We start from the raw sequence: 65419 nt of genomic DNA on the forward strand, positions 1-65419 counted from the left end.
GTGGCCAAGGTTATGACGTATACCCAGGTGTGTAGCAAAGCGAATGCCAAACTGATGTGTGCTGTAGGTGTCTACAATTTATTGAAGCGGCACGTCGAACAGTGGGGAGCTGCCGAGCAAGGAGAGGGGCGAAGATTTTCCCACGAGATGGTGAATAGGAGTGCGGTCGGTGATGCAAGGCGTAGCACGCTATTTTGATATTATCGGCAGAGATAGAAGCTGTGAGAGCAGCTCAAAATCATCTCGATCTACACTACTTACGGACAAAGTGAGAATGCCGAACGAAATGCGTGCCGTTTCCTTTGTTGAAAGGGACATGGACCTTACGCCATGCCTTTTGCGGTACCTTGGTCCTTGTTTCGTCGTTCCTTCGCTTTAAACAAGCTTCTGCCCATCTTGCAGATTTCTAGAAGTTAGAGTAGTCTAGACATCGCCAGACCGAAGTCAAGCTACCTCAGTTGGCTGGACAGAACAAGAGAGCCGACGCTACCTTGAATTTGACGTCCAGCACACGTCTTTGCCTCAGGCTTCTGAAGCAGGACGCCACCTTTATAGAAACTATGCGGTTCGGCTCCATGACCATTTGGCGTTCCATAGACTGTCGGACTGGCCCTCTGCTACTCGGTGGACAAGCGAAAGGATACGATAATATTGTTGCTATTTTCAAGCTGGTTTCCCAACCGGTATGTCGCTGGAGGGACGACGGGAGAGTACATTGCCACTGTTACATCAGGTACAGATATCATGCTGACCCTGAACACTCTCCCAGGTCAGCCGTTTGAGCCAACAAGTAGCACCCTCCATGCTCATGACTGGTTGGATGTTCCTGGGGCTTCTCAGATGAGCCCAATATCGCAACATAGGTAGAGCTACTATGCTGCTGTGGCAACCATAGGCAACGGTGACCCTGATACGATCTCCAGCACGCTGGTTATGCCAATTCATTGTGTCAAAGAGACCAAGCCTATTCCGTTATTACGCGGTCCTGGAAGTTGTGGCACTACTCCGTTTCAATCTTACGATGCAGAACTTTAGGTTGCCAATATTCACCTGAGTTCTTGAAGTGAATATTTATTGACCCCCAACAACCGAACTTTTATCATCAAAACATTCACCTTGGCCTCTTCAAGTCGGCTACTCCTTCCCTACTGCGGTACGCTATTTTTCCATCTCTTCCCGGACTAAATTTCCAGCCGTTTCGGTTTTGCGTAATACTGATTGTCCGACTACGAATAGTGCGACGATGAGTGAAAACGCCCCGTCGAAGCACCTCAAGCAGGAGATGCGTGTCCCAGGTAACGTCTCAGCTGCCAGCGGCAAAACACGCAAGAGTACCGGCAAGGTGAATATCCGCGCTCCAAAGGCTGACCGCAAAATGTCCACGGCCAACAGTGACTGGATGAAGATGGAAGTTGACGACGACGAAATCATTGCTCGAGGCTCAAAGGACCATACAGGTGCCGCACAGCGTCTGCGCAATGATAGTCTCCCGAATCCAACGTTGCCTGTCACGTCCAGCCAGCGCAAGATGTCTCCGAAGGGCAAGCGACCTCTTGGCGCCACCAAAACTACACCACCTCCTTCCCAATCATCAACCAAGAAGCCGCGACTGAATTCGAAGCACATTGGAAAGACGGCGAGCCAAGACATTTGTCTGTCCCAGCAATGGTCGGCTCCTCCGAATGCGTTCTCAGGTTACGCACTTCCTACACGGGACCCTCAGTCTCTCGCGCCCGAGACTCATCAATCCCAGGAAGTGAACCATCAGATCCAGCTGCATTCCCAGGAGACACCGGAGCAGAAACTCGATCACAACCCGTCACCTCATACCCAAGCAGTCAGTAACCCCTTCCAGCCGGATTTTCCTCCGGCCGAGCTTGGCAACCGTTGGGTTTGGAATGTGACCAAGGCCACGGAACTAATCCGACAGCCTGATGAGTATCTTGGCATCACGTACCCCGACGATCTTTTCGAGTCGGTCCTCGCTGGCGAGCGCGATGCCGCCTTGAACGTCTTCCAGACCGCTCTGGACCGCAAGGGAGGCGAACGAGCTTGGCACGGGTACCCAATCTACATTATCAAGCTCGAGAAGAACACCGACTCCCCGTTCCGAGAGATCCGCGAGACCACTTTTGATCTCAACAAGGCCAATACATACGCGCTTCTTTACTTCAGACGCTGGGTGGCAAAGCGATTTCCCGCTCTCGCAGCAAAGCCTCACGACCAGGAACATCTAGCGGGCAAGCCGGAAGTTGACCGACAGCACTGGTGCCGCCACGCCTGGGTCCGGCATGAGTGGTCCATTCGCGACAAGGGACGACTGGGCTGGTTCCTGAACCAGGATGGTGGCGTTGTTCTCAGCGCCCATCTGCCAGGCACGGACTTCCAGTTCACGGTCCGAGTTGAAGCTCATCGAATCTTGCAGTGAATTGAAGACATGACGCATAGAGTGCTAGGAACTTGATAGGAGGCTTGCGGGCCAGATGAGCTAGGCTATCTTAATCTTTGAGATGACCATTGTGGAAATTGGCAATGTACTCTTGACGTGGCTTCAGAAAGTTGCCGGTGTTCCTGGCAAGTCAATCTATGCAGGAACGACAGTTAATCACAGGGCCATGAATATAAACCGACTCAATGCAGAGTGTCTTTCCGATTTTATCAGTAGCCGGCTCTCAATGCATCTTATTTCGCGAACGTATGGCTCCATTCGTGCGCACGAGCACAGAATATTGGTCTACCACCTCTCGTAGACCGACAGCATATTGCCCTGTGCATCACTAACAGATCGCGCCTATGCCCATACTATGCGATGGGTTCGTTACGAAACAACCCCTGGGTGACCAGTATCCTAAAGTCACAACAACAGGTACGACTAAGTCTCATCACGATGTCGAGCCGTCGTGGACGTAATAAGCCAGGCAAAACATCCGCGGTGGAAACGCCTTTCATGTCACCGGAGGGCGTCACAGCGAATTTACACTAGATCCGGCTCCGATGGCCGGCTACGTCGTTAGCTCTTGACTCAATATGCGCTCTTGGCCATCGTTGTGGGGTCCGCCCTGGCGCCGCACCACTAGATAGGATATATCTTTCCGAAGCAGACTTGACGACTTGCCTAGATAGAATCATACTCAGCGTTTGGCATTTCATTTTGCTAAATCCATCTCTTGTATGTTGTGTTTTCCAGTGTGGTAAACATGGCTTCTTCGCATGATGGCGCCGGACACAATTCGCTCCCAGAGTTTGGCTCCGAAGTGCTAAAGCACTTCCTATTCGACTCCGACTACCGCAATCTCAATCATGGTATGTCTTCGCATATCCCCAGTGTGCTTTGAGACTTCCCCTAACTATATGAGTAGGCTCATTCGGAACAATCCCACGCCATATCCAGAACCGGTTGCGCCACTACCAGGAACTGTATGAAGCGCGCCCGGATCAGTTCATCCGTTATGACCTGCCGAAGCTCTTGGACAAGTCCAGGGAGGCCGTGGCGAAGCTTCTCAACGCACCAACGGAGACTGTGGTCTTCGTGCCCAACGCGACCATCGGAATCAACACGGTGCTTCGTAACCTAGTCTGGAATGATGACGGGAGGGACGAGATCCTCTACTTCAATACGGTCTACGGCAGCTGTGGCAAGACAATCGACTACATCGTCGACTCTAACAGTGGACTTGTCTCGGCCAAAGAGATCACGATTGCTTATCCTTTCGAGGACGACGAAGCCGTGGCCAAGTTTAGGCACGCAGTTGATAGCTCCAGATCGGTAGGAAAGAGGCCCAGGGTGTGCCTTTACGACACTATTTCTAGCCTACCCGGTGTCGTTTTCCCTTTCGAAAATATTACGCGGGAATGCAGGAAGTATGGCGTGCTCAGTCTCGTCGACGGCGCACAAGGCATTGGGCAGATCAAGCTCGACCTGACGGCCCTGGATGCCGACTTCTTTACGACCAACTGTCACAAATGGCTCCATACCCCTCGGGGATGTGCAATTCTCTACGTGCCATTGAGAAACCAAGCGCTGGTCCCGTCCACCCTTCCGACGTCCCACGGCTACGTTGCCAAAACAGGGGCCCGCTTCAACCCTCTTCCCCCGACCACAAAGTCCCCTTTCGTCAGTAATTTCGAGTTCGTCGGTACCGTTGACGCGAGTCCGTTCTTGTGTGCGAAGGATGCAGTCAAGTGGCGCGAGGAGGTGTTGGGCGGCGAGGACCGCATCATGGCGTATACGGAATGGCTCGCTCGAGAGGGAGGCAAGAAAGCCGCGCAGATTGTCGGGACCAAGATCATGGACAACAAGACAAGGACGTTGACCAAATGTGCCTTGGTTAACATTGCCATGCCAATTCACGTCAGCTCATCCAACAGGAGCTCATCGGCAACCACCACAAGCACCGGATATTCTAGTTCTGTTTCAATGCCCACCGGAGAAGCTTCTGTGGTGTGCCAGTGGATGTCAGAGGTGCTGGTCAAAGACTACAAAACGTTCATCCCATTCTTCATCAGCGCTGGTCAGGTATGGGCAAGACTGAGTGCGCAGGTATATCTTGACATGCGCGATTTCGAATGGGCTGGGAAAGTCTTACTAGATTTGGCTCAAAGAGTGGGCAAGAGGGAATACAAGATCAAAGAGCGACTGTAGATATGGGGTGCCCAGCATCGAAAACATAGAGCCTGATACCAAGTGGAAGAGTGAGCAAGTACGAAAAACCCATCCCGTTCCGCACCATTACTAAAGAATTTACTCCCATGTCGCATTTCATGTCGCATTCCATGCATTCTTTTGGCAGCGACGCAATACAAGGCACGAAAAGGAAAAGAACAACATGAGTCGGGCGACGCCCTGAGAAAGAAAATTCTTCGGGGAATGCAGTTGCTAAGAAGCAGGCTTTTTGCCTACAACAGTACTTCGGGAATCTGCAAAAAGAAAGGTCCTCCTGGGGGTCGAACCCAGAATCTCCTGATTGATCGCTTGGAAACCATCGTAGTCAGACGCCTTGCCATTGGGCCAAAGGACCGATTCGACTTGTTGTCGTGGGTCGTCGCCAACCTGACTTCTTCACCATGTTTCCCGGGCTATGTAGCTACGGGGATCACTATTGGGATCACAAGTCATTCCGTGCCGGAATGGTCGGTCACGATGCTGGGTTGTGGACCATAAAAGTGCTGCAATCGGCTGGCTGTAGGCGAGCGAGGTATGCGACAAAGGGATGCCGGAAGGTGATGATTATAATGTTGATGCAATTGCCGATTTGGGGTAATGCATAGGCTATAACTTTTATCTCAATTACGGTAAGGTCCCTTGTAAGGGTATGATTGAGCCTGGGCAGCAGGGTCGGAGGGGCCAGGTGTCTGAGTCTGAGGGCCTGGATTACGATTGGCGTCCTTCCGCTTTGTAGCTTGGGGCATCTGGATATAGCCAGGTTTCGTTCCGGAGAGAGCCTTCTGTGTCGGCCGATTGGGTGGTGGACTGGACGTCATTTCAGGCCATGTGGGAAACAACTCAAAGGCCGGTGACCGGTTGACAGCAATGCGGCTCAAGATTTGGCAGATCAGGGCGGAGTTAGTGCTGTCAAGCGCGGTACACTCGTGCCTATCCCGTTATGGCAACTAATGCCTATCAGCGCTCGCCCATATCACGGGTCTAACAGAGTTGCCCGCGGAACCCGGAGGCCAAGACGTTCACGCTAGAGAAGTACGTAGCGGGGCTGGACATTTGGTGAAAGCCAGGGCGACCGAGTAGGCAGAGCTATTGCTATGGGTTTCAAGAAGATATTTACATGTGAAAAGGCCGAAGTAAGGTCGGGATATGATATCTTGCTTATTTGGGGTAGTCCTTGAGGTGGTAGCTCTTCAGTTTGACGAATTGGTCAAAGCCGAACTTGCTTAGTGTGACGCCCTTGCCCGAGTTCTTCCAGCCTGTCCAAGCCAGATCCTGGGGACATCGTCAGTGATGCGTTAGAATGCAAGGGTGCAGAGGTATGGTACTTACCGGGCTAGGGAAGTCTGCTCGGTTCACGAAAACGGTGCCGGCCTCAACACGCTCGGCCAGCTCGTACCCCTTGGCAGTGTCCTTGGTCCAGATGCTTGCCGTCAGGCCGAACTCGCTCGAGTTCATCAGCACGACGGCCTCATCGTCAGTCTTAACCTTCATGACGGAGATGACGGGGCCGAAGGTCTCCTCAGTCATGACGGTCATGGTGTGATTCACACCAGTAAGCAGAGTAGGCTTGACAAAGTTGCCCTTGGAGGGCAGAGAGTTGAAAGTCGGGTTCTCGGGCGTCTCGTCCTTGGCACCCTTGCTGAGTGCATCCTTGATGTGGCCCTCGATGGTCTCCTTGGACCTCTTGGAGATGACAGGTCCAATCTGTGTCTCCTTGTCCAGGGGGTCGCCAACCTTGTAACCCTCCAGGACCTTTTGCACGGCCTTGACGAAATCGTCGTGGATCTTCTCGTCGACATAGACGCGCTCAATGGCACAGCAGCTCTGGCCCGAGTTGAAAATGGAACCATCGACAATCTCCTCGGCAGCCCAGGCGATGTCGACATCACCTCGCACGTAGGCAGGGTCCTTTCCACCAAGCTCGAGACCGACGTTGACAATACGATCGGACGCGGCCTTCTGCACGGACAAGCCCCCAGCAACGGACCCAGTGAAACACACCAGGGCAATCTTTGGGTTCCTGACAATGGACTCCATCATGGTGGGCGAGCCGCAGTGGAAGTACTGCAGGACACCGGCGGGCAGACCGGCCTCGGAGAAGGCCTTTGCGACCTGCTCGACAATGGTGGGGGTCTGGGGCGAGGGCTTGAGGATGACCGTGTTTCCCGCGAGCAGGGCAGGGACTATGGAGTTGACTAGAATCAGATAGGGGTACTGTAGGCAGAGTTAGTCCCGGGGGGGTTGTATACGGTGAGGTGGGCTGGACCGGGGACGAGACTAACGTTCCAAGCAAAGACAATGAGGACTGGGCCGACGGGGACCTTGCGGATGAATCTCTTGAAGCCCTTTTCTTCCTCGCCGGGCGTGTCCTTCAGGGTGTCCTCGGCAATCTTGACCAGGTAGTCGCCACGCTTGACGGCGGTTGTGACCTCGACGGGGGTGTAGCGAATGGGACGGCCCATCTGGACGGTGAGCTCGTTGGCCAGCTCATCCTTCTTGCCGTCGAGGATCTTCAGGGCCTTGCGGATGATGATCTGGCGGTCGGTGAAGGGCGTCTGCCGCCAGGACTCGAAAGCTGTGGCGGCCGTCTCGGGCAGCTGCTCCAGCTCCGAGGTGCTGAGGCCATTGCGGGTGACGATGGGCTCGTTGGTGGTGGGGGAGATGGTTGTTATGACCTCGACCGACATCCTGGGGGCTCTCGGGGCGTTTAGTGTACAGGCGACGAGTGCGACGCTTCGGTGCCGACACAGGTTCTGGTTCGGTCCGGGTATGTAACGTGCAAGTAATGTCTGGGAGGGAATTATGGAGGAGCGAGGGGCGAGGGCCGAGAGGTCGGGTGTCTCACAGAAATGTCAGGGTGTGCAGTGACGTCGTGAGCTGGCGGTCCATCAATACATATATACCTACTAACGGACAACCCGCTGCGTACCCCTACCTAGGTACGCACCACATGCATGCATGGAGGGGCAAAGGTGCCCCGCGACTCGGGCCCTCGCCGCCCAGCTCCAGCTGTTCAGTGGATGGACTGAACCTAGTTACCGTACGAAATAACTACTGTAGCACCTTGCTAGCCAATGGTGCCCCTCTGCGTGGGCCCCGGCCTGGGTCTCCCCCGCCGCCCGATCTCGGTGCGCCGATAGGCTGATAATTAGTTGATAGGGGCCGCGATAAGCACTGAACCACCGGCTGGAACCTTTACCCAAACGCCGTTGGTCACCGGCTCCACTATAATTTTTCTGGCACTGGCGCCCTTCCCTCCCGCGGACAACCAAAGGTTGCATGGTTCACGATAACCAGCCCAGGTCGATTGCTGCGAGAGAATGAGAAGAAAGCCCGCGCTGCCCGATCCAGCATCCACACCCGCCACCATGCCCGCTGAAAAACGCAACGATTTCCTCGACGCCGGCGACAGCGACGAGGATGGCGGCGGATACGACTCGGAGGAAGAGATTCGCAAGGGCGGCGCCAAGAAGCGGAAGTTGGACGACGACGACGACGACGACTTCAGCGACGGCGACGCTGACGCTGCGAGCGCCCTGGACAGCCAACACGGCGGCGAGGGCACAGAATCAGACGGGGACTCGGGTGCTCAAGAAGCCGGTCGCCCTGCGCCAAAGAAGCAGAAGCTGCAGCCCGACGAGCTGCCGGACATCTCCAAACCTCTGACCAGGAAGAATCTGGTTGCAACAGAGGCCGCCGTCAAGAAGTCGGGCGTGGTCTACATCTCCAGAGTACCGCCTTGTACGTCGCCCCCCCTTTCACGCCTTTGGCCCCTTTCTCTCCCAGACCAGACCTAGGAATCCAACTAACTCCCACCTTTTCCAAAGTCATGAAACCCCAGAAGCTGCGTTCTCTCCTCGAGCCCTACGGCACTATCAACCGCATCTTCCTGTCCCCTGAGGACCCCACTGCCCACTCGCGCCGCGTTCGCAACGGCGGCAACAAGAAGCGCACATACACCGACGGCTGGGTCGAGTTTGTGAAAAAGAAGGACGCAAAGAAGGCCGTGGACCTGCTGAACGCTCGTCCCATCGGCGGCAAGAAGGGCTCTTTCTACAGGGACGACATATGGTCGCTCCTGTACCTCAAGGGCTTCAAGTGGAGTACGTACCTTTCCCCCATTGTCCCGTCCACATGTCGGAAACCCCACAGCTAACACTTTCTTGCAGACAATTTGACGGAGCAGATATCGGCCGAGGCGGCCGAGAGGACGAGCAGGATGAGGGCCGAGATCTCGAGGACCACCAAGGAGAACAAGGAGTTCGTCCTCAACGTCGAGAAGGCAAAGATGGTCGATGGGATACAGTCCAAAGCTGCCACTAGGAAGGAGAAGGAGGGCATCGCACGCGCCGAGCCAAAGAGCCGGCGCACCTTCGAGCAGGCCGCTGTGGCCAAGAAGAAGGGCGACAATCTGTCAGCAGACTCGAAGCGAGTCGCCAGTATGTTGTTTTGAGATGCTACTAGACGAGATGATACCCAATTACACAAAAGTCGAACCCAAATCACCCTCCTTGGCGCCTCCGCACCGCAGTGCCCGTTTTTGACCTCCCCACGTTGGCAACTCTAGCATTGGTCACGAGAAGTCCCTTGGAAGAGGATCGCCGACAGAGCTCGCCAAGGGGCGACGTCGCGGCAAATCACCAACATAGATGGAGTGAGTCGAATTGACATCGTCTGCAGTTCAATCCTCGGAGGCGCTTTCCCCAGACTTGCCCATGGTTTCTAGCCATCCGCCACGACAACTTGGGTGCCGACCGCGTTGATGGCGAAATGCTAAAGAACTACCATCCTCCAAAAGCATCAGGGTCTTGGTCCGTACCGAGACAAATGGCTGGCGGGAATGCAGCTTGACGCTTGTCTTATTATCCATCAACCACATGCTTGCTGCGGGCCTTCCCTTCACCAGCCTGCGCACCAACCTGCGCCATGCTTGAGAAAAATGGTCCCCATGACTCCAGAAACTGAACGACTTCGACGATAGTCGATATATATCGAACGTATTGTCCGACTTACATAAGTCCAGTTCTGTCATTGGATAGAGTCAATATAGCCGAACCTCAACATGATCACTGATATTAATATATCACTGTCAGAGCTTTATAAATTTGTACGCATAAACATTTGTGCTTTCCCTCACACCTCGATACTCTCGCCCGTGACGAATTTGCCGTGGCTTGTTTCCGAGAATCATCAATTTGAGGATTATGGATGTTCATCTGTCACTTCCATCCAGAAGGCGCCTTGGGTCGAGACTGTAGGAAACCTGCTCTGAAGTCGTTTCTTCCCATGTCCGACTTCCGACTTAAGAGGTTCCGGGGAGTTTCCCATGACTTTCTCGAGTTCCGCGCCATGGTGGCGATGTCGCCTTGCATTTACAAACTTTTTCACAGAGAGACGCCCGATGATGGGCCATCGTCATAGTTGCCCGTGATACTGAGTGGGCTCGGAGCAGTATCTCTCCACTTAGTCCTGCTCTTAGCTATAATATGGGCCCAGTATTGTTGAGCATCAAGGCAGTATATGCTGGTTAGGTCAGCTCAATAGCAGATTTCCCGAATTTGGTCAATGAGAAACGCGTCTTTACACAATGACAGGCACAAGTCACCTTACTTTGTTCCAAGCCCCGTGGGTTACGTGTTCCTCAACGTCCAATTAATAGCCTATAGTCGGCATGTCTCTGAAATACGAGTAGCACTGCTGAAGAGTGTTGCGCATCTCAATGCAGGCCAAGAAAGGCTTGCTTCAAATGACGGCCACTAGGTCTGCTCGCGCTGTGTCATCTTCAAACAACGACATTCATCTTCCAACCATGGCCCTGCAGAAAGCCACTCCCCCACAATGCAAGCGGTGTCATTGTTCTTGGCGGTGCGGCTGGGCAAAGCTTGCGGCGTCGCTGGCGATTGCCGAGAAAGGAAAACCATCCAAACGTGGCCCTGAACTTAAGCTTCGGGAACTGACTGCCGCAAGGTACGTGTCGCATTACATGGATGTGCATCTTGTAATTCTGTTCAACGGCTCCTGCCTCTCTCTGCTTCTGGCCTGTCTGGTTCCTTTCTCCCCTTTCCGCCCCCACAGCGATCGACCACCACGCGCATCACGGGAGTATATTCGACGGGGCGATGTTAGTCTAGCGCCATCGTGATCTAGACCCTTCGACAACGATGGTCTCGACAGGCTTGCGTGCGCGTGGCAGTTTGCGCCCTCATGTCGCTGCCACGAAGACTTGGGCCTAGCTTACTTGGCACGGCGGTGCAATTGCGCTGCTTGCGTCCGGGTGCGCAGCGGTCGGCTCAGACAGTCACGAAACATTCCCAGCTATTGTACATTCAGCCGTAGAGAAACGGTATTAGTTCAAAAGCGATTACGCGTTTGGCTTAGAAACAAGCTCGTTGCGGGCACGCATGGGAAGTCTTGACTTGGAAAATCCAGGGTCCGCAAGACGACCTTACAACAGCGGGGACCTTGGCCATGGAGTATTTAATGATGAAGAAGCCCAGCTTCTGGGAGGAAATATCGTAAATCCCAACGCCGAAGAACATTCGCTTTACCAGGATCATAACTCTTTACCATCGCTTCAAAGATTCATCCCCTCTAAGCAAGATGCAATTTCATACTGCTCTTACTCTGCTCAGCCTCTGTGCTGTAGCCTTGGCCAAGGACAAGGTCGAGGACCACGACCTTCCAGCAGCTTGCCGCAGCAACACCAGTTGCCAGCAGGTTGTGAGCTTCTCTCGCTCTTGTGATGGGTCCACAAACGGCGACGATGCTCGTCGCAGCTGCGCTTGCGGCACTGCCAACGCGCAGGCGTTGTTGAACGACTGCGCCACTTGTGTTTTCCAGAACGGTGGCGGCAATGATCACGATAACGGTATGCCTTCCGCCTTTGAAAAATATACTTGGAAAAGCCTGGCTGAATTAATGGTGCATCAACAGATGTCACGGATTTGATGTCTTCTTGTGGGTGGGCCTACAACTCACCCGCCACAACCACCCTCACGGGCAGCGCCGGCGCTACAGTCACTGGGTCTCCAACCACTGCCAGAGGTGGTGATGACTCTACTCGTACCCGAACTGGCGATGACTCCGGCCGTACCAGGACAGGGGATGACTCTACCAGTACCAGAACAGGAGATGACTCGACCCGTACCAGAACAGGGGACGACTCTACTCGTACCAGGACTGGGGACGACTCTACCAGTACCAGAACAGGAGATGACTCGACCCGTACCAGAACAGGGGACGACTCTACCAGTACCAGAACAGGAGATGACTCGACCCGTACCAGAACTGGAGATGATTCTGCCACCACTCGTACCGCTTCTACTTCAGCAACTACAGTATCTACCACTTTCAGGAGTGGAGATGACTCTACCTCTACCCGCTCTCGCACCTCATCTACTACGGCGGGAGCGGCTATCACCGCCAGTCCAGTTCAAGCCGCGGCGCCTGGTGTGAGCGCAGGTCTAGGAGTCCTCGCCGGGGCCGCGCTCGCGATCCCGATCCTACTTTGATTGACAGGGCGCTTTCTTTTAAGTCAGCAATGGTCACACATGGCTATAGCCCGAGAATTCACGGTTCGGCGCGGACTGAGCGTGTGTCGAGTACATAAATTGGTCTGTTTTCAGTCATTTCTGGACGTTGTAAATAGTCGTGGGAGCTAATAGCTAGATATCCTTTCCTTTGTCGCGTCTGGCCTATTGTTATCTTGCCCGAGTTTGAAGTACTTCCAGATGGACTACGCCTTTTCAGCGTGGCTGTTTCTGTCTCTACTGCTGAGAGGTCAACATTACGTTAGCTAGTCTACGCTATACTAAATCCACGGAGCGCACTTGAACTCTCTCTTCTAACGGTGATACTGTGATTACTACTTTGTGCATGATCGTATTTATGATTCATTCATCAGACAAACCCCAGCTATCTTCCATAGTAAGTCAATTAACAGTGTAAACAGTGTAAACAGTGCCCCTATTGTCTGGTTGGGACCTGAAGCTCTACTGCACTCAGTGGCTCATGCAGAAATGGGCATCGATGATTGCATAGCGTAGTCAGGATCCTAACGCACAGGATGGTCGCTGGCTGCTACGTTGCACTGGTGCATTATTCTTTCTCCGTATGATTTTGGGAACTCGGTCTTTCAAGAGATCAGCTGGTTACTGATGTCATAGCTGAGCTTGCTTAATACTCACGATACTATGCCACAGGGCTCGATTATACCACAAAATTACATCCTGCTCCTCATGGGGGTGTGCGTATATGTTCTCGGGACTCAATGCCGGTCGCATCAGCCTATGTCAACCCTTAGTAGCCGCAATTCATGTAGACAATCTGACTTACTTGTGCATGAAGGCCCGAACCTCTTTCAAGTCATCTACGATTCTCTCTTCGCCATTTGGCGCATCCTTGAGATACAGCTTGAACGCACCTTGTCCATGCACCTGTAGTGATTTTTCGCCCGTCACAGGGTTGGTCCAAACCATCGGGTAAATGCATATCTTAGATTGTTCCCATGCGGGCAATTGGTCCAGGGACTTTTCAAGGCCTTCTGTTTCGAGAAGATGACCGAGACGAGTACTGTGTGCAGTAGACATCCACACGAATGCATGGGGTGCGTACTCTATACGGCTATTCATGACCAAGTTTCGAGTGTCGTTATCAAGCAGAGCTAGGGCACGAGAGCCAGCCACCATCGCTGTTGCTCCTGGAGCCATGGTCATCTCCGTGCCCGTGCCATCATCCCAACGAACGGTCACATCTGGGCCCTTGGGGGTCCGCACAGCCAGGAGGCAACCAACCCGGGGAGGGGGAATGTTGTAAAGGGATCCGTCGAAGTGCCACTGATAGAAGCGACTAGCGCCCCTTTCTCGTTCGTCTACATGAATGTGGGGTGGGAGGTGGAACTCCTCATGATTGATTCCCTGGACCTGGAAGCCAGGTGGAAAACCGTAGTGGCCTTCGGGCAGATGGCCGCGCCCGAGGATATGTACCTGCGGCTGGACAGGTATCGCTGGTCTTTTAGGAATGCCGTAAATATCAACTCCATTGTGGGACGTCAGCTATTCGTGTTATATTAGCTATTCGCTCTCTGCACTGACTTGTTGGTCGCTCTTCTACATGAATACTCACCCAAGGATCTTTGCCGTGGGCAAACCCTCCTGTTTTTTCATCGGGATCAAAACTACAATAAATTAGTGCAGTATCAGAGAAACACAGGTTCTTTGCTCTACCTTGCGGTGAGACGATATTGTTGTTGAGGTTTCAACATCTGTGGCTGTTCCTTGAAGACGAGAAGTTTGTGTCGGTGAAGAGCATCATGAATGAAGTTGAAGTCTGCGTCAGTGAAATTGTTCAAGTCAATCCCGTGAACCTCAGCTCCAAAGTCAACATTGCTGTCTGATCTGTGTTCGATAGGCACCGCTTTTCCGTTTGAGGTGTCGGCGTGCGGAAGCGTAATCTGAGGTTTCCCGGGGATGAGCCTTGGGCTCTCAACCTCCGCAGTAGTGATCACCGAGATCACCATCGTCTCTCAACAAGTCAATAACGAAGTCAGGATTGGGGACAGGTCCAAGCCGAGTCAGAAATCATATGCGACGCCAAGGATTTGGTGATTAGACACTTGGAACTCGTGACATGGCCCAATAGCAGATTTGGCCTATCTGAATTATTCAGAGACAGAAATTCAACTCTTAATTGTGTTGTGTTAGTTATCATTTAGAAAAATCGTGTAATCCCGTTGAGTGGCGACGTCAGTTCAAGTCGACACCACTATCTGATTGGGTCGCAGTGTTAGATATAGGATGGGTGGGTCTTCGGCCGAAGCTGTCTTGGCGCCACAAACGAGTATCTCTGGGGAGACCGAAGCTTCGGTGCCTCAGGTTTTGCACGGATTATCCGGAATTGTAATACAGCTCTGTTTCAGGACGTAGGCTGCGACTAGTGTAAGACAAGCAAAGATCTCTTCAAAAGAGTTCGCCTTGAAAACTCTAGTGAACACCGACAATGATGTATCGCTCCTTGGCTACGCCCACTGGAGCGGAACTTCACTATGTCGAGTCTGGTAATTCCCAAGGACCATTGCTTATATGTCTCCACGGATTGGGTGGCTCTTCAAGTACCTTTACCCCTATTATACATCATTTCCCTACGAATTACAGAGTAATTCTTCTCGATTTTCCGGGCTTCGGGAAGTCACCCGCGCCTTCATTCCGTCCATCAGTACCAAGCTACGCCGCGGACTTGTACCATGTCATCAAATTTCTGACCCCGAGCACCGTGGGTGCAGAAATTATACACAAGGTAATAGGTGATTTCCAAGAGGCCTACCAAGTTCAGATCGCTCATGTAAGACAGGTCGTTCTGGTTGGCCATTCACTCGGAACCGTAATCGCAATGCATCTTGCGGCATCCTTCCCACCGCTCGTGGCTGGACTTCTCCTCATTGGCGCCGCTCGCTCAGGCTCTCATATCCTCCCAGTCCGGCAAAGAATGCTCGACATGGCAGCTAATACACGGCAAAATGGGGTTGAGTGGGCAGCCGAACTTGCCTCAAAGTCAAACTTTCCCCCAGTTGATAAGCGCTTAGTCGATGATCGATTCCGTAAAGAAATATACGCTGCAGTTGCGCGTTCGAATGCAGAGGCGTATGCTTGGACCTGCGAAATGATTGTTGACGAGTCGCATAAGGACCCTGAATATGTCAATATCAACTGCCCTACTGTGCTCGTGGCTGGAGACTTGGACATCATAAGCCCCGTTGAGCGTAGCACTGAACTGTCTAAACTCATTGGCTCCGAAACCTGTTGGGTGGAAGCAGTAAAGAGTGGACACCAGCCTATTTTAGAAGACCAGGTTGGCGTAGTTGGTGCCATGGGACGCTTGTTCAAGTTCATCAGCATTGACTAGATTGAATAGAGATCCTGGTTCGCTAAATATAGAAGATTCTCAAAAGTCGCTCCTTCAAATGAACCAGTGTCAAACAAGGAATCGGCCGCAGATGTTTGGAGCTGAACTGAGTTGTGTGGACTCATTTCAGGCTGCGTTGGTGGGCGAATGCCATTTTTCGGATCCGCACAAAATGATTTGACAAAGTCAGGGACATTGAAGGCGCGTAATCGCTTCGAAGGTCGGAGGTCAGTCTCATCAGGGTCACCTTGCGATCGCCTCTTTCTAGAATTCTTATACAGCGAAGCCGATGAGCTTTCCTCAAGCAGGGCCGATAGAAGCTTCACCCCTCGTACTGCGATCATGCTATTTCGGCATTTTTTCAGTATATCGATTATGTCTCTTACCAGCTGAAGATGTTCCATAGATTCTGGCTCACAGTTTTCCCGATGCAAGACATCCAATATCAAGATTACGGATGCGGCAACTGAAAACGCTTGATGGATCCAAAGAACTGGTCCATTTTCCTCGACGACACACTTATACTCTTTGATGATTGTCTTCGAGGCGGCAAGGCATGTTCGTCTGGTGAAACCAAAAGCTGGGTTTGTAAAGCTCTCGGATAAGAACGACCGGTGTATCATGATTATTTTGTGAGATGAGGATATGGCGAGTGACCTGCGGGCCCAAGGGACGAATACGGGCCATTGTGAGTCTAGTGGGACAGCGGACAGATAGATTGGCCGACCGGCTGTGGCGAGAGTCCTGAGCTGCTTATCCCACTTCACGACTTGTTCATACTTTGTGAACAGTGTATTGGAGGACACGAGGCCATCTTGCAAACGAGGCATGATACTGGCAATTGAGTGTAGAAAGCGACTATAACCAGTGACGGTGGGAACAAAGTCGGGCAGCGGCAGGACTTCCTCGTCATGGCAGTTCATCGGGAGTTCCGATTTTGAGTAAAGGGGGTTGACGAGATATGTCTCGGAAAAAGGCAAGGAAAACCAATCCTGACTGCAGAGTTGGGACCAGACCCGCCGCCCGGTTTCTTTCTCTACCTCGCTCCCGGAGGCGTCGGAGGTTAGACGATGAAGGCCAAGACTTTGTGCTATCCGGACTGCTGCAGCGAGATGGATTGACTGGGTGCTGGAGAAGCCCAGCATATGAGCTGATACGGTGAGCGTAGCGATTGCCTGGATAGAAAGTATTGAATGGTTGGCAGCATAATCGGCCTTGTTAAGACAGGAAATAACCGCTTGAAACCATCGCTTCGAGAGGGTCTCTCGCTCGTCCTCACCGAAGCCCCATTGTTCAGCGGTGTTGTTTGGCATGCACGTCAAGCTTCCCGCTAGAACCGCAAATAGAAATGCGACCCATTGAAGATTTACCCCGGGGTTTTCGACGGAGCCGCCGTGGTTGCTATAAAAGCTTTCTAGTTGCTTTCTGAGAGACGGCGCATAATATGAGCAGTGGTACCATAATACTGTATTTGCGCATTTAGCAACTTTCTTTTGGTGTTCTCCTTAAAATTCTTCTTGCTCGAATACTTTCAGAAATTTCGTTTATCACAGAATCACACAAGGGTTTGGAAGCTTTACTGTCCATAAGGAACTTTGATACTTACAGCATCTCTCATGCCACAGAACCAAGTCCCAAGTTCGCTGCTTGTCAGGTAACAGCAGCTGAAGAACTGAAGTATGAGATATATCTTGTAGAAACCCAGTGTCGGCTGCCGATGGTTCAACTTGGGCATTTGCTACCACTTCCCCGGCCTGTGCCGTCGTCACAGCAGCCTCGGGTGAAGCGACTGCATGATACTCTGGGTTCTTTCTCCGACCCCAGGCAAGGAATTCCAGGATCGACGCAGCGTCTTCAGCCACTGCATCGCGAGCCAGCTCTGCGCCTCCAGTCTCGCGATTAATGCTTGTGTCGAGGTTTCGGACCCGATGCGATGCCACTTCAGGTGTGGAATAGGTTTTCTGCTGGAGCTCGGCTTCGAGTTCGGCCACCCGACGGCTGAGCGCCGATAGTTGTTCATCATGATCAAGTGGTGCCGCGGATGATGGGAAGTACTGCGAGACAGTATGTTCGATGACTGGTGATTCGATATTTGATATTATACCACAGGTGTCTTGCTCCCCTCTGGATGTAGAAATGGAACGAAGGTTAGCTCGGGTTAGCCCCGAATCGTGCCCGGCCCAGACGTACCTTCGGATGCAATGAACACACGGTACTGTCTTGGAGCACTTGACTTTCCTTTTTGTGCAAGATGCACAAGCCATTCGACCTCGCGCAACACTCATAGCGATGCATGCACCTGAGTGGTGACTGATTGGTGTTTCCCAGTCCTGCCGGAAGTCGCACAGGAGCCTTCGGGTTTCGGGTTGGCGATACTCGGGATCCCTGTGGTGCCGGCAGCACAGTAACAGTAGCACTAGTCCCCCTGGCTTATCTCCACTGGCTCTGCCGCCAGCCAGCCATTTAGAAGGAAGCCCACTCCATGCCGGCTGGTATCGGTCAATCATCACATTATCTTTCAGATCAGCATCGCGTCAGCATTATCAGTGATCCCATAGGCGCGATAGCATTCTACGAGATGTACATAGAAACCAGGGTAAGTTCGTAGCTTCCCCTTTCTCTTTGAAAAGTATCAACATCCCCACACTTATACACTCGTCATTTTCGTTATTAGACGGCCCATGCCAAGCTCCTCGGAATCCAATTGTGGCTGGCTATCTAATGGCAACCACCAATATAATGAACATGGACTTCAGCCATATTGCCCAGCGAGGTCAAATTAGGCTGGCATCCACCGCGAACAAGGCAAATTTACGCTTGACACAGCCGAGTAGTTGGGCGTTGCCAAAGCAAGAGAGCAGCATTGCGCCCCCAGATGTGTGGACGAATGCCGACCAAGATCCAGTCCCGCCCGAGAAACGGACCTGGACGAAGAGGGCCTTCTTCACCTATTGGCTCTCTGATCTTGTGACCATTTCAGGTTGGGCAGCAGCTAGTTCCATTGTTGCCACCGGGCTATCTGCTACAGACGCCATCATCATTGTCCTCGTAGCTGGTATATGCAATGCTATACCAACGGTATTGAACGGGTGCATGGGCTCTGATTTGCACATTCCATTTCCTATTGCAGCTCGGGCTAGTTACGGGTATTGGCTGAGCTACTTCTGTATCATCAGCCGTGGTATCCTGGCTCTGTTCTGGTTCGGTGTACAAAGTGCCGGTGGAGGTGACTGCGTTGCAGCTGTGTGTAACAAGTCCTTTCCTCATTGTTGCACGATCTAACAATACCGTTTCCTAGATTATCACTGCCATCTGGCCCAGTTTTCAGACACTTCCAAACCATCTCCCAGAGTCGGCGGGCATCACAAGCCAGGGGATGGTGTCATATCTACTGTATTGGCTCCTCCAATTCCCTCTCCTTCTAATTCCTACGCACAAATTGCAGTACCTATTCAGTGTCAAGTCTGTTTTAGTCCCCCCAATGGCTCTGGCCATGGTTGTCTGGATCTCTGTCAAGGCAGGCAGTAATTCGGCTAGTTTCTTCAATACTCCCGCTTCTGTCTCCGGCACTGCCAGATCATGGCTTTGGCTTTCCAGCTTGGTAGGTGAGATCTTGCTGAGCCAACTTCCTTTGTCAAGTGCTAACCAAGGCAGCAGACCTCTGTCACAGGAGGGTATAGTACCTTGGCTGTAAATATCTCTGACTTCTCCCGTTTCAGCAAGAAAAACAAAGACCCGTGGTGGCAACTTCCCATCATCCCATTGCTGAAAACACTAGTCGGAGTTTTTGGCGTTATTAGTGCTAGTGCTGCAAAAGAAGTCTATGGGGAAGCCTTGTGGAACCCGCTGGATATTGTCAACCGCTGGCAAGGCTCTCCTGGGGGTCGAGCTGCTGCTTTCTTCTGTGGTGCCATCTGGCTGCTTGCTCAGATATCGGTCAACATTAGCGCCAACGCTGTCAGCTTCGCTAATGACATTACAACACTATCTCCAAAATGGTTCAATATTCGTCGAGGCACCGTTTTCGCGGCCTTCATCGGCGGGTGGGCACTTTGTCCCTGGATTATCATGGCCTCCGCTACTGCTTTCTTGAGTTTCATGTCGGCATATGCCATATTTATGGCACCGATTGCTGGAATTCTAACCACAGACTACTGGCTCGTCAAACACCGCAGATATGATGTCCCTGCTCTTTACGATCCCCATGGCATTTACCGCTTCGGTTGGGGTGCCAATTGGAGAGCATTGCTTACAACGTTAGTGGTCATCTGCCCGTTGCTTCCAGCTCTAGGGCACAAAGTTACACCACAAAATGTCACTATTAGCGAAGGACTTCAGCATCTCTTCGATTTCAATTGGATATATGGCTTTGTGACATCGATTTTGGTATACTATATGCTCAACCTCGTGTCCCCTCACCGCGCTACTTTGATTCCAAAAGTAATACATGGGCACCCGTATATAGATAGCATCGAGGCAGACGCAGAAAGCCAGCAGACTACGAGCGACAACGACAGAAAGGTTGAAGCAGGGTTCTCGGTGGCGAAGGAATCACGCAGTGCTTCTGGTCCATAGTTTTTTGAGCGCTTCCTTTTGGTTGTAGATATTGCATGCAAAATTTGTCTACTAGGCATGGAGATGTCCAAAAAAAAAAACCCCCCAAAAAAAACCCCCCCCGTGAGGTTTTGGGCGCCGTAGTACTCCCTAGCAACTATGGCCGGGAGGGAAGAAAATTCGGTTCATGAGAGTTTCCTTACACAATGAGCTGATTGTTCCATATGCACAAGTACAAGTACTTTATCTCCTATTGGGAGATTGCTACAGCTTTATATCTTAGGTCAAACACTAGACGCGTGTTAGCTTTTCCATTTGCAACAGCTTGCTTTCCTACGATGAGGCGGGGAATATTTCTCGGCCGCTCGATCGGATTGCCTATGATAAACCATGACCTTCGATAATAGCGTAAGCTCTTCGCTTAAATGCTAAATGTAGCCTTAATAGCAGACTGAGGCAACCACAGAAAGTTATGACGAATTTTGGTAATGGACTGGAGTGGTGCTCCTGGGCCATATTCCCTAAGTAACACAACCTCAGCCAACGCAGTCCTCCTCGTCAGTGTCGACGGATCGAACGTATATTGTTTGTGTGGCTAGAACAAACGTATAATTCGACGGTCGCCAAACCGAATAGTCGTAAATTAAAGGTAAAAAGTGCGATGGTGTATTAAATTCTACGGAAAAGAAGGAAATTAAATAAGTAAAGCACGAAAAAGTCTAGCCACAATTTCTCAGCCACAATTCTATACCACGTCTCACCAGCCCGAGCTCAATATCAGAATCTTTTTTCCATCTACGAGGAATAGTGAAGAAAGGTGCCCGTTGGAATGCCCACAACGTTGGATACGAGTTCAAATCGCAGATTCGGCCATCGAACGGTGCTGTTGATCAAAGGAGTCATATCAAATACAGGTTGGGGAGAAAACGAAGGATCTGTGAGTCAGGAACGATGATTTGCCCACGTTCAAACCCAATAGATTGGGCTATGCACTTGGTACAAGGCATTTCCAAGAAGCTGTTTATTTGCTTGGCCAGAGGGCTTGGGTTTCCTGATCACTAAGTTATTTCGTTAAGGTAATGCCACGACCAGACTAAATTCACAATCCGTATTGAGGTTGCTGTTGTCGTAATACTTCGAAACGCCGAATGATGGCCCAAGTACATCATCATGCTGATGCTCATGCAGACTGGGGTTTCTTATCCTTATTCTTCCAGCGACAGGGTCAATCAGGCTTTTTAGTTTGCCCTGTACGAGAAGTTATCACGCAATGGGCTACAGCGTGAGGCGTGGACCAAGGTTGAGTTCGAGCCAGGCACCATAATCTGCAACATCGGCGATCTGCTTATGATCTGGTCCGATGGCCGGTTCAAGAGCACATTCTACCATGTCAAGCCCCAGAAGTCGAGAACGACAAGTGGGACGAGAGGTCCCGCATTGCGTTCTTTAATCAGCCATGCAAGGATACAGTCATCCAGGGCCTACACAAAAGTACCTAAAAGTCAAAGATGAAGCTTCCACGGCAAATGATAGGGTATATACTACAAGACTTTCTAGGAGAAACATAAGACAAGCGACAACTCCACAGCTTTTGCAGGAGTAGAAGGACCGGTCTAAGCAGATTTCGTCGAACCTGAAAGACCATTGGATCGTGGTAGCTATGATAACAGAAGGCTCTTATATCGAGATAACAAGACGATGACGCTAGGCAGAAGCGGATACGTACTGAACTTGGTATGTTATTGTTTCCAATTCTAAATTTTATGGGGGCATAGTTGATTTATTCTCTCCTGTATTCTATGTGAGGCATTAATTGATGTGAGTATATTATAGTATGGGGTTGTTTAGGGCCCTTCAAATGATACTAAACTGATATCGCCCTATTTTGGCACGAAACGTGTCTGTTGCCCTAAGCTGCCGTAGTACAAGACCCCTCTGATCGGCTGCAACCCTTAGGGCAAGGATAGTCAGGATCATATTGCCACAGAAAATACGGGTTTGTCTCGTTGGACAAGACCTCCCCAATGAGCCTTGTTGTCGTTCCCATGTCGAATGACTGGCGAAAGACCTCCATGGATGAAATCCGGATCTGGCCCCATCCTTTTCCGATGAGTTCGTTGATAGATGTTCCATATATGTACTCCTTGAAACCAGCCCATTGTATCGCCGATGCACACATTGGACAGCTCTCAGCGTTTGTGTACAATGATAATGAAGAAAATGCATCAAGGGCTTCACTCGCGCTCATATTATAAGGCCCGGAGGAATCTGTTAGGATCTGGCTGCAGTTCTGGATGGCAGCCATTTCCCCTGCATTCCCATTAGTTGCAATCCTACAACACAAGCTGAGAGTCAAAACACGCACCGTGAAGTGAAGGATTGCCAGTAATCCTGTTCGAATTGGCCCCTATACAGACCAGTTGGCCCGGCCCACTTACATCCGTATGGTTGACAATGACTGTGCCAAATGCCGCAAAGGGGCACGGGTCACCAAGGACATCGAAAAGAGCCTCGTTGGCCTTTCTCATCCAATAAGCTCGAGTACTATACGGGATGCCATTGATTGTGAGCTTCGGGTCCGCTAAAGGTGTCTGCGACCGAGCGTGAACTTGATGCGCCAGCGCAACAGGCAAACAAGCTAGGAGCGGGAGCAGTGTTCGGCAAGTCATTGCGATCGTATTCGTTGCATTAACTTCTGAGAGGAAGAGGTGCATTGCATGCAGCAGGCAGGATTCTTCTCCTGTCATTCAGGTCATTGGTGCCGCCTTGCAGTGTCGCCGTCATTGGCCAACTCCCTTATCAAGGTTCGGCCGAGGTGCGGATAACCCCGGAATGTATCCACAATCCAAGACAGGCGCCAACCGTATGAGAGATACTTCTTCCCTGTTCTATTTCTTAACACGGCTGCAAAGATAAGAAATGTTATAAAATAGCATAAAGGCATCATTATTGAATTTATGTATTGTATTTCACCAGAAATACGGCGTGAAAGCTAGATCATGGGCTCGATAGCAGGAGCAAACGTTTCATCTCTTGAGATAACAACATTGCCGAAAGAGAGTGGCAAGAAGGCAAATTTCGGGGCTGTTATTGACGGTATTGATCTCAACAACATAAGTAGTGCGTATCCCAACAATAAACTTTGAAAGGGTAAACTAGGGAAAATTGCTAATGGTCACAGATGATGAGGTGCAAGCTCTGAAGGATGCAATCTGGGTGAATAAAGTGGTCGTTGTACGGGGCCAGAAAGATCTCCTGCCAGCTAAGCAATGGGAATTAGTCACACGGTTTGATCCTGAAGCTCCTCAAGTTCACTCTCATGGTTCTGTCCAGTCATTTAACAAGTTCGGGGGCCTGCTATCTGTAGGTGTCTTCCACGTACATTGGCTCAAGACTGGACTAAAAGAAGAATAGAAAAGCCGTGATGTAATCGGCATTCCAGGTGCTGAGAATGTGCGCCTTATCGGAAAGGGTTACCAGGGTAGCGACCACTATGGCATCAAGAATAAGACTGTCAATAAGCCTCTGAGCCATGATTGGCATGCGACTGAACTCCCACAAGAAGATTTTGAGTGCGGGCACACTCGCTTTCAACGGTGGCATATAGACGCGCCATTGTGAGTGCTTTTACCCAGTCATGCACCATCGACGTGACCAGAACTGCCACTTGATTTGCGTTATCCAATGAGTTTGCCTAGAACAAACAATTTGTCACGTTACTCACCTTACTGGTTGATAGGTACGAACGAGACCCAGCATGGTTCACGACACTTCGTTGCATCAAGCGGCCGACTTACCCGAAAGTCACTGTGCATTGGGACGATGGCTCTGGTCAAACTATGGAGGTGGAGCCTGGCTTGACAGCATTCTTCAGTAACGTACAGACATATGAGCTCATGACAACAGACGAGAGAAACGTCGTCGACCACAGTTGGGTTGAGTATGCGCCACACCCGTACCAGTGGATGGGCAGCTGCCGCGGCAATTCCAACGGGCTAGGCGTCGTCTCCGAGGGGCGCGAGAAAGCTCTGGAGGACCTTGGGGAATGGGACCCAACCAAAGTCAAACGGTACCCGATGGTCTGGGTTAACCCAGTGACTGGTGAGAAGTCCTTTATGGTGCACGGGATCTGCGCCCGCAGACTATTCCTGAGAGCTTCGGAGAAAGACGAGCCCAAGATTGTAGACGACGTTGCCGAGATTCGACGATGGTTGAAGCCTCTCCAGGAGCGAATCTTGAAACCAGAGTATATCATTTTGCCGAGCCTTGAGGAAGGCGACATTGTCATGTGGTGAGTCAGTTCCTGCATGCGTGTTTAGTGTTGTTCGCAAGTGGACTTGCAGATGGTGGCTGACATTGTTCCCAACAGGGCAAATTGGCAATGCTTTCACACTGCTATTGACTACCCAGACTCATATGGCCCTAGGACAATGCACCAGGCAAATATTGGGGCTTCCTCGGCGCCTGTTGGTCCTGTCTCAATTCCTGTCATGTCTTGGTAGCCTCTAACTATAAGACCTTGGAGCTCTCAATGTATGTAACTCAATGTTTTCAGAGAATCATAATGCAATCAATGAGATTATAAATAATGTCCCAAATTACACACAGGCAGAGGATATAGCTCCAAGCCCTGGATATTGCGCCTGGTAAAGAAACATGACAGAGATCGGAGCTGCGGAGTTTGGGATTGACGATGCGGATCACGAAGTATGTTCAGCTTCTTCCAGAGCGCCGCGCACGGACCCATTATAGGCTCTGGGCGATTTCCAAGTCGCCAGAATATCGATTGAGGGCGTTCGATTTTGGATGTTTCACTCGCAAAGATACATAGAAAGCTACGAATTATACGGGTTCAATGTATTTTGGACGCAAAGATGACATTTGATATATTACTTTACATATGGGTAGTAAGTATGATTTCTACCACGCAAAAGTCAACCTTGTAAAGTCCGCAAGTCCGCAAATCCACACGCCAAATCAGCATTGCCCCCTTTCGGACGGAGTAGGAGGATGGCACGCTCCCTCGTGAGACTGACATATAAATTCCCTCTTTCTGTGTTATTCTTACATCCGCACATCTCATCCACTGGTATACCAATACCAATCACTAGCGCTGCTTTTTCTCGTCATACTTGTACCCCACGCTGGATTGCCACATCCTTCTAGACCATTTACTATCTGTACATCCCTTGACTTCCTTCAGGAAGGGGAACGGGTCGGCAGAAGGGGTAAAGAGAGGCCGTCGCGTTGCCAAAATTATGCCGTCCCACGGACAACTCACAGTGCTGATTACCGGTTGCTCCCCGGGTGGGATGGGCGCGGCTCTGGCCCAGGCTTTCCATGCTGCTGGGCATCTTGTGTACGCCACGGCGCGGAATCCCTCCAGCTTATCCTCGCTCGCCCTGCAGGGCATTAAAACCTTGAGTTTGGACATAACATCAGCAGCTTCCATCGGATCTGCCGTCGAAACTCTGACGGAGAATCTCTCCACAAGACCATCTTCACCCCACGCTGCAGTCTCGGAGGGGATAGACATCCTCATTAACAATGCCGGGGGACATTACACAGCGCCCATCTCAGACGCTTCGATAGACTCAGCGAAGACGCTCTTCGATCTCAATGTATGGGCCCAGCTCGCCGTCACCCAGGCTTTCTTGCCTCTGCTGATGAAGTCAGCCTCTTCAACGTCCTCGCGTACTGCAAATGGCCCTGCAACTCCCATGATAGTGAACCATACCTCTGTGGGGTCCGTTAGCGCGATGCCGTTCCAAAGCCTCTACAGTGCCTCAAAGGCCGCCTTCGCTCGGCTGTCTGACGGCATGCGCCTGGAGCTAGCGCCATTCGGCATCCACGTCGTCGAGCTCAAGACGGCCATGGTCCGAACCAACTTCATCCGGAATAGCAACACGAATAACGTCGAGGGAAAGCGGCTGCAGCTCCCTGAAGGGTCCCTGTACGAGCCCGCCCGTGAGGTGGTGGAGGACATTATGAGCCAGGCGCAGTTTGACGGCAGAGGCATGACGGCGGAAAACTGGGCGAAGGCAGTCGTGGGAGACTTGATGAAGCGCAACCCACCAGTGTTCATCTGGAGAGGAGATACCGCGCTTTGGGCACGACTGGCGAGTATGATGCCTTGTAGTATAATGGATAGCATTCTGAAAAAGATGATGAGGTTGGATATTGTGGAGGAGATCATTAAAAGTGAAATGAAGTCATCTGGGCGTCACTAAACTTGAGTTAGGCCATTATGGAGCAGGTCAGTGAGTGAGCAGCATGAAATGTTAATTGAGAGGATACTACCGGTAGATATCTGATGTACAACGGCGAATACATACGTCTGGCATGATGATGTTTGTGGAGGGATCCAAGGCTAGCAGCATAGAAGACAAAGGTTCAACGAGATAGGATTGAACCCCCTCTCTACTTACCAAGTGCTAAGGCACCCGAGTGGCCTCCTGTTCGCCGCTAGGTATCATCGGATTGGATGAACTTTCATGTTTTACGAACCTGAAAGAACCTAGTCACCACAAACTCAGGAACCAAGATACTCTTGCAGCTTTTCCACAGTCTCATGACTTTCAGGCGCATCACGCACAGCGTGGTACACATCAAACCACTTCAGCGCGTCAGGGTGACCAAGCTCCTCCGGCAGATGGCCGTCGAGCACCGGGGTGGCATTCACTGTCTCCCACCAGACTGGGTAGAAGCCCGCGAGCTCCCAATCAATCAAGCCTGTAAACTGCCCGTCGCTGACCATGACGTTGCCCTCGTGAAGGTCCGAGTGGCTGAAAGTGAATGGTGTGGCGGTCGGCATCCGCGCCATCAGCCGGGCGAGCGTCGTCTCGTCAACGTGGCCCCGGATGCGAAGCGCGAGAGCCTCGGCCACCCCCTCGTCGGTACTGATCACCTTGGGCTCCTGCTCGCGCTCGGATGCGGCGGCCAAGGGTTTCAGCAGACGACGATCGATGACAGTTCGGCCGTCCAGCATCTGCATTGTCTGGTTAGTGATGCCGCGAAGCTGGGCAAGGAATGAGCCTAACTGCTCGCCAATGCGAGCGAGGTCCTTCTGGGACAGACGCGGCAGGGCGTCGGCGAGCGGCACACCGGCCACGCGCTCCTGAAGAGTGTAGAGGCGGTCCGACTCACGCCAAGAGTACAAAATCTTGGAGACGGGAGTCTCGATCTGTTCCGACACGAAATCCAAGTTGGCTACTTCGACGTCGCAGCCCGGGTAGTGGACCTTGTTCTTGAGGATCACGTTGGATCCAATCGTCCAAACGTCCCGTCCGTTTCTCGCGACGAGGAGACAACAGGTTCGGGGTAGCGAGTCCGACGAAGAATCGGACGCGTTTGCTGCCACTGTCTTGTCTGGGAATCGTGCTGGCATTTTGGAGGACGGGGCAAGAGGCAGTGGTGGAAATGAAAGCCGGCCACGCAAGTTTTAGGCAATGAGCTACTAGATGCCGAGTGATGGCGAGTCTATATTCTGGTTGCGTTTATTGGCGCTTTCACCCTCATGATATAGATCAGAGAATATCGTATTCGACTCGGCCTGTTTTCTGTAGCTAAGCTAGTTGTTAGATACATGTCGATGGTATCGACAAGGCCGGTGGGCCCGGTGACGTGCGCAAGACTAACTCATAGCAACTGCCTGTTGACCACAAGGCATTGTTAGCAGGAACAAAGAAGGATAGACAAGAAGGTTGCCCGGAACTTGGTAGGTAGTAACCGGCGTAGCTCCGATGCCTGTACATTCTACCCTGGGCCGCATCCCTGTAGCGCCGCTGGGTTGTTCACAAACATTGACACCAAGGTTTATGGGAACGAGAAGAGACTCGCACAAAAGAAAAGATTCAGGTCGGATCAAATTCTCTCTCCTTTCTAGTACACAAAGGTCTGCTAGCACGCTTCGCCTTTTCTATGATATGTACAAGCCCCTTGTCCGTAGGCCTAGTCTCCGCTCCCCGTCACGTCATGGTATCCCAGCTTAGTGAGCGTTGTTCTTGTGGTGGCCTGGGGAGGAGGGGAGTTGTCAGCTTCGTTTGAGGGGGGTTGGGTTGTGAACACGGAAGGAAGAGCTTACGCAGGTGGAAGTAGTAGGTCATGGGGTAGCCGATGACGAGAATGAGACCGATGGCCTGGATGATGGCTGTATGAAGGCTGGTCAGCGTGGTTCCGGGGGTGTATGTGCGGTCTTCCAGCGGCATATCATGCTCGCTGCGTGATACGAAGCCGGACAGGGCGCGGGTGCCCGTGCCCGTGCCCGTGCCTGTGCCAGACGAGTGGCTCGTGGAGAAGCAGTGGTGGATGGAAACGTACGCTTAGCGGAGGCGTTGCTGCCGCCAAAGTGCTTGGCCTCGTAACGGCCGAAAAGACCCTTGGCCTCGACCTTGGGGGCAGGGCCACGGGGAAGCTTCTCGTAGAAGTTGACGACGCGCTTCATGCGGACGGCATCAGGGGCGCCGCCGATAGCCTGTGAGCGGGCGAAATGTCAGCCTCAGATTCCACCAGGAGATGCCTTGCCACTCGATTCGGCGGGTCTGCGTGCCCCATCGTGCACCGTCCACCGTTCATGGTCGCCGGGTGCTCAAGGAGGCACATGGCCGTGGTCTCGCATGCTGTCGGGAATCGCATCCTCGCTCGGCGGCAGACGGAGGGGGCACGGGGGGGATACATACGCTTGGCGAAGCAACCTGGAAACACAAAAGGTCAGTCAGAGGGAGGCCCCAAGAGGGTGCAGACACACGGGCAGCACGAGGGCGGGTTGCAGACGGACCTTGGGGGGGATGAGGGTGGAAAGACCCCGGCGAGTGACGAAGCTCATGTTGGCGGGTGGTGTCGGGTCGGGTTCGATGCGATGGGGGGAGGTGTCAAAGGCACAGGAGTCAATTGGGCCTCGGGGCGACGCAATTGACGGGCTGTGAAGGCGGAGAAGAGTGGCTGTCGTCGGTGGTTTGATGGCTCGATCTGCTTCCAAGATGAGGTCGAACACTGGGCGGGAGGCACGAAAAGACCTCGCAACCCCCGTTAGCGCCATTTGGGGGCCCGGCAGAGCCCGGAGAGAGACAAACCAGGTTTTGGGACACCCAACCCACTGCCAAAGAGCCGGGTGATGTTAACCCATGCGTGCTACAGTATGTACATGCTGCACAGATGCCAGGGCTTTACCTAGGTAGGTAGATACGGGGGAATTCAAGATGCTGCAGGGTCGCGTGGATCCATCATGATGATTTCAAATATATACATATACGCCACGATGAGGAGTGCGCAAACCCATACCTACCCATACCTAGGTAACAAAGCCAGGAAGTGCAAGCGGTTCGCGGTGATGTTCTCCTCCGACTGTCCGAATCCCTGCCGCACCACTTCGGCGCTCAGTCAGGTGACGGGATCCTGCGCCACAGCCAGACCCAAAGCCCGGGCCAGTCAACCACCTGGGCTGTCTGGCCGCCGTCACCCAACTTGGCCCACACACAAGCCACACACACACACACCTAAGCCACACACAGCCGCCCATCGGCAACCTCACTCTTCCACTTGGGTCCTCTTTGGCTTTTGGCTTGGGTGCAGGAGCTTCTCTTTGGCCGAGCTCTCGAACGACGTACACCCACGCAACACACCCATCGCCATCGAACCGCCCGTCAATTGCTCAGCTTCCCGGCCGCCCCCCAATTGACCAACCACCATGGCGTCGTCCCTCCGGGTACACAGCGCCGCCAAGCTGCTGCGCACGGCGGTCCCGCGCGTCGTCGCCGGCCAGCGACGCTTCAAGACCGACGATACCGCTGCCAAAGCCCTCACCGAGTCCGGCCCCGTCACCACGGCCACCAAGACCCCGGCCGAGCGCGCCCCCAATTCTCCCGATTACGCCGCACACATTGACAAGGCTACGTCGTACGTCTCCCCCTTTCTTCCCCAGGCCTCAAGGGTAGGGAAAGACAATCCGGTGGGGAGGGGGGATAGAGAGAGAGAGAGAAAGAGAGAGAAAGACATCGACCGAGATGGACGCAATTGATGCATTCAAAACTCGGGATCAGTCGCTGACGAACCTCTGCCCACGAACAGGACGTACACCCCCGTCCCCAAGCGCGTCATGGACGGCAGCGAGGACACCGAGGTCCTGCCCGCCGCCGTGCTCTCGGGGGCCCCCGTCGAGCTGCAAGCCCGCACCGTCCGGTACGTAGTAGCCTTTCCCCAATCTCCCCGGCGACGGGAAAGTACTTGATTCCTTTTTTTACTCACGTCATGCGTCCGTCGACAGCATCTACCAGCCCGCCAAGCCCGCCTCGCAGTCGGGCAACTGGGGCTCGCACCACTGGCGCATGGACTGGGACGTGCTGGCCAAGGGCCACCGCTGGGAGAATCCCCTGATGGGCTGGCAGTCGTCGGGCGACATCATGCAGGGCACCCACCTCAACTTCAAGTCCAAGGAGGACGCCATCGCCTTTGCCCAGAAGCAGGGCTACGAGTTCTTCGTCCAGGAGCCCAACACCCGCGCCTTCACCCCCAAGGCCTACGCCAACAACTTCATGTACTCGCCCGGCAAGCTCAAGCACGTGAGGACCAAGTAGACAAGAAGGAGGGAAGTACGAAGAAGAAGATGATGAAAAGGGGACATGGCAGCGGCGGGGCTAAGAGTAGAAGAGACGTGGACGGTTTCTGTGGCGCGGACCAAGCTCCCTTCATTTATAGAGGGAGCAGGCAATGAATGCAGGATTTACTAGACTCCTGGTGGCATGTCCCCCCGGTAGGCCATGGGACAAGACCACTAGAAGCAGCTCATGCTGCCACGGACCCTAGCTGCTTGTACATACTTTTAGACAATGGGATTTCTTGCACACTTTCAACCCTCTAGCAAAGCTCCTCGCCCATAAAAGTATGTACTCGGCCAGACAGCCAACCTTCATCACCGCATCACACAAAGACATTTCAAACCGCGAGGCAATTTCCAGGAAACTGTGCAGAGCAAGCCAGGGCCATCAATACAGGCCAGTCATCTATTCCCCGTGTGGGTGCAGTTCTGCGTAAAAAATCGAAACGCCTGGTCTGGCATGCTCACCGAGTGCTGCCGTTCATCCATGCATGACCCATCGGGTTGTCGTAATACCGGAGTCAAAAACTCCCTTAAACGCCAGTCGTTACTTTCCGTGTTGTGTCCAACCCAATTCATTCCCTGACCAAAACTCCTTGCAATACCAATGTCAAAATCATAGAGACCGCTTAAAAAGACAACCACATTCCACCAAACACATAAAAGCCTAAGCAGCGCCGTAGAGTCATCAGAAACAAGGGCCTTGGACCAGATCTAGTCCGTCTAGCGCTGACTCGATTTCTCGTGTCTGTTCAGCAACCAGACCAACATCTGCTTGGCACCACCCGCAATGCTTGAGTTGGCTGGACCGGGGAAGCCTCTCCCAGTCCAACACAATTCCTCTGGATGTATGTCTGCCATCATGCTGGCGTGGGGAGCCGCGACCCTACAGACACCCGTAAAGTCAACACCAGAATGGCGTCGTGGTAAAATCATCTAGGTCATGACAGTGTCCTGACCATTTTCATGCAGACCATTCTTGTCACCCTCGTCGCCATTGAGGCCGAGGTCGATGCGAGGCGGCAGGTCCTTCTTGGTCTGCTTCCTGACCGTATCCTCGCCCCACGCTCGCATCTGTACCAGATGGCGGATCGCCGCGTCTCTCCGCTGTGTCTCGCGCTGCAGGATGGCCTTGTTGACCATGTCGGCGACCTGGCGGCGGAGATCCGGCTTGAGGAGCGCGGCCGAGGAAGGATCGGCAGCCTCTGGGGAGAAAACAACAAGCAGCATGGTCTTCTCGAGGTCTTCGAGGAACTGCTGGTTGGTGGGTGCCCTGGGAGCGAGCTGCTGGGTTGCGAAGTCCAGAGCAGGCTGGATGTCACGGCCCGGCGTGGCATTGCACTGGCGGATCAGCTCGACCAGCTGGAGGCGCAGAACGGCAAAGTGCAGAGCAGCATCGGTGTCCAAGATCTGTGGCCGGGTTAGACGACGGTGGCAGGCATGCGGTACCAAGCTAGAAAGGGTTGAAGTGGAGTTGTGCTCATAAAATGGTGGTTGTTTCTCATCACCACGCCCAAAGGCGCTAAGAGTGGTGCATGTAAAACTCGTGTTCTAATCCTCGCAGTGTGTGTATGTGTGGGTATATACACACGGGGTTGGGGTGGGAAAGGAAGGGCCAAAAAATAAAGGTAAAAAGACTTCAGCAAGATCAACAAGTTAAAACGTACCTCCGGGTCTAGGTCATTGAGCTCGCTGATGGCCGTGGCAATGTCTCCCCTGTGTATGGCCGTCTGGATCTGCTGTCTGGCCACGATGGAGGCGTTGTCCTGGTGAGCAGGCAGGTTGGCCTCGGCCGAGAACTTCTTGGCGGCATTAGGATAGCCAGCCATGGTGAGGTAGTCGAGGATCAGAGCATTGATGTCGCTTGAGAATGGAGGCTGTCAGTCGCGAGGTCCACAATTGGGGACGAAGGAATGTGAGGAAGAGTGGGGGAGGGCTTCGGATCAGAAGAAATGAAGATATTCAAATCGGTCTCCGCACAGCGTTTTGTTTGCTCAGAGAGATTCCCATTGATTGATTGTTGCATCATATGAAGACGAGAGGGTGTCGGCTTTGCTCAACGGCAAGGCGGGCAGGGAAAGGGCCTGGGCGGAGCTCACTCACCTTTTGGGGGCCTTGACGTCGTCGACATGGCGGGCAAAGGCATGCTTCATCGGGGTGGCCGTGGAGGCTGATGAAGTCATCCTGGGGTTCAACAAGGCCTCGGCCAGATCCCTCGTGTAGCGGAGCTGTTCCTCAAACTCGCGAGCGATTGGCGAGGACATGCCATTAATTATGGAAGGGCACAGAGCAGCGGTAGAGACATGGGAGTGGCTCGGGGGGGTTGGCGTTCGACTTGCCGGGAGCAGAGGTCAAATCGGAAGATGGGGAAGGGAAGGGAAGGGATAGGATGGGATGTGATGGGTGATGGAAGATGGGAAGAAGAAGGATGAGAGCGCGGGAGGAAGTTTTCGGCGTCCGGAAGATGGTTAACCACGTTGGGGTACCTGGGTCGGGCACAGTAGGTCCATCCAATCCAATGGGCGGGCGGGCAGATCGGAGCGCAGCAGCAGAAATGTACAGTACCTGGGTGCGATGGCATGGCCCTACTTCCAGACTTCCAGCTAGGGCCACCGTCGGTGCTTTTTAGGTCTTTTCTGTGTGGGTGATTTTTTTTCTGCTTGCCTGGGTCCCAGGTTAGCTTGCTCCAGTGGGGCTCAGGTTACTGTGCACCACAATGTATCGGGGGTGTGTGTGTGTGTGTGTGTGTGTGTGTGTGTGTGTGTGTAGAGCAGCAGCTCTTCAGGGGGCCCATTGTCTTCTGGGCGGCGCAGAGGCAAGTTCCAAGGTTTCCAAGGTTCCTTGGACCAGTGGACACAGGCGAGGCAGAGGCAAAGGCAGCTGGGCGGCATGGAGGGGAGTGCTGGTAGTACCTAGGTAGGGCTGCAGGTGCTTCTCTCTAGCGGAACACCTCGAGCTCCAGCGCGCAGCTGCACCCACGACGCCGCCAGTGCCAATTGCCCCATCTCACTGGTGCGCGGCCCATCCTCTCACACTGCTCGCACACTGGACCCCAGTTGGCACATGGCACCAGACATCCAATTTTTGTCGCGGGTGGGTTTTCGGTACTGCACCACAGAGGACTCGACCACCACCACCGTCCTTTACGACTCCAGATAGATCTGGGCTGGCTAGGCCCATTGACCGAGTTGGACTGTCAGGCTTCTCTGTATCTGCAAGTCTGGCCTCGGCCCCCTTCTCTTCATTTCTTCACGTTCGGTTTCACATTGTTCGCTCTCCGGGGTTGAGTATTCTCGGCGCCGCCCGACGGAGACCCACGGCGCCCTGCCTACATTAGGTACATGGGTCACTGAGGTACTGACTACTTCCAGTGGTACCTGCCCGCCAGGTATCCAACCGTCTGGCACGCGACACTTCACATCGCAGTCTGTCTCAACAACCACCTGCTTCCTTGTGCTGCTGCAGACGGCTTGCGCAGGTCTATAGCTGTTCTTCCCACGCAAGCCGCCCAATCATCTGCTCGCCTATATATCCTGAGCAGGCGTGAATATGAACGCAGGCATTTCCACCCCGCCAATCATCTCCGATTATCGTTCGGACCATGATACTGTAGCTCAGCGAGCCCACTACAGCCCGCCATGGGCCGATGTGAGCATCATTGGAGTTGCTGGCAGCTCGGGTTCGGGCAAGACGACCCTTTCTAATGCCATCGTTCGTCAACTGAACCTTCCCTGGGTCGTCATCATGTCCATGGTACAGGCCCGCCCACCCCTACCTCTCTCGCTCTCTCTCTCTCTCTCCTCCTTGGGCCCGTAGCAACGAGTGCTCACCATTGATGTGCAGGACTCCTTCTATAAACCATTAGACGAGGCAGCACACCAGCTTGCCTTCAGGAATGAATATGATTTTGATTCCCCTGATGCCATTGACTTCGATGAGCTGGTTAGCTGCTTGCGGGATCTCAAGGCAGGGTAAGCTCAGGACCGTCCTTGTTTCAATTACGGATCTCCCTTTCGGCCAATTTCATAAGAGCTGTCCTCTGACACGGGTCGTACAAACAGGAAGCGTACTGAAATCCCTGTGTATTCCTTTGAGAAGCACCAGCGGCTGGACAAGACCACCGTTATATACTCCCCCCACGTCTTGGTGATAGAGGGCATTTTCGCATTATACGACCCTCGGGTGCGGGAACTGATGGACATGGGGGTCAGTTTTATCGGTTTCAGTTCGACCTCTCACCTGCTGACCTATCTCGCCAGATCTACTGTGAGGCTGACTTAGATACGTGTCTGTCGCGACGAAGTAAGGCAAAGCCGCCTCCGTGTCGAGACCCAGGCTGATCAGTTCAACCCTAGTCATACGCGACGTGAGAGATCGTGGGCGTGACGTAGAAGGCTGCATCAAGCAGTGGTTTGGGTTCGTCAAGCCGAACTTTGAGAAGGTTTGTTGCATTCTTCCTGCACAGTAGGCCTGTCGTTGACGAGTTGTCAGTTCGTGCAACCGCAAAGAAATGTAGCAGGTGAGCACCATTCAAGTCCCCACCAGCGTTATAAACAGACTGCTCCTGTGAAAGATGCCTGCAGCTAATTAATTCACTCAAGACATCATTGTACCCAGAGGTATAGAGAACCGGGTAGCCATGAGTAGGTCGCCTTCACCCTGGAGCTCGGTAGTCCTCGCTGACATTCCCAGATATGGTGACTCAGTACATCGAGAGGAAGCTTCTGGAGAAGTCGACCCATCATCGAGCAGCGCTCAAAAGCCTAGAACATGGTTCCGAGAGCGAGCCACTCTCCGAGCGAGTCATTGTTCTCAAGCCAACGACCCAGATCAGAGGAATGAGGACTATCCTGCAGGATATCGACACCACCAGCGAGGATTTCATTTTCTACTTCGACAGACTATCGTGCCTGTTGATCGAAGAGTAAGACCCCGAACTCCTGACTCTCTTTTCTCCCCGTCCATCCAATGTTCTATTGCTTGGCTGCAATTCCCGCCAGACCCGGGTCAGGCTAATAAATTACAGAGCCTTGAACAACGTTCACTTCAGAGAAAAATTCGTTGAGACGCCCCAAGGACACCGATACCGAGGCCTGACCGCTAAAGGCGAGGTCAGTGCCGTCATCGTTCTCCGCGGCGGAGCTACTTTTGAGGCTGGCCTTCGCCGGGTCATTCCAGACTGTCGGACCGGTCGCCTCCTGATCCAGTCTAACATTCGCACTGGCGAGCCAGAGCTGCACTATCTCAAGCTGCCATCTGACATCTCCAAGCATGATAGTGTTCTACTGCTCGATGCACAGATGTCGAGCGGCGGCTCAGCCCTGATGGCTGTTCAGGTACTGGTGGATCATGGTGTGCCACAAGACCGAATTGTCTTTGCGACCTACTCCGGCGGACGGGTTGGCATACATCGTCTGACTAAGGTCTTTCCTGAGATCACGGTCGTGGTTGCGAATCTGCTGAGTGACATCGAGGAACGATGGGTAGAGAAGAGGTATTTTCGGTGCTGAACAGACACTGTGTACTAACATCCATATCAACCAACACACGGTAGGGTTTATTGCATCATTGCATCTAGTTCCGGGCGAATGGCTGCATATACATAGCGAGCATGAATCATTTTCAGTACGGGAAAAACTTTGGGTCTCAAACTTTGTATTGGTGTATGTTCCTCGGATCGAAGTTCACAGATATTCCTGGTCTACCTGGTATCTGTTTCTGTTGGCCGCGATATTCAAGACTCTTTGTGCATTTTCCCACGCAAGTTTCTCCTTCGTTCTCACGCCCAACCCTTCGATGTAATCAAACCAGTTCGCCGCCGCCTCGTTGCTCTCGTATGGGTAGTCAACACTCCACATGACACGGTCCTCCCCCATCTCCTCGATGGTATCCCTGACCGTAGCGAGCCTCCGCACCCCGGCCAGGGTGGCGTAGAAATTGTTCCGCAGGTAGTACTTCACAGTGTGCCTGTAAGGACCATCGGCGCCCTCGATCCCGTTCATGAGACGCGTGTCAATGCGATGGGCCAGAAATGGCAGTGCCTCTGCGCAGTGGCCCAGGATAATCTGGACGCTGGGGTAACGATCAAAAAGTCCAGACAGTATCAGCCGCAGCGCGTGCCCTGCCGTCTCTGTACCAAAGCCGTAGGCCGAGTGCGCTAGCATCGGGTAACCTTGGTAGAGGAGCTGTTGGCCAAGCGGTGGTGGACGAGGGTGCAGGTAGACCGGGACATTGAGTTCGCAAACCTTAGCCCAGAACGGGTCGCACGCCTCATCATCCAGGTACCGCACCGTGTAGTTGTCAGGGTTTCCGATCTGACTATAGCCGTTGATCAGAGCGCCCTTGGCCCCGAGACCGACCGCGCGTTCGAGCTCCGCCGCCGCCGCCACTGGGTCCTGCATGGCGACCGCGGCGAAGAAGCCGAAGCGGTCCGGGTACGCCTGGACGTAGTTGGCATACACCTCGTCATTCACCAACGTCGCCAGTCTCGTGGCATTTTTCACGTCAAATACACCCTGGACGCCGGGAGATGTGAGCGAGACAATAACATAGCCGATACCGCTCGCGTCCATGGACTGTAGGCGGCTTGGGATGTCAAACAGGCGAACTCCAATGTCGGCGGTAACGGACTAATGTCGTTAGTTTTCCGCATTCTCGCCACACCAGAGAGGGCCTTACAGGGGCAAAGGGTATACCTGAGAAGCCAGACACTTGGTCCGTTACGGGTAGTGTTCCGCTGGCAGCCCAGATGTTGGAGCCAACAGCCTCCTCCAGGGCAATTTTGCCAAACATGCGCGGCACTGCTACATTGCCATCGGTGTATCGGTCAAGTGTACCGTTAAGGTACAGAGTTCTATCGATCTCCATCTTGGTGTGTCGCTCTTAGGATAGTGGTGTGAAAACAGTTTTGTTATGGTGCTCGAGGTTACTCAGCAATTCAGATTCTTAAAATGGCTAGATACGATACACATCTGATCTTACCTTACATGTGTCGTTTCCTGTGGAATCTGGGCAGAAACAGGTAGCGTGGTTGTGGGAGAGCAATGATATCAGCGGGGTAATCCAAGATCGCCGGCGTCATCACAGAGTGCAAATTTACTCGTTGTGTTTTTCCTGTCAAAGAGTTGCGTTGCATTGCCCACATCGATATGCTGGGGTCTGAAGACGATCGCATTGGTCAGTTCCAAGGGTTATAATGCCGGAAAGAGGGGAACCAATCGTATGTCGCATGGGCAAGAGGCTTGTGGTTTCGATACACGTATACCACCAAACCTATTCTTCTGCAGGCCTGGACTGTATGTGTGCTCTTGTTTGGTATAGGTATCAAGAATCAACAAGTAGTGTTCAGCATTTTTGATATATTTCTGAAACTCAATATGGAAGTGAATGTTCCATAGGCATGGTCTGCGGATAGGCTACACCCCAAACAACAAACAAGAACCATTAGTGAGATCAACACCTCCGGCTTTCGTGTGTGTTACAATATTGGCGGCGGTGAGGAACGTTTTTCAGTTATCTCCATCATCTCCAGCCTTGATTTGCTCCACAGTAAAGTTAGTTATAGAACCGGACGTTCGCATGCTTGAGTCCTAGCACCAGTGGAGCGGCAGAAATCATTCTCGGGGAACGGAATAAGGTTTCCGTAGACGTTTCCGTCCCGGCCAGTTATATCGTAATTACGATCCTAATATATTACTATATTTTCAACCTAGCATTAGATGATATAGTACAACGGTTTACGATTACAAAACTAAATTCTTATACTAGGGGTGGAGAGGGTTGTTGTTGGAATGCATCTCTAAATTCGTGATGTCGGCTGGGTCTTGAGAGGCAGTCTCCCTCGCGGCATGGTAGCTCTTATTTAATCATTTATATCGTAAGAGATATTAGTTGTTTATACTTCATCGGGTTACTTATAGGCGGCTTTAGTTGTCTCTTACATTCTCGCTTGATCGCTGACATACGTGATCTCCTACTGAGCCGGTTGTCGTATAATACTCCCCAACTGGGGTCAGATTTGAGGCCAGCCCCAAAAATCTTTTCATGGATTATCATGGGAAGTATGCTCCGCAGTTACACAACACCCTGACTTGTTCATGATTTGCATTGAAGTAAATACGCCATTGCATAAACTAGATCCTTGGCATTTCTATGGTTGGAGGACCTTACTAATTAGCAGTTCGAAATGGGATACTGTGTCACCTGGTATGGCCCCATAATATATCAACACTCCATCAATGTTAATTGAACGTAAGCGGAAGTGAATTTTAGTATATCTGCAGAACCAGAATGCAAGTAATAATTCGTCAAATTAGTTCCACACTGGGAGTTTCGGAAAATGCCAAATCTGCGACACGGTAGAGCCCAGTTGTACGTTTTAGTTTGTAGGATCGTCCTCGGCCAAATCTTCTTCGGTCATATTCACTTCGGCTATATGCGTTTCGGTCATAATCATCTACGCTTATTCCTCAGTGGCTATGTCATACTCGGTCAAATCATTTCTGTATCGTTCGACCCTACAACAAACGTGTATTCTTTGTACGAGGCCGCGGTAACAATGCCTTTGCAAACCATAGTTGTTGGCGGGGGAATCTGTGGTCTTAGTACCGCCATTGCCTTGCGTCGCGCAGGGCATCATGTCATAGTCTACGAACGATACTCCTCAGAAGCTGATGCCGGTGCTGGCATAACGATCCGTGCCAACGCTGCCAGGATACTAGAGCGATGGGGGCTCGATCTCACATCGTACGGCGCGCTCCCATGCACGAATCGTCTTCTCCTTGACGGAAAGAGCTTGAGAATATACATGGAAAGCGACGTGGCGCAACAGGAAGGGGAACGTGGTGGATTGCAAATCAACGCCACGAGGAGTGACCTTCACCAGCTACTGCGACGAGAAGTGGAGCGGCCCACCACTGGAGAAGGCACCATCAAAGTCTTATATGACAAGCATATTGTCGACTACGATGCTGAGAGACCGGCAGTTCAGCTCGCAGGCGGAACGTGGAAGGAAGCCGACCTTGTGATTGCTTGCGACGGGATCAAGTCGAAAGCCGCCACTATAATCATCGGGAAAGAACTTCCGGCAAAGCCAACGGGATTCTCTGCGTTTAGGTTACTGCTTCCCGACGCAAAGATCAGAGAAGTAGCACAAAAGTTCCCCAATGACCACTTCATCAAGTCCAGATTCGAAAAATCAACGGGGGAAGTATGGATCGCAACCGAGCCTCCTGACCGCGTGTTGGCCTGGTGGTGTTGTCGATTTGATTCCATGCACGCATTTGATATCGTCATCCCAGACCACGAGTCGTATGCCAGCTCAGAGGAGTGGCTTGCAAGATGCGATAAAAGCATCCTCTTGGAAGAGTTTCGTCATTGGCACCCGCTCTTTGGCGAGATCCTCAGCAAAGTAGAGGAGCCGCTGCTTTGGAAAATTTGTGACAGGCCGCCGATCGAGAGCGTGTATAGAGGACTGCTGTGCATGCTGGGTGATGCATTGCACCCCATGGGTCCGTACCGAGGTCAAGGTGGGAGCCAGGCAATGGAAGATGCCGCGGTGGTGGAAATGTGCCTCCGTGGAGTGACCGACCGCGCTCAGGTGCCGCGAAGGCTGGAACTACTGCAGAGTCTGCGGGTTCCAAGGTATGCATGCAGTCAAATGGCTTCGACGGTACGACAGAACGAGCCGAACATGGAAGAGCATTACCAACAGGTACTGGACGAAGCCGGAAAGTGGTTTCAGGGGCAGGACCAATCTCACTGTGAGTGCTTCCTCGGTTTCCCATGATTTTCAGACGCTAATCGGCACACCAAGTGTCCGACAGAAACACATTTGAAATATGGATGGATAAATATGATGCAGCAGGGGAGGCCAGCAAGGCACTGGAGCGTATAGCTGCGACCGACTATGCCCGTACATGTGTGAGTAGCTCCAAGATATAGAAGCGGGTGAGACCGTTTAAGTAGAACCAGGGTCTGTAACATGAATAGAATAGAATTGATCGACTCCAACGATATCTACATCGCTCACCGTGGTTGGTCAGGTTGACAGCGTGCATATTTCATGGCTGCTCGGAACGCTGACAGAAGCGCATGATGCGGGAAGTACACTCGCACGCAAGGACTCTTCTCCAAGCCCAAGACCTCCTAAAGTGAGTGTTATGAAGTATAGCAGTGGGTAATTCTCTACGATGGCGCAAGTTCCTTCTTATTGGCTGGCCAATCATTCTCTGAGCGGTTGGTGTGCAGTGTCTGTGTGTATGTAGTGTAAGTTGAACGTACGACGTTGATGTGGGGACCAGTCGCGTGGGACTGTCAAAGCCAAAGCCGAAGCCGAAGAAGGGGGCTCGGAAGTCTAAAACATGACTTGAGCGACCGACCCCTGGCATTTCGGCGCCGTCGTCTGCGCCGTCCCCGTATGCAGGTGGGCTGCTCCGAAATAACAATGAAATCGTCCATGTCTAGGTGATCCAGTCTTCAGGCTTGGTTGGGAAATGCCACAGTCCGTGCCGAGTACCCTACATCGGTCGCAGTGGATAATACCGTGCAGCCAGCGACCGTGCTTCCGTCTGTGATGCCAAATTGAGACAGACAGTAACGTTGGCCACGCGACTTTGTCCCCGGATATTTGAAGGTGGCCAAAGCCAAGTGCCGAGGTAAGTTGAAATTGTCGTCATGGCTGGGCACCTCACGACTCGCAAGTCCTTGGCCGATCCTTAAACCCAAGTAATAAATATCATAATGTTTCTTGGAGTAGGAACCAATTCTCGGTGTGAAATGGTCCCCTTCCACCCCTCACATCGTTGTGTAGTATCGGATGTGCACACACACATACCTAGGCAGTTATATCCATGCATGTAGGTCTGTCATCTGATGCGGCCACACTGCAAAACGTTGTATCGCTTGACTCTGAGCCTGGCTTGGCTGCCAAGCGCCAACCGTCGCTGTACGACATGGGCGTGGAGCTGAGTCGATGCCCCACGGGCGATTGCTGGCGCGGGTTCGCGCACGCTGCACGATGCACGATGCACGATGCACGATGCAGCACCTACCAAGTTACAGTACGTAGGATAATGTTCTGTTGGATGTGCATGTGGATGGGTGTGGAGCCAGCTAAGCAGCGCCGGGCAGCCGTTTATCATAAGCTTGAAAGCTCTGAAGCTTCAATGTCGCAGCGACAACAGCCTAGCTCCTGCGGTGGCGGAAAACTACTGCTTGCAGATGACTCGAGCTAGATACCTGCCCATGGTGATCATGGTTCGTAGCCCAATTGGGCAGTCTAGAGAGATAAACTCGACTTGACTTGTAAACTTGAGGCCGGGAGTATCTCCCATCATCACCGCCGTCGTCGTCGACACCGTCCCAACCATTTCTATCAGTTGCATCGTTCCAAGTCTCGCATTGCAGTTGGAGTTGATCCCCTGTCGCTGCACGTTGTCTGGCCGTCTCCTGCTCGGCATTCTGGCACAAAGATCATTGGGGGGCCCCGGCACTTGACTTATCAGGATCCATCGTCATTTCTTACCAGGGGAGCTTGTCCGGACCGCCTCGCATGACCGCCTGTAGGCAAATCACGTCCCCGACGCCCCCTGCTGGGAGCCCGGGAACGCGTCATTCCAAGGCGACAAGGGGACCTGCTGCAGAAATCTAGCGGCTGGGGTCTGATAGCCCATGGCCCATAAATCCAGCAGGATGGTCGCCACACACAGGATTTTGGGCTTGAATGAGGAGCCAAAACGTAGCAGCCCCCCGCCGGCCGAGGGCAAGGAGACAAGGGAGGGGGGAGAGCATGGTCATGGGTTGCGATTGATATTTGATCGCTTTCGAAAGACAAAGACCCGGCGTAGGCTGGCAGAGGGTGCGAGACTCTCGTCTTCTCATCCTATGTCTCCCATGTCGCCGCTGAAGTCACGGGCCAGTCGGCCTCAGAAGCTGGACACGGCCGCCGGCGCCTCAGCCCGCCGGGCGCCGGATACTAGCGCCGCCTCCCCAACCGAGACAACGACGCCGCGGAATGCACAGCCAAACATCTTCTCCCGGATGCTGCGCAACGCCCGGAGCAAGAAGAACCTGAAGCAGTCGCGCAGCAGGCCAGCCCAGAGCGCCAAGGCCCCTGGCAGGAGCGCGGATTTGGAGAATGGGGGCAGTGGGCAGGCGTCCCGTCCAGCACAAGGCTTGGCATTGAGACCTGCTGCCAGCCACGAGCCTGGCGAGTCGCTGCCCAGGGCGGAATCGAAGGCGGCAACGCGACATTCCCACGTTCCCGCGCACGAAACCCCGGTCTTTGCGCCTGTGCTCACGCTGGACCACACCCAACACACGCTCGACAGTGGTGAGCCCAAGACGCGGCAGCTGTCGGCAGTTACCCAAGCATCCTCCCTAGACGTGGAGCACACGGGCTATCAACCTTTAGGTGTCCCAAACAGGATCTCTCGCGACGACAGACCGCTATCGGCATTAACGACGGACACGTTGAACTACAATGCATCGCATGAGTCAATAGGGACCCGTGAGGCTGCGGTAAATAAGTTGCAGCCACCGCCTTCGCCATTACCTACGCGCGACCAGCACTCAGACACCCTCCCCCCTGCTCAAGACCCTTCTCATACCCATGAAGAGCCTTCGGACTTCCAGCAGTTTGTGCAGCAGGCTGGCGATGGTGATCGCCAGGAACGCGAAGTGATGTGGAATGCCATCACAAACCGCCCCGGGAAGAAGAAGGTTGTTCTCGATCACCCTGATCTGGCTTTCATGAACCCGGGCTCGCTAGAGCGCTCCGACACATTTGGGCGTTCGAAGCGGGACAAGCAGGGCTCCAAAACGAAAGAGAGTTCGTGGAGGCGAGCCAGCTATCGAAGTGATCATAAACGCGATGATGAGAGGCGGAGGTTGTCCGTGGCTGGCGACGCCCACAATGCAAATCCAAGTCCAGACACGGCAGGCATGGATTATAGGACGAGACCCAATGCAACAAGGAGGTTGTCAGATTTTCTCAGGCCTTCTAGGGCCTGACAGTGAAATTGGGCAACGAAGTATACCATAGGAAGCCACACGAGTCAAGGCGACTGCGCATCGTTCACTACTACCCTGTATATACGTAATGTTAATTTTTATGCCAGGCGCCGAGTTCGATGTAATGAAACCAACGAATATATATAATATCAATCTATTAAGCTGATCGATATTTGCTTATTTAATCATTGGGCTCTTGCAGGCCTCGCACCGGGGGCTGTCTTGGAGCATGGAGCAAGAGGTCTGAAAACTCTTTGCTAAGGCAGACGAATCTATCATCGGTATTCTTCCTGGGTTTGGATCATGGCTTGACGTCATAGCACGATTTCCGAGTGCCAAAATCTCTTTGTTTTGTATTCAACCGTACCCAACTTTGAGTGACCTAGCTTGCGTCGTGCTCCGAATATATATGCTGCTACAGGTCCCCAAACTTGTTTGGGGAGAGGAAGGACTTACGCTTCCGACGACTGCGGCGGATGCTCTGCATTTGTATGTACAGTAAGAAGTGGTGAAGTTCCAGAAGGTGGTGCAAAATCGAGTCAAGTTGGGCTTTGTCCTCAGCGAAGCTCTAGACACGCTTTTTGTCTTCCTTGATGAATCTTTGTAGGAGAATTCGTTCTTCAGGAGTGCAACTGTGACCTGAGCTCTACGTTTCTGATGTATTATTACTTGAATTTTGTCTGCGGCAATAGTTACGCAAGCTAATCGCAAGCTGGTCATGTTGAGTAGATTGTCTCAAACCAAACCCAGCCAGGCATTCCATAATGCCTTCTGTCTCAGTATGTATAGATGTCAGGTCAAAATTTCCATCAAGGCAATGAGACCGCACCATAATCGCAGATGTAGCGAGGCAAGTGTTATACATAGTAGCAGATCCTCTGTACGGTCTTTAGTAAATTTAAATAACTAGCCACTCGTACGGGAAGCTAGCACCGTGAATGGAGTCGTGGAGCTTCTAATCAACGTTAGGCGGGGATTAAGGTATTCCGCCCGGAGGAGGCGCGCCCTCTTAGTCCAGCAGCAAGGTTCGCATCGGGGAAAGATCCAAAAGTTTGACTTGAATCCGCTAATGAGCTGATGTAGCTAACGTGGAAGTTTGACGCTCTTCCTGATAAGCCATGCATTTCGGAGTCAACACCTCCCCGAATACCCAGCTGGAGACGCGTCCTTAAGTGAACAGCGGTGTGCATACAACATAACTGAACCGTTCGTCTGTCATAACTCATTGTATTCACCGATAGAAGATTAAAAGAATATGTCTATAGGCACGAACGGGAGGATGTATCAGGTGGTGTCGGCGGATACGCTGAAGTCGCTCTGCGCTGCTGTCTTGCTCTTGGTTTGCGGAAAGTTCGCATTGTTCTTGTATGAGGGCCTTCAAATTCGACTCAGAATACGGCGATTGAAAGCGCAGGGTATAGTAAGTCGAGCGCTGCTGCCCGTTTATCGACTCACTGTGGCATTCGCCTGCCCTGTGACCTGGTTATCTAGCCTTCCTTCTAGCCTTGCAGAAGATACGGAGAAGATACGCGTGCTGATCTGAGTCTTGCAGCCCATCCTGGAACCGCACTCTTTCATTTCCGGCCACTTGCCTTTACTGGCCGAGACTTTCAGAAAATATCCACCAGATGCCCATCAGTTCTATGCCCAGATACATGTTGTTCAACATTGGCGCGATTTTTTCCCACACGCCCAAGAATGCCCTAGTGTCCTGTATATTGATGTATGGCCAGCACAGGAACCAATCGCTCTGGTATTAGATCCAGCCATGTGTCAGGATCTTGTGCTGGAGAGAAACCAACCGAAACACGCCCAGATCAAGTATCTCATTGAACCTGTAGCAGGCAGAAGGAACCTTACCTGGTGGGGTGGCGCATTGCACAGACTTTGGAGGTCTCGTTTGAACCCAGGATTCTCGCAGCGGAACTTGCAATCGCACGTGTCCGCACTGGTGGATGAGGTTGAAGTCTTCTTGGACATCCTGAAGGCTCACGCTGGGAAGAATGGCAGCTGGGGTGCAGTGTTCCCACTCCTTCCCAAGACTGTCGATTTGACCCTTGACATAATTGGCCGCGTTGTGCTGTAAGTGGCACTGGGCAATATAGTTATGTCTCGGCATTAGAAAAGCTGACCAATACCAAGCGACCTGCGTCTGGATGAGCAGAGTAAGGGGCCAACAGAGTTACAGACTGCGCTCAGAACTCTCGTTGGTCAGGTGCAATTCAAGAATCTAGCTACACTACGCAGGCGGCTGAGTCCCTTTTACCAGTATGATGGATGGCGATGTCGTCGACAACTGCGCAAAATCCTGATGCCGCGTATCAAGGAACAAATGGGCGCTGAACAATCGGCAACTCAAAAAACGGTAATACAGCTGGCGATGAAGGAGTACATCAACGAGACTCGGACAGGACAAGCCAGAACCTCCAGCTCTGAATTCACAGACGATGTTTTGGGACTCGTTCAGCAATTTCTCTTTGCTGGTCATGACACCACAGCCATCACCATCACTTGGGCCTTTCAATACTTGTCCAAGAACCCAGGGGTACTGCAAAGGCTCCGTGCGGAGCATGACGAGGTCTTTGGACCCAACACCGACGCCGTAGCCGAGACCCTGCGCCAATCTCCCCAAGTTCTGAACTCTCTGCCTTACACCCTAGCGGTGGTTAAGGAAACCCTTCGACTTACCCCGATCGCTGCGACACTCCGCAATGGGAGCCCTGAGTTCTTCTTGACCACGAGAAAAGGCATGCGACTCCCTACGGATGGGTTTGCCGTGGTAACGGGGACCGCCTGCATACATTATCACCCGGACCTTTGGCCACGAGTGAACGAGTTCCTACCCGACAGGTGGCTGGTGCCTCAGAGTGATCCTCTGCATCCGTCGCAACCTGGCCAATGGAGACCCTTCGAGTACGGAGTGATGAACTGCATTGGTCAGGAGCTGGCCATGATTGAACTGAAGATGGTCTTGCTCTTTACCGTACGTGAGGTTGAAATCGAGGCGTCATGGGATGAGTGGGACAAGTCACAGTGAGTTATACGGCGCGCCCTCCGGCCAGACTGTTGTACAAACTCCCAAGAAGCAGAGCTGACGTATGTCTGTCAAAAGAGACAATACCGGTACCTCGAAGCATGTTCTGGACGGGGATCGGGCTTATCGGACGAACAAGGGCCTAGCGACACCGACGGACGGACTACCGATTCATGTGAGGTTGCGATCTGCCCGCATATGACTCATCAGACCCGCAGCGGACCCTCCAAGCCAGTCTGTCCGAAATGTGTAAATTTCCCATCCTGTCCGAAGGATGCCCACTTGGCGAGATTGAATCTAACATAAAACGTAATAATGAAACCTGCAACCAATCAAACCCTTGATAACTCAGTTGGCAGAGTGTCGGACTGTAAATGTGAGAAGCTTCTACACGCTTTGCTGTAATCCGCAAGTCGCCGGTTCAAATCCGGCTCGAGGGACATTTCCTTTTTTGGCCTTGTGAAGATAGGTGGTGATCCTGAACCGTAATTTTTTTGCAGTCTTCCACGTCCCGTCCCGTCCCGTCCCACAAGTGAGGGTCCTCGGTCTCGGGACGATTGGATGTGGGACCGACACTGGACTTCACTGCCCAAGTGTCTGTTTCCCTCCTTTTTAAACCTAACTTGCTGTTGCGCATGTATTTAGGGCAAGAAATTGCTGCTCGGTATCATGGAGTCTCCAGCACAGTTTTCAGCGGCGAGGCTCAAGCTCCGAGAAGTGGGGCTTCCTATCACAGCACGAGGGTTGATTGTGACCAACGGCCTCGCGGCGCGGCCTCGTGTGAAAATCGGGCGAACAATGCGTCGGCCCGGCACTGGTGTATGACCACATATTCGTTGAACGCATTGTGTTGGACGCTGCCACTTCCAACAGCCGCGTACGTGCAGATAGACCAGGGGCTTGATCGGGGCGGGATGTGCCCGTTTGGTCGCCTTAGCTTCGAGGCCTCATTCTTTGGATCGCGTATGAAAGAACAATTGCTAGACCCCTCTCCCCATAACAGTAGACATTTTCGGCTTGGTCCCGACTCCCAGGATCGAGTCAATCTTCTTTCCCCATTTCCATTGTTTGCCAGCCATCTTTTGTGATTCTGGCGTGACGGCTGAAACAATCGGTCGTTGAGCGTCAAGCCCAGTGTCTCACTTTCAAGTGGAGTACATGTTCAATAGACGATAGACTCGAGCGCCCTGGCCCTTGTCAGTCCACGCACATGCAAGCGCAGAATATGGCAAGTCCGGTGGCCTATAATCCAGGTCGCAGCCGAGCCATACAGCGCAGTTTTGAGCTACTCTGCGACTATCTCAATTTCGGCGGCGACCTCGACACGACTGCGGGCGGGCTCGTGCGGCATGTGCTACGCAGTCCATATATAGCCCCGTTCTTCGACGAGTACACCAGAGACTACCTGATGGAGGCCGAGGAGGTCGAAGACATCGATTACCAGGCCTTGCAGTCCTTTTGCAGGATGAAAAACGCGTTTCAATCCAAAAACTACGCACACCGCAGCGCCGTAGACAAATCCGGTTGGTGCGCATTGGATCATGCAACCAGGTTCATGGTCCAGGCTCTTCAATATAGCTGGCGCAAAGACGGGCCGTGGGATCATGGACAGTGGGAGCCAGAGTCGGATGACGGCGATGTCGAGTTCTGGCAAGTCTGGTATGTTGGGCCAGAGCTATGATGTGGCACTCTTCCTGGGGATGGCATCTATATTCTTTTCTTTCCTAGACAGTATCGATCTCCTCTGCACGTTTGGGAGCTTGCTAAGTAGACAATATTGGCTAACGAGGCTACAGGATGGTACTGAGACATTTGCAGGCCGAATGGGAGGCTGCAAACCTTGAAGAATGGAGTGAGGATGGTCTGAATGAAATGTTCAGGCAGTTTCGCCTTAAATTGTGATTTCTCTTCTTCTTTTTCTACACAGCCGATAGAGGAAATGGATTATCTTTTTACGCGGCACGATAGATCGATGTACAGACCTGTGTAAAGGATAGTGCCGTACGTACTATCATGAGACGTCGCATCGCCCTGGACAGCCGGCGATAGATCGGTATTTATCAACTGGCTTTCTATGCTCATAAGGAGCGCGTTACTCGCGAGCAATTGGAGAGCTCTCAAACATAAGCGGAGCCAGCTCTGCACTCGCTGCATCGTCCGCGGGATCGCCTACAATCTCAGAATCCCGGGCATACGTGACCATGTTCAAGAATAATAGCATAGAGCATAGCACCTTGGAATAACTATGCAATTGTGGCTCACAGTATGCGATGATGGCCTGCACCGGCATCGCATCGCGGGTGTTGCTGCGCCTCAGCACTCGAGATGCGGATTAATGGCGGGCTGAGGTACGTACCCCGAGATTGGTGCACACGCAATAAAGATAGAACTATGATTTCTGGCTGATCTTGGGTTTTCATTGGTCTGATTGGCAGAATTAAAAAAATTCTGGTCGTGGTGTTTTTGCTGGTACCTAAGGCACCGGGCAACCGATGTACCCCCTGTCGTGTGTCGTTGGGATAAGGTGCGGCTCTGCTATACAGATCCGCAGATCACGGACGACAGGTACCTCTGGACCAATGGAAAGTCGTGGCCAACCCTGTTGGATTTTACGGCTAAGCCTAGGATTGCGTGTAATCAGTAATCAGCCCTCAGGCACCCGTGGGAATACAAAAGCAGCTCCTCTTCCCCAGATTCACATCTTCTCCCCGATTCCACTCCATCATCCACACCCTCGAGGCCTGATCGAGCTGGAGGCATAACCATCGATGCTCTCTCTCTCTCATCCTCTTTCATCCATCATGCCATCCATCACCCACTCCAACCATCTCAACCATTGTTCTTGGTGAACCGTGACCGGCGGGGATCTGCATTGGTCAATGCCTTCATCACTTCAATATTCAGAGCCACCACCACTCACCACCGCTCACTACCTCTCATCTCTCGACTCGATATTTCAGCCGCCCCTCATACCATGAACAGGCATCTCCATTTCTCGGGGGAAAAAAAAATACTCTTCCTTGGGGCATCCCAAGCGCGTTTGTCACCACTCCAAACACAGGCGCGTCACCGTACTGCACCACACTATGGCACTGCGTAAGACATCCTCGAGATTTCATTGCTTTCCTATTTCGCATTTCCTTTTGGTCAAAACCTCAACAGCTACTGGAACGCGCCACTCTTAGAACACGCAATAAGCCCCCGCCCCCCAAAGAAAACACAACCAAGCCGCGTAAGTCATCACCTCACCATCTCCTACTTCTTCTAGTCTCATCGTTGCGTTGTTCAGACGATGCCTCGATTGGCCTGATGGTTACTCTGGCAGACCTCATCTGAACCCTTGAGACAAACACCAAACACATCGACACGCGCCAGCACGCGAATCTTCACTGCGAACAAACGCGGAACCACAACACCAGTAAGCTTGACTCACATTCTTTTCACTTTCCTCCTACTCATATATGCATAAGTCGACTTTGTCCATCACACATGGTGGAACGAACTGTCCTAAAAGATTCCTCGCTGCATTGCACAGCCTCAGATTTTGCCAGTGCCTGCTGGATTCAAGTAAGTTCTGCTCATCATTCAGCTGGACAGCAATTACCTGACAAGTCTACCCAGTAACATCCCCTTCATTCACTCGATCCACACATTGACCTGCACCTTATTTTCCTCGTCACCGTCCATTCTACCTTCAACTCCAATCCCTTCTTGACCCCGTCCCACTTCATGCCTACCTTATTCGATCAGTACGGTGGAAGTACTTTGCAAGTTGCCGCAGTGACACCAGCGCCCCCAGTGGCAGCAAATGGCTCTCCTGCCCAACGACTTCATGCATGTCTGTCAGTCGAGCGTGTCAAGGCACTGCATACCGCAGGACAGCATGATTTAATGCAAATGGAAAACATCAGGAACGCGAGAGTAGTGCAGGCTGTGGCTGCAGTCATTGTGAGGGTGCGGTTTTGCGGGAGATGGCTTTGACCCCGAAATGAGACAGCAGTAGCAGCGGCAGCACTGAACATTGATACCATACTGTTGGGAAGAGAAGGGGGAAAAAAGCCGGTTGCCTAGAAGATTGGAAAGGGAAGCTGGGAATACGTGGAAGTGGGCGGAGCGGAGGAAGCTCGAGATGTTTCAGGTCTTCACTGTACATACAGATCTCTGTTGCGGCGGGATGCCTTGAGCTCCCGGGTGGTGGTGGGTCCGCACTTTATTTGTAGCCTCAATGCTAATCAAATAAGACAAAAACCACGATTGCTTCCCACATAGGCTCCTTTGAGGCCGGAACAACTTTGAGCTACGCTGCTTCCATGCCACGCAATCGGGCCTTATGCTGTGCGGTGAAGCATTTCTCTTGTTGTAGTCATCCTGCCATGCATACTTAGTAGGAGTGAATGCAACATGTCAGCATTGCCAAGAACCGTACTGGAACATCGATGACTGTGAATGGTGACCCGTCATTCCTCGGTTGGGACGTTCAATCCACGAGCGAGATAGGAGCGGAACAGCGAATCATGCCAAGCTTGCGACCCCGGCCTTGCCATGCACCACAGTAGTCAGCCTCGCATATTCCATCAATAGAGTGCCTTGCTATCACACTATCACACTTCCCCGCTTTCCCCAAGGCCAGGATCTGTATAACCCGCCTCCTGCCACCCAATCGCTACGGTGCCCGACTTCTTGGCCTTTGCGGGAGGTGGATACCTCGAGGGCTAGGACTTGGGAGGCTCGTATTGAAATAAAGAGGCGGTCCTCGCGGCAAGAGCCTCGACGCTTGAGGTTCTCCTATCCCATAGGTTGACGAACAGCTCTCTCAGAAGGTTGTCTCGAAGACCGGGCACAGCACGACTGAACGGTCCGAATTACCACGGAGGGGCGATTTGAAAAGCCAATATTGAATTGAATCGACCATGGCGATCATTGGGCAAAAGGAGGAGTTGGGGGACCCGCGGGTATCTAACATCGCCCAGAATGACACAATGAAATGGTATCAAAAACCCAACCTGCGGTTTCTGTACCTGATACTGGTGCCTTGCGGCCTCGGTGTCGAATGGACTTCTGGTTTCGACTCATCAATGATGAATAGCTTACAGGCGGTGGCTTCCTGGGTTTCTTGTATGTCGCCTTGTTGAAATAGGAGTAGCCCCCCGCAAGCAGTGACTGACTGCATTAACAGACTTCAACAATCCTACCTCCGACAGGCTGGGTTTGCTCAATGCCATGTATTCTTTGGGGGGGCTGATGGCTGTCCCTTTTGTACCAACCGTGTCGCAGTATCTTGGCCGCCGATGGACCATTGCAACGGCCTCACTTATCATGTTCCTTGGCGCTGGCCTACAAGCTGGGGCATTGAACCAAGATATGTTCCTAGCCTCCCGATGGGTCCTTGGATTCGGCATACCGTTCGCTATTGTGAACGCCTCTTCTCTCATCGGCGAGCTGTCCTACGAGAAGGAGCGGTCTACGATGACTTCTCTTTTTAACGCATCTTGGTTCATCGGTGCGATTGTGGCCGCAGGAACGACCTACGGGACATTTCAGATGAGTAGTACTTGGGCATGGCGCCTGCCATCGCTTCTCCAACTAGTACCAAGCATGTGCCAGGTCTGCTTCTTACCCTTCTGTCCAGAGAGCCCCCGATGGCTCGTGTCCAAGGACCGAAGTGACGAGGCATTTGCTATCTTATCCAAGTACCACAGCGAGGGCGAGAACGGGGAGGAGTATGTGCGACTCGAGTTCGCCCAGATCCAGAGCACCCTCGCCCTCGAGAAGGAAACGGCCAAGGCTTTCGTGTGGGCAGACGTCATACGCGACGCGCCAATGAGGCGGCGTTTCCTGCTTGCGCTGATCATCGGGTTCTTTACCCAGTGGAGTGGCAACGGCCTGTTGTCTTTCTACATGAAGGCAATCCTGAACCTTGTCGGTATAACAGACAATCAGACGGTCCAGAAAATCATCCTGAGCAAGAGTTGCTGGGACTTGTTGACGGGCGTCCCGATCGCTCTCGTCGCGCCACGCTTCAAACGTAGGAAGATGTTTCTGACCTGTACTATCGGTACAGCATGCGTGTATGTCGTATGGACGATTGCCTCGGCACGATATGCCATTGATAAGTCAGCATCGGCGGGCATCGCCGTTTTGGTTTTCATCTTTTTCTACTCACCGTAAGTTTCATTGCCGAACATCTGTCCCTCGTAATGACTGACCGCGCCAGGTTTTATAACATTGGCTGGAACGCATTGGCCTACACGTACCTGGTGGAGATCTTTCCGTACAGCCAGCGAGCCAAAGGGATAGCTTTTGAGCAACTCGCAGTCCGGACCGCCGTCTTCTTCAACACTTACGTCAACCCGATCGCACTCGATAAGATCGGCTGGAAGTATTACATCGTGTATTGCGTTTGGATCCTCGTGGAGATCACGACGGTTTATCTACTGTTCCCAGAGACAAAGGGGAGGACTCTAGAAGAACTGACCTTCATGTTTGAGGGCCATGAGGCTCAGGACAAACAGAAACGCAACGTCGACAAGCAACTCGAACTCGAGCCAATCGAGCCCACGGGTCACCGAGCTGCCAACGTATAGGAGTCTAAAGATGTAAGGTTGTAACTCAGTGGTCGAGGGTGTCGTGGAGACTGGGGTAGCGCCGTTGGCACAGACGTATTAATACGCACACATAGCCGTAGCCGTTGGAAATAGCTCAATATTAAAGCAGGACTCGGCACTGCGGTGGGAATACTGCACTCAACATCTTTTCTCGATATCCAAATCTGCAATTAGCTCACGGAGTTAATACAGGAACCGACCGGAAATAGGGATAAGCCCGTGCATTAGCGCTGATATATGCTCCACTGCCCCCTTGAACGCTGCAGCCGGAGGATCTGGGGCTCAGCTTGTTAAAGCTGTCCTCACCTATCTCTTTGTTATAAATACCGGCTCGACCATGTTGGAAAGTCAAATTAGTGTCCGCCATTGATCTTAACTTGGAAGCGAATTGGATCGGGTTGTTGACTCCTCGCGAGATGTCGTGATCCCATTAGACGCATATCATCTATCTCCTTCGTCCACATATCTCTTAGTGCATAAAAGCCACACCAAGATGCATGTCATTCTGACAGGGGCCACCGGCCTTGTTGGGTCGGGGGTTCTGGACGCCATGATCAAGACGAAAGACATTAGCAAGATCTCCATCCTCAGCCGCCGGCCTGTCCCAATGGTAGATGACGCAAAAGACCCCAGAATCAATGTGATCATCCACAAGAATTTTGAGCAGTACGACTCTGAGCTTATCGAGAAGCTGAAAGGGGCTCATGGCTGCGTGTGGGCTCTGGGAATCAGCCAGACTCAAGTTGGCGCAGAGTGTGTCATTCGTTCTACCCACTTACAACCTGTATCAGCCAAACTGACTTCAATTCAGGGAGTACGTGAAGATCACAAAGACTTACGCCGTAGAAGCCGCAAAGGCGTTTAGGGGCTTGGCGTCTGAAACAGAACCCTTCAACTTCGTCTACGTGTCTGGCCTCGGAGCAACAACACAACCTGGGCGCTTTGCCGCGATATTCGCCCGCGTCAAAGGAGAGACTGAGTTGGCACTGGCAGTGTTGCGCAAGGAAAATCCGAACTTCCACACGAGCTCCGCACGACCTGCCTTCGTAGATGCTGCTTCTCACCAAGCCATAAAACCCTATCTGCCCAACAAGCCTCTAGTCAACAAGTTCCTGGAGCCCTTGCTCAGCCCGCTGGTGCGTCTGGGTATTAAGAGCATTCACAGCCCAACGGATGCCCTTGGGAAGGTATTGACTGAGATGGCAATGGGAAGACATAAGGACCAGTTTGTGGCTGGCAACGGCATTCAAAAGATTGGGGACTTCCCGATATTGGAGAACTCGGCATTGCGAAGACTTGTCGGTCTTTAGTGGTGAGCTAACGGGCGTTTCCATGGGTTTGGTACTGGTTGGTTGGCTTACGTATAGATATGTCCAGTGATACCACTTGAGTTTTTATTAATACCTCGGCTGTCTACTTGGAGCATGTGCAAGGCAAAATATATCAAGTGTTGACACCATTATATCGCTGACCTCGACCTCCCAGTTGATGTAGTATCCCTGAACTAGTATTCAAACCTCCATCTAGGATCCGAGTCACCCTTCCAGTCGACAACCTGCCCGACATCCTTGATTTCAGGGGCAACACCCTCTCTGCGCTGGTTCTCCTTCTTCAGCCGAAAACCCAAGACGGCCACAACAGCAATGTTTGCAAGCAAATACGCAAGCGCAACACTGTGTCCTACCACGAATCGCGGCCTGTCCGTAGTTCGGTACAATTGTGTACCGATGACCGCGCCACAGTTCCCGATACTTATCTGCATGGCGTTTGCTGTGGCCCGCTTTGTCTGGCCTGAAACATTTATGGCTGGCCACGATAGCACAAGTGCAACGGCGGGATATATTCCACCAGCCGCGAAGAATACACCCACGTAGGAGACTCCTGGCCTGGCAACTGGATCGGTATTGCCAAGCAGGATGGCGTATCCAATGGCAGCGAAGAGGGAAGAGCCACCGATGAAGAGTGCTCTCTGCCCCCGACGTTCCGATGCGATTGCAACGGTCAAGGTTGTAATGAAAGCGAAGGCGTATGGAGGAACGGTAAGCAACTGGGATTTGGCAGCTGTGTAGCCTAGGTTCGTGATGATGGTTGGCTGAGAGTTGGTCAGCAATTATTCAAATAAGTTGCATGACGGAACTTACCAAGAAGAGGGAAAGTGTGTAAAGCGGCAAGCTCATGGTGTGGAAGCCAAGGCCATAAAGCCAACAACTGGGATCCTTCAGAGCCTCAACAACCGCAGCCCAGGTGAAGTGTTCCTCGTTCGTAGCATCCGAGTCTGAAGACAGTCTCTGCTGTATGAGTTCCCTTTCGTCATCGTTCAAGAAGGTCGAAGTGTTAGGGTAGTTGTGGATAAACCTTGCGTATCTGGTCAGTAATTGTATGATAGACTAATCAACCCAGACACGCTCTCTTACCAAAATGCTGCGACAGCCACCACCACCGTGAAGATCCCCTCCTGTACATCCGTTAGTACCAGCCATACGTGTTTGTGGTGATGCGATGCACTAACGAGAATGAAGATCCACCGCCATCCATTCGCCCATACTATACCCCCCATCCGCCCAATACCCTAGACTTATTGTTAGTATTCGGAATTACCAGCTGTATACCCGTGTTACAGGGAGACTCACGTAAGCTAGTATACCGCCAAATGCACCAGCAAGCGATGCCGCACTGAAGAAGAGTGAAACACGATATTGCCGCTCGCGTCTCTTGTACCACATGGAAAAGTAGTAGACGACACCAGGAAAGAGACCAGATTCTGTTACACCGAGAAAGAATCGTGCGGTGAGGAAGCCGGCGTAGTTCTCTACTACACCCAACAGGGTTGCGACGATTCCCCAGGCGATCGTGAGGACAGGAAGCCAGATCCTTGGCGTGGTTTTCTTAAGGATAATGTTGCATGGGATCTGAGTTCCGGTGAGCTTGTGGTGGTATCACGCAGTTTCACGTAGGTATCTGCTCACTTCGAACAAGACATAGCCAACGAAGTATAATGTCAACCCATTGAGGTACTGATCATCAGCTAGAAGATCATAAACTCAGCCAGGCGTTCCGGTCAAAATGGGTACGGAAACTCACTCATGTGTAGATCGGTTAACAGGCCTTCGATTCGGGCGTTTCCAACTGTATTGTAATTTGGGTTAGATTGAATCCCCCAGGCATTGCCGATAAGGGGTTTCCAACCACTCACCATTGCTTCGGTCCAGGAACGACAAAAGATACAGTAGTCCTACAGCGGGCAAGAGCCTGCTATCAATCTTGCGAAGCAGTGACTTCTCGCTGATCTTGCGGCCTGCCGTTTCTGTGTCCGACGCCACCGGACTCTCCAAATACGGTGCGGCCTTTGTCTCGCGGATCTCTTCAGCCATGACTGCGAAAAGTAGCGACCAGCGAGGGCTACAGATTACTAGAATTTGTCACAATGAGAGAAGCGGGCGAGCTGAAGACGAACTATATACAATGCGTCAGCCTTGGTGCCTCGGACGTGTTACCACATTGATGTAGTGAGAGATGTCATGGTGTCAGGGTTCGGGAGTGAGAGGTAGCTTTATGTGACTGACTGGCTAGCTTGACTAGATTCAGTGCGGCTCAGGCGAGATACAGTCGGGGCAGTATGGCGCCAGCTTCAAAGTAAGCCAGATTACTTACAAGGTAATGCAGTAAGTCACATCAGGCAACAGCAAGCGTAGCTACCTGACGTAGAATGTCCGGCCTGCAATCAACGTCGAAGGGTCGAATATTCTACAGTACTTCCTACTGAAACCTTCAAGCGCTCGTAATCTAGGCTCACTCACAGACTACCAGTGCCAAAACTGCAGGCTGGGCTTAAGCTACCTGCGTGGTCTTGTATGATGAAATCGATCTATGGCACAATACAACTCTAGCCTCATAAGGAGCCCCAGCTACCAATCTGCGGATTGTGATTGGTGAATGGGGTATCACGCCTTGATCGTCATCAATCGCGACATAGCTGCCCCACGAAACTATGGCACCCAAAACGTGACAACGACCCGCCATGAGATACTGTGGTATATCGCAGGTCGAGCCGAGAGGCTGACCGGAGTAAAGACTTTTTCTTTCCTAGCTAAAGTCATGATAAAAACTGCATCTGATTATCGGATTAACCAGACGCTATTCGGTAACGTATCGAGTAATGCCCAAATATGCCAATTGCTCTTACAACGTGGAAAAAAGCAAAGAAAGAAATTTTTCTTGATGAACGCGGGCCGGTATGTGTGCAAATCCGAATGGCTTGGCCTGGAGCAACACTGGCACATAATCCCGCCAAGTCCAACGGAAGCTTGCAGGCGCATGGCATGTCCGCAGGGTTCTATAGCGTCATCCCAGACCAACTCAGTGTGGTCATTCACTAACAGTACGGATCTCCTTCACTGAGAGGCATGGCATTAATCTGGTCGCCATCATGGGATCAATGGCACATTCGGAGTAGGCCTAGTAAGTCAGCGTTGGAAAGAGTCTAGAAGTTGGTCGCGTGGTACGTAGCGTCCAAATTCGCCATCTTCCCCGGCAATAACAGAGAATGTGCGATGCAACGTTTTGGTATTAGGCAACAAAAATGATTGCCTCAGTTCCATGTCCATCTCTGCAACGCTACCCCTCTGCTCCTTCCCATATCTCTTCTGTCTCTTAAGGATCAGATCCCCGAGTCTTCCTGCACAACGAGGTTGGCATCCGAGAATGTACTCCAGGTGTCGCACGTGTCAACGACATAGGTATTTTCGGCGACGGTGGCAATCTCGTCAAAGCGCTCGACGAACTGCAACGCGAAACCTTCGCTCGTGTGCCAGCCTATGTGACAGTGCAGCAACCATACACCCGGGTTGTCCGTCTCCCAAGCCATGACGAGGTGGCCACTGGCGGGCAGCATGGCTACGTCGCGGCGTGGTGGATTGTTGAGTTTGAGCGCCACAGACGATGAGTAGGCCCCCGTTCCCTGCGCCAGCACGAAAAAGTCGTGTCCGTGCAGGTGGATTGGATGCGTCACGGCTAGGTCCGTCTCGATCACCAGGTAGAACCACTGGTTGGCACTCGGGAGCTTAATGACGGCGTCATCAGCTTCATAGTCTTTGGTGCCCGCCAGCACTTGCATCAGCGTCGGGGCCGCCCAGTCCGTCAGCAGCGACGTCGAGTTTAGCGTCCACTTGAACAAGTTGCCCTGCAGCGCGATGCCTGCATCTTCAAGCGCTGAGAGGTCAGAACCGCCCACCTCCTTGGCAATGTAGGGCACTAGGTTATCCGTCTCGTCATCGCAGGCATCGGCGCCGTAGTCCAACCGAATAGTTGACGGATCTGTGACACTCGCGCCGTCATAGTTCACGATGCCCAAGATGCCGTCGCCATTGTCATTGTCGGAGCAGGCTGACTGTGGGATGGCACGAAGCCAGAAATTATCAGCAAGGTCGGTCTGGTCAGCAGTAACTATTACATCGTAACGTTGGCCTGAAGGACGTCAGCAACTTAAACACTTCCCCGTTAATTCAAATGCCCCTTTGATGGGCTTGTGGAGCAGGTGATATGACTTACCCATTCCAATATTTACGTAGTCCACTGTGAATGGCACCACAGGCACGAAATCCGAAGCAATAACCGTCAGGGTGTGGTTGTCGATCATAAACTTCCAGTGTGTGTCAATAGCGCCGTTGACAAGGCGAAGGCGGTACGATGTTCCCGAGGTGAGCGACATGGTGAATCTGGAACCCCCGTCCTCGAATGTGTTGGTCCCATTAATGAGGCCATTCGCAAGAGTCGGCGGGCCGACAGTCTGGGCGTAATTGTACAGCTCGTCAACGGTGGAGTGGTCCCAATCGTTCAACAAAAGCGTACCAAGATCCTCATCGTAATTAGCCGTAGCCGGGCCGTTTATGATGATCCCCCCAAAGACGCCCTCCCAGGCCTGAAGCGAGAAGTGCGAATGGTACCAAGAAGAGCCGTACTGAGTTGCGCGCCACGTGTAGGTAATGCTCTCGCCAGGTGCCGTTGGGCATTGCGTGATGGAGCTGACACCATCCTGGGCGTTGGTATAGTTTTGCCGAATGCCATGGAAGTGAACGCTGGTGCCATTATTGGAGGTTGTCAGAGAGTTCTTTACATGAATCACGAAAGTATCGCCCCAATCACCGATCAGAGTTGGACCTGGAATGGAACCGTTGACAGCCATGGCGGCACGGGCTAGAAAGTATTCATCAGCAAATGTTCAGAGAGTCTTCTTAAGCGGGAAAACTGACAGATCCCATCAGGGGCAACGGTCACGTCAGTCAACTCCAGCCAGTATTCTCTCATCACGCCTGTGTCAGGAACGATGGTGGAGTAGTCGGTATCAATCGAATAGTTACACCATTCTGAGCGTGTGGAAGGTGTGTTACCACTGCAAGCTGTGCGGGGAGTCACAGGCCCAAGCACAGGTGTGGCTACTGCGCCTGTGATGAGGACGTAGACCAGGATCAAGGGGTTCGAGATGGATAATTGCATGGTGACAAACCTGGGATACCAAGTGGCGACCCACGCTAGCAATAAAGGGGAAAGGGTAATGAAGACAAAGAAATTTGAGGGAGCTGGGCTCGTGTCGTCCTCAACAACGAGTAATGTATGTATCACCTCGAGCGGAGGAATGTTGATCAACGGGAATTAGAGATGAATCTTGAGTCTTGTTATATAGACACTTGAGGAGCATCGCTGGTATAAAAGTCTCTTAGCAACCTAGTTCTGGTCTTTATGTTGAAGAACATTTTCTAATTTCCCGAGTCCAAGCGACACCTGGCGCTCAGATGATTGCGATTGATAACAGAAAGACTGCGCCATCAGCCTCGGGGCCACAGACATTCCGGCTACGTACACTTCCCCAGCTTCATTTACGGGGTCAGGCTGAGCTGACGTGCGCTTCTCTTGTGAGTATCGCACTTGACTGTCTGGCTGCTTGCCTGCCCGTGGAGTTGTGCCTTGTTTACTTGGCTCGGTGTTCCGAAACTCTGAAAGGGGACTATACCAAATAGCATATGATACTGACGTACAACGCGTACGTTAGCCTAGCTATAGAAGCCTGCAGCTGAAAATCCACGTCAGCCTTGTGATGGTTGGGCGCTTGAAGCAGGTTACTGGCCCGTGGATCATCTCCGGTCTATATGCTCTATCGCCATTGAATATTGGTAACTCAAAGGTTACTTCAAACGCAATGACTCTTCTGATTGGCCAGTGCATCCGGAAAGAAGCACCTGAAAGCTTTGTGGGGTCATTGGGGCTCAAGTACCTTCTTCAATAGGATCCTGCCCGAGTTCATGTCTATACAATATAGGAATACACCGGGATGTCATGCGGAAGATGCGTAAGGCTGCAAGTCCATGTCCATGCGAGACAGGTTTCAACGAAATACCAAGAAAACTGGTACTGCCACTGGATGCAGGCTCGCGTGATTATCTCAACCAATGAAAGATTGCCGGGTTTCCATATCGGATGTGACGTCGAGAACAGATATTCCCGTCGGTGTGCTATTTCTGGTAGCCCACCGCCTTGCCGCCATGGTTTCTGGGATCCAGTTGAGGGCTCACAATGGGGGAAAGAGGTCAATGATGGATCGCGGCACGGTTACTTCCGCCTGCAGTCCAGGGGCCGGAGTTTTTGTCTGTTTAACACCATCCTATCTCGGAGCCGGAGATCCACTCGCGTAGGAAGTTGCCTCTTCCGGACAGAGCTTACCGGGGTATAAAGGGCACGCGCAGGCCGCGTCCGTCGCAATGTTACTTGGTGGCACACGTGCTGCAGTGCCGACGGCGCAAAAATAGGGCCGCGGACGATTATAGACAGCTGACCAATAAGTTAATGGGATTACGTGTTGAGCCTTTGTGTTTAGCAAAGTACGGTCTGGGGTCCGATGCAACACCCCACCCTCCCGGCCGAGGCGATCTCCCGAGGCCGTTGACATTGCGGGTCGTAGGCACATAGCCAGTCTTTCAGCGTCTGCTTGCAGGGCCCCCCATACCGTCCTGCCCAAGTGAGAGAAAGGGCCCTGGAAACCGGGAACTGGGACCATGGTAACATGGCTCGACTTTGAAAGGCCTCGACCCAGCACATGCCATCCGCTTGAGGGAACATGACGTGTCGATCCCCGCCACCTCGAGCGACTCACGTCTTATACATATCTTAGTCCATTCCACCATTGCCTAGTCACCGACTCACTTTGACCCGTAGCTTGTAAAGCCTTTTTCATCAACCATCAGTCTTCGCAAGATGTTGTCATCCATCTTCGCCTTAGGTCTCTTACCCCTGGCCGCCCAAGCGGTGCCCACGCCGGACGCTCCGGGTGTCCCAAGCAGTTCATTCCAGCTGTATGCGTATGGCGAGGGCTTCGGTGGCCTGTCAGTTTTCTACTGGAATGGTAAAACAGAGAGATGCACATTAATAGTCAGGGGAAGGAAGCTGACTGGAGCATAGGCCTCGCGTATTTGGGCGACGCCTCTCTCGCCAACGACACCGAGGCTGCCGCAGTCCTATGCAAGTAGAGCCGTTTAGAATTTTCTTTGGGAGGGTACTCTTTCTAAATTTCAACAGTTACCAGGAGCAGCAGTGATTCCACCAGCATGGTTGGGATCCCAGTGACCACCCCTGGCCAGGCGACCCCGTCTTGGTCTGGCGTTACATACTATATCCCCAGCGACACTGCAACAACTCACCAGACAGGTTTCGTCTCTGGTGAGGCGACTACCGAGGACCTGACAACCGGGTTTGTCTTCTATGGCAACACAGCTGCCTGGGCGACCAGCAGTGGGAAGCTCCAAACTAAGTGGTTTGCCACGCCGTACGAAAATACCAACATCTGGCTCCTCAACTGGGATCCTAGCACCGACAGCTCAGACAACAAGGTCCAGGTGACGCTCAGGAGTGTAACGCCATCGACCCCTCCACCTAACCCGCCCGGGCCTGGTAACCCTGGCAGGAGCACCGACAGCCAGAAGCCTCACCCGGCGTCATGAAACGGGAGGATACGCTGGAGTAGAAGAAAGGAGGAGAGGTCTGATTTGAGAGCGAAGTGCCGGTTTGTGGTTCATTGTTCTGTCCCACATGCGAGGTTTAGTTGGGTAGGGGAGAATATGATGTTTATCGCATCAGACTAGAAATGAGATAGCACGATCAAATTTTAAAAAATTAATAACAAAAAATTTCTTCCCTCCAGAGACCCATAGAGTGAAACTGTCCGCGGAAGCACGGTTTTATAATCAGGGGGCCGGGGGGTTTGGCTATCACCAAAGATCTCTGGACGAAGCTCTGAAGCGCATACGAGTCCAGACAATCAAGGATCCCTAGGCCTCTGAGAGTCTACTGGCCGTTTCGGGCTCTTGAGCTGGGCCGACCTCAGATATCTTGTGCGCATCTGCTCCCTCTCAGGGCCGGCCTTGATGAGCTGTGTATTCATTCCCAGATCCTCGTATGACCAAGGGACAGTGATGTAGTGGTCTCCCCAGCGGTCCCAAAACCCCAGGGGATCCTGGGTGTAGGATTGCGAGCGGACGCGATCCTTATTCGTCTCCAGCTCGTCATCCAGCATGATCAGCCCACTGCCACTCTGGCTCGCGCCTCCGGTGGCGGCTTCGAAGAGCGCGGTGCTGATCTCCTCCATGGAGCGCATGGTGGCCCAGTCGTCACGCGCCAGGTTGAGACAGAACCTATGCCTCGGGATGCCCAGCGGCCGGCCGCCCTTGAACTCTGGGTCGTACGCCCAGCCCAGATTGATCTCGTCCTCATCGTCATCGCGGCCGACGTGGAACATGGTGGATTCCTCAAAGACAATGTTGAAGCTGCAGTTCTCCACCGACAAGGCCACGATATCATCGGCATGCACCTCGACTTGGCGGTAGACGACAGACTCGGCTTGGAGGAGGGGGTCCTTCTGCAGTGGCGTCATGGAGCGTTGCAGGCCATCGCCAGCATGGGTGAACAAGCCCCTCCTCGGAAGCGAGAGAGTGAGGCGTATTATCTTGTCCTCGGGGATGGCACAGACGAGCCGGGCCTCTCGGCAGGTCTGACGGAGGGCGTGCCTGGTCTGCCAGGCCGAGGGGTCGTACAGGGCCACGGCATGGTCGTCGTCCTCGATGGAGAGACGACGCAGGTCCAGATGCAGATTAGGTGGCGAATCGCTCCGGTTTGCTCCCTTGTGGTCATTCGGGAAGCTGTGGACATTGAAAAAGTTGACGCCGGGCGAGGGGATGGCGGCCAGGTAGATCTGGTGGCGGATTTCTGGAGGCAGCCTCATGAAGCCTGGGAAGTCGCCTTCAGCCTCATGGGCCACAGGGGATTGCCGGGAGGCGCTGAGGGATCCTGGGGAGAACCGGGACGAGAGGTCTGTGTCCGAGTCCGACATGTCGACACGTTCAGTATGCGTACGTGCGGGGGCATGGACATGTGCCGAATGCGAGTTGGCCAAGGGAGACAACACGGGCTGACGACATGATTAGATGGAGACAGAGGCCGAAGCATTGGGGGCGCCCAACAGACAAGTGTGATTGATCTGCCTCACCTCACTCTGAGGCTGATGCCGATGCTGGTTTCACCAATTTCACCAATTTCACCACTGATGATCGATAAGCCGGTGACTCCACGCTTTACGAGAGAGTATCGTAGATGGAGCAGCCCATCAAGGGGCAGGGAGAAAGCTGGATTGACCTAGGCAGTTATGGTATACTCTCCGACCAAGCCTACCCTAAAGTACCTAGGTATGACGTGGGGGCCCCGCCATCAACTAAATATACTACTGCCCAAACTCAAGTCGAGTTGAGTTAGCTGTTGTACGTACGTAGTTACAGCAGTAAACCCTCTCCAGCTCTCCAGCTCCCCAGTTCTCCAGCTCTCCAGCTGTCTGTCCCTTTTGCCCCACAACCCGACGCGTCGACGCGGTCAGCCAGGTAGGTCACTTATACGCTAACTATGACAAGTAGTGAACTAGATCACAATCCAACATGGACAATTAGTTGACTGTTCCCCGTTGCTCTGTCTCGCATGCCCACCTGCGCTCGTCGCGTCGACATGCCTCCGCCTCACGCAGAACCGCACTCAGTTCCTCCTCCGACAGGCACGCCCGGGTAGGGGTAGACAGATAGATTCCCGAGACGCCCTCGCCCGTTTGCACGACCCAGAACGTAAAAACGTAGACCATCATACATACACACACACACCTCCAACCATGGCCCTCCTCAACACCACCTTCACCGCCCACCGCCTGTCGCCCCTGCACGTCGGTTCGGAGCCGCTGACCCCGCAGCGCCTCGCCACCCTGTCCAAGCGCCTGCGCGACGTCCTGGTCGGCGACGTCGTGCGCGGCGTGCAGGTCGGACTCGACACTGCCTCCTCGGACGCCGCGGCGCTGGGCCAGACCGGCGCCCTCGAGAGCGTCGAGTGGGACTGGGCCGGCGTGCGCGGTATGCTCGAGGCGCAGGGGGAGGCCGGGGAAGACACCGCGGACGACGACGAGCAGGACGCAGCATCTCCGGCGCCGGAGCCGAGCGGCCGCCGTGGAGGCAGGCGGGGAGGGCAGAGGAAGAAGAGAAACAACGCCACAGTGCCCGACTCCTCACCCGGGGCCCTCAAGCTCGAGCTAAAGTACGAGAGCAACGCCTTCTCCGCGCTTCTCCTCCCTGCGCTCTCCGGCGACGCCCAGTCCAGCTCCGCTGAAGAGCAGCAGCAGTGGACGTCGCACCCCTCGGTCCCCGCGCCCGCCAACCCTAGCAACAGTACCGCGCCCGCCGGCGACAGCTTCCTTGCCCTGCCCCTCCTGCTGATCCGCGCCCCGGCGCCTCTGCGCGCCGTGCTTACCGACTTCCTGACCCGGACCTTTGACGTGCGCGTCAGCCCGCTGGGCTTGGACCCGGGGACCCTGGTGGCGGCGTTTGAGCGCTGGCTCGTCGACTCCGGGTCCGTCGGCGGCGGCGCCAGGGCGGGCAAGGACGTGGTGCTGACGCTGGGGTTCACGCCCGCGGCCGTATCCGCCGCCATCAGCAGTAGACACGGGACTCCGGCGGCAGACGACGCCGGACAAGGAGGAGGAGAGGAGGGGG

General features: G+C 52.8%; 28 protein-coding genes across 28 annotated transcripts in view; 18 read left to right on the forward strand and 10 right to left on the reverse strand.

Annotated features, from left to right (window-relative positions):
- Positions 1–1243: 1243 nt before the first annotated feature.
- On the forward strand, positions 1244–2428 carry JN550_011208 (uncharacterized protein; the record flags this gene model as incomplete). Its single annotated transcript, XM_049309548.1, has 1 exon — positions 1244–2428. The coding sequence occupies one exon, from the start codon at positions 1244–1246 to the stop codon at positions 2426–2428; it is 1185 nt and encodes a 394-aa protein (XP_049166848.1).
- A 769-nt stretch (positions 2429–3197) lies between these two features.
- Positions 3198–4642, forward strand: JN550_011209 (uncharacterized protein; the record flags this gene model as incomplete). Its single annotated transcript, XM_049309549.1, has 2 exons — positions 3198–3303; positions 3360–4642. 2 exons carry the CDS (start codon positions 3198–3200, stop codon positions 4640–4642), a joined length of 1389 nt encoding a protein of 462 aa, XP_049166849.1.
- Positions 4643–5821: 1179 nt separating this feature from the next.
- JN550_011210 (uncharacterized protein) lies at positions 5822–7350 on the reverse strand (the record flags this gene model as incomplete). The annotated part of the gene is made up of 3 exons (XM_049309550.1): positions 5822–5935; positions 5993–6877; positions 6946–7350. 3 exons carry the CDS (start codon positions 7348–7350, stop codon positions 5822–5824), a joined length of 1404 nt encoding a protein of 467 aa, XP_049166850.1.
- Positions 7351–8031: 681 nt separating this feature from the next.
- Positions 8032–9116, forward strand: JN550_011211 (uncharacterized protein; the record flags this gene model as incomplete). Its single annotated transcript, XM_049309552.1, has 3 exons — positions 8032–8404; positions 8455–8766; positions 8833–9116. The coding sequence occupies 3 exons, from the start codon at positions 8032–8034 to the stop codon at positions 9114–9116; spliced, it is 969 nt and encodes a 322-aa protein (XP_049166851.1).
- A 2147-nt stretch (positions 9117–11263) lies between these two features.
- On the forward strand, positions 11264–12174 carry JN550_011212 (uncharacterized protein; the record flags this gene model as incomplete). The annotated part of the gene is made up of 2 exons (XM_049309553.1): positions 11264–11531; positions 11597–12174. The coding sequence occupies 2 exons, from the start codon at positions 11264–11266 to the stop codon at positions 12172–12174; spliced, it is 846 nt and encodes a 281-aa protein (XP_049166852.1).
- A 542-nt stretch (positions 12175–12716) lies between these two features.
- JN550_011213 (uncharacterized protein) lies at positions 12717–14180 on the reverse strand (the record flags this gene model as incomplete). Its single annotated transcript, XM_049309554.1, has 5 exons — positions 12717–12794; positions 12850–12949; positions 12998–13716; positions 13787–13838; positions 13888–14180. The coding sequence occupies 5 exons, from the start codon at positions 14178–14180 to the stop codon at positions 12717–12719; spliced, it is 1242 nt and encodes a 413-aa protein (XP_049166853.1).
- An 869-nt stretch (positions 14181–15049) lies between these two features.
- On the forward strand, positions 15050–15562 carry JN550_011214 (uncharacterized protein; the record flags this gene model as incomplete). The annotated part of the gene is made up of 1 exon (XM_049309555.1): positions 15050–15562. One exon carries the CDS (start codon positions 15050–15052, stop codon positions 15560–15562), a length of 513 nt encoding a protein of 170 aa, XP_049166854.1.
- Positions 15563–15884: 322 nt separating this feature from the next.
- JN550_011215 (uncharacterized protein) lies at positions 15885–17847 on the reverse strand (the record flags this gene model as incomplete). The annotated part of the gene is made up of 4 exons (XM_049309556.1): positions 15885–15896; positions 15949–17027; positions 17169–17686; positions 17753–17847. The coding sequence occupies 4 exons, from the start codon at positions 17845–17847 to the stop codon at positions 15885–15887; spliced, it is 1704 nt and encodes a 567-aa protein (XP_049166855.1).
- A 460-nt stretch (positions 17848–18307) lies between these two features.
- On the forward strand, positions 18308–20137 carry JN550_011216 (uncharacterized protein; the record flags this gene model as incomplete). The annotated part of the gene is made up of 3 exons (XM_049309557.1): positions 18308–18805; positions 18861–19163; positions 19220–20137. 3 exons carry the CDS (start codon positions 18308–18310, stop codon positions 20135–20137), a joined length of 1719 nt encoding a protein of 572 aa, XP_049166856.1.
- A 2978-nt stretch (positions 20138–23115) lies between these two features.
- JN550_011217 (uncharacterized protein) lies at positions 23116–24618 on the forward strand (the record flags this gene model as incomplete). Its single annotated transcript, XM_049309558.1, has 5 exons — positions 23116–23236; positions 23298–23479; positions 23531–23733; positions 23856–24407; positions 24486–24618. 5 exons carry the CDS (start codon positions 23116–23118, stop codon positions 24616–24618), a joined length of 1191 nt encoding a protein of 396 aa, XP_049166857.1.
- A 756-nt stretch (positions 24619–25374) lies between these two features.
- JN550_011218 (uncharacterized protein) lies at positions 25375–26346 on the forward strand (the record flags this gene model as incomplete). Its single annotated transcript, XM_049309559.1, has 1 exon — positions 25375–26346. The coding sequence occupies one exon, from the start codon at positions 25375–25377 to the stop codon at positions 26344–26346; it is 972 nt and encodes a 323-aa protein (XP_049166858.1).
- A 302-nt stretch (positions 26347–26648) lies between these two features.
- JN550_011219 (uncharacterized protein) lies at positions 26649–27503 on the reverse strand (the record flags this gene model as incomplete). The annotated part of the gene is made up of 1 exon (XM_049309560.1): positions 26649–27503. The coding sequence occupies one exon, from the start codon at positions 27501–27503 to the stop codon at positions 26649–26651; it is 855 nt and encodes a 284-aa protein (XP_049166859.1).
- A 600-nt stretch (positions 27504–28103) lies between these two features.
- On the reverse strand, positions 28104–28940 carry JN550_011220 (uncharacterized protein; the record flags this gene model as incomplete). Its single annotated transcript, XM_049309561.1, has 5 exons — positions 28104–28129; positions 28200–28385; positions 28436–28589; positions 28795–28809; positions 28863–28940. 5 exons carry the CDS (start codon positions 28938–28940, stop codon positions 28104–28106), a joined length of 459 nt encoding a protein of 152 aa, XP_049166860.1.
- Positions 28941–29801: 861 nt separating this feature from the next.
- JN550_011221 (uncharacterized protein) lies at positions 29802–30751 on the forward strand (the record flags this gene model as incomplete). Its single annotated transcript, XM_049309563.1, has 4 exons — positions 29802–30010; positions 30182–30292; positions 30378–30672; positions 30740–30751. 4 exons carry the CDS (start codon positions 29802–29804, stop codon positions 30749–30751), a joined length of 627 nt encoding a protein of 208 aa, XP_049166861.1.
- Positions 30752–31643: 892 nt separating this feature from the next.
- On the reverse strand, positions 31644–32971 carry JN550_011222 (uncharacterized protein; the record flags this gene model as incomplete). Its single annotated transcript, XM_049309564.1, has 3 exons — positions 31644–32117; positions 32375–32570; positions 32811–32971. The coding sequence occupies 3 exons, from the start codon at positions 32969–32971 to the stop codon at positions 31644–31646; spliced, it is 831 nt and encodes a 276-aa protein (XP_049166862.1).
- A 1285-nt stretch (positions 32972–34256) lies between these two features.
- On the forward strand, positions 34257–36217 carry JN550_011223 (uncharacterized protein; the record flags this gene model as incomplete). Its single annotated transcript, XM_049309565.1, has 9 exons — positions 34257–34460; positions 34551–34678; positions 34769–34913; positions 34967–35009; positions 35063–35148; positions 35199–35226; positions 35309–35350; positions 35400–35631; positions 35734–36217. The coding sequence occupies 9 exons, from the start codon at positions 34257–34259 to the stop codon at positions 36215–36217; spliced, it is 1392 nt and encodes a 463-aa protein (XP_049166863.1).
- A 174-nt stretch (positions 36218–36391) lies between these two features.
- Positions 36392–37574, reverse strand: JN550_011224 (uncharacterized protein; the record flags this gene model as incomplete). Its single annotated transcript, XM_049309566.1, has 2 exons — positions 36392–37336; positions 37386–37574. The coding sequence occupies 2 exons, from the start codon at positions 37572–37574 to the stop codon at positions 36392–36394; spliced, it is 1134 nt and encodes a 377-aa protein (XP_049166864.1).
- Positions 37575–39264: 1690 nt separating this feature from the next.
- JN550_011225 (uncharacterized protein) lies at positions 39265–40649 on the forward strand (the record flags this gene model as incomplete). The annotated part of the gene is made up of 2 exons (XM_049309567.1): positions 39265–40468; positions 40522–40649. 2 exons carry the CDS (start codon positions 39265–39267, stop codon positions 40647–40649), a joined length of 1332 nt encoding a protein of 443 aa, XP_049166865.1.
- A 1749-nt stretch (positions 40650–42398) lies between these two features.
- JN550_011226 (uncharacterized protein) lies at positions 42399–43718 on the forward strand (the record flags this gene model as incomplete). Its single annotated transcript, XM_049309568.1, has 1 exon — positions 42399–43718. The coding sequence occupies one exon, from the start codon at positions 42399–42401 to the stop codon at positions 43716–43718; it is 1320 nt and encodes a 439-aa protein (XP_049166866.1).
- Positions 43719–45486: 1768 nt separating this feature from the next.
- On the forward strand, positions 45487–46755 carry JN550_011227 (uncharacterized protein; the record flags this gene model as incomplete). The annotated part of the gene is made up of 2 exons (XM_049309569.1): positions 45487–45800; positions 45861–46755. 2 exons carry the CDS (start codon positions 45487–45489, stop codon positions 46753–46755), a joined length of 1209 nt encoding a protein of 402 aa, XP_049166867.1.
- Positions 46756–47977: 1222 nt separating this feature from the next.
- JN550_011228 (uncharacterized protein) lies at positions 47978–48654 on the forward strand (the record flags this gene model as incomplete). Its single annotated transcript, XM_049309570.1, has 2 exons — positions 47978–48411; positions 48549–48654. The coding sequence occupies 2 exons, from the start codon at positions 47978–47980 to the stop codon at positions 48652–48654; spliced, it is 540 nt and encodes a 179-aa protein (XP_049166868.1).
- Positions 48655–51662: 3008 nt separating this feature from the next.
- Positions 51663–53336, forward strand: JN550_011229 (uncharacterized protein; the record flags this gene model as incomplete). The annotated part of the gene is made up of 3 exons (XM_049309571.1): positions 51663–51867; positions 51929–52916; positions 52967–53336. The coding sequence occupies 3 exons, from the start codon at positions 51663–51665 to the stop codon at positions 53334–53336; spliced, it is 1563 nt and encodes a 520-aa protein (XP_049166869.1).
- Positions 53337–53850: 514 nt separating this feature from the next.
- JN550_011230 (uncharacterized protein) lies at positions 53851–54667 on the forward strand (the record flags this gene model as incomplete). The annotated part of the gene is made up of 2 exons (XM_049309572.1): positions 53851–54110; positions 54169–54667. 2 exons carry the CDS (start codon positions 53851–53853, stop codon positions 54665–54667), a joined length of 759 nt encoding a protein of 252 aa, XP_049166870.1.
- A 194-nt stretch (positions 54668–54861) lies between these two features.
- On the reverse strand, positions 54862–56728 carry JN550_011231 (uncharacterized protein; the record flags this gene model as incomplete). Its single annotated transcript, XM_049309574.1, has 8 exons — positions 54862–55449; positions 55499–55712; positions 55772–55812; positions 55867–55926; positions 55988–56266; positions 56324–56382; positions 56439–56483; positions 56551–56728. 8 exons carry the CDS (start codon positions 56726–56728, stop codon positions 54862–54864), a joined length of 1464 nt encoding a protein of 487 aa, XP_049166871.1.
- A 1286-nt stretch (positions 56729–58014) lies between these two features.
- JN550_011232 (uncharacterized protein) lies at positions 58015–59849 on the reverse strand (the record flags this gene model as incomplete). Its single annotated transcript, XM_049309575.1, has 3 exons — positions 58015–58820; positions 58905–59549; positions 59606–59849. The coding sequence occupies 3 exons, from the start codon at positions 59847–59849 to the stop codon at positions 58015–58017; spliced, it is 1695 nt and encodes a 564-aa protein (XP_049166872.1).
- Positions 59850–61601: 1752 nt separating this feature from the next.
- Positions 61602–62344, forward strand: JN550_011233 (uncharacterized protein; the record flags this gene model as incomplete). The annotated part of the gene is made up of 3 exons (XM_049309576.1): positions 61602–61749; positions 61806–61869; positions 61930–62344. The coding sequence occupies 3 exons, from the start codon at positions 61602–61604 to the stop codon at positions 62342–62344; spliced, it is 627 nt and encodes a 208-aa protein (XP_049166873.1).
- A 317-nt stretch (positions 62345–62661) lies between these two features.
- JN550_011234 (uncharacterized protein) lies at positions 62662–63729 on the reverse strand (the record flags this gene model as incomplete). Its single annotated transcript, XM_049309577.1, has 1 exon — positions 62662–63729. The coding sequence occupies one exon, from the start codon at positions 63727–63729 to the stop codon at positions 62662–62664; it is 1068 nt and encodes a 355-aa protein (XP_049166874.1).
- An 819-nt stretch (positions 63730–64548) lies between these two features.
- Positions 64549–65419, forward strand: part of JN550_011235 (uncharacterized protein) — a gene marked incomplete at both ends in the record, with an annotated part of 1182 nt that continues 311 nt past the window's right edge. The window contains one exon of the mRNA XM_049309578.1: positions 64549–65419. This exon is cut by the window's right edge and continues 311 nt beyond it. Coding sequence (XP_049166875.1) covers positions 64549–65419 — 871 coding nt within the window.

The sequence above is a fragment of the Neoarthrinium moseri genome (genome assembly GCF_022829205.1).
Source record: "Neoarthrinium moseri strain CBS 164.80 chromosome Unknown scaffold64_Wmoseri_CBS_16480, whole genome shotgun sequence".
Lineage (NCBI taxonomy): Eukaryota > Fungi > Ascomycota > Sordariomycetes > Amphisphaeriales > Apiosporaceae > Neoarthrinium > Neoarthrinium moseri.